Source organism: Enhydra lutris, unplaced genomic scaffold (assembly GCF_002288905.1).
Source record: "Enhydra lutris kenyoni isolate GAN:26980312 unplaced genomic scaffold, ASM228890v2 scaffoldscaffold9, whole genome shotgun sequence".
Lineage (NCBI taxonomy): Eukaryota > Metazoa > Chordata > Mammalia > Carnivora > Mustelidae > Enhydra > Enhydra lutris.
Genome location: NW_019154093.1, coordinates 44092241 through 44164329, shown reverse-complemented (window position 1 = coordinate 44164329; position 72089 = coordinate 44092241). Strand labels below are relative to the sequence as shown.

General features: G+C 40.5%; 1 pseudogene; it reads left to right on the top strand.

The window, feature by feature from the left end:
• The first annotated feature begins 46408 nt into the window (after positions 1–46408).
• On the top strand, positions 46409–61197 carry LOC111142903 (annotated as a pseudogene).
• Positions 61198–72089: the final 10892 nt, after the last annotated feature.

The following is a 72089-nucleotide window of genomic DNA, read 5'->3' as shown; positions in this document are numbered from 1 at the left end:
AAATAATGTAAATTGCATTTGAGATACAACTCTCCACTTCATGATCTTAGAGAGAGAAAAGTTCTGCTAAATTCTGCAAAAGCAAAGAGCTTAAGGATGGCAGAAAGTCCTAGAACAGATTTGGTATTTGTCCATTTGAGTTCCACAGTTTACTTAGTTCTATTCACTTCACAGGCTGTGCCTAGTGGGCTAGTTGATTGGAGAACAAGTCCTCGGAGTCAAGTACCCAGGACCCAGATTCTGACTGTGCCATTTAGCCGCTCTGTGACCTTGGGTAAGTTACTTAGTTTCTTCCTCTGTAAAATGGCAATCAGAAGAGTACCTACCTCAAAGCATTGTTAAATGAAATACTACAAACGTCAAAAGGAGTACTCATAGACTGTTAAATATTGTTAATAATACTTTATGATTATGATTATTAAACTGGGTTTGAAGGCAAAAGACCAGGGTTTGACCTATGTGACCAAGAGCTGCATGACCTTGAACAAGGGACTTCAAAAAGAGTAAGCAGACTTAGAACTTACCTGCAAAATGGAGATAACAGAGCCTATCCCACAAACTGTTAGAAGGCTTGTTAAGACACTGTATACGTAGCTACTTTATAAACTGAGAAACTCTGCATAAATTAAGATAATAGTTATTCATTTATCCATCACTTATCAATTGAGCATCTACTGTGTGTCAGGCACCATTTTAGTCCCTGGGGTTGTGACCAAAAGATGCAAGGACTTTCTCTGCCCCATCAGGCTTATATTCAAGCTAGGGCAATAAACCAATAAAATAGAATGTCAGGCACTAGGGGGGGAAATCAGAGAAAAGCAGAGACTGGGGTGGGAGTCTATGTGCTGTTTTAGTTAGGATGCTCGCATTTGAGCAGAGATTTGAATAAAGTCAAGGAAGGACCCATGAGACTATCTGGAGGAAGAATAGGCCAGGCAGAGGTAACAGCACGTACAAAGGCCATGAGGTAGGAGCTTGACTGGTATATTGAAGAGACAGCAAGGAGGTTGGTGTGGCTGGAGAAGGGAGCAAGAGAGAGAGAGTAGTAGGAGAGGAGGACAGAGAGGTAGTCCAGGGCAGATTGTCTTGGGCTTCATAGGCTGTGAAAAAGACAGGGTGAAGGAAACCCACTGGAGGGTTTAAAGCAGAGGAAGGCCGTGAATCCTTAATGTTTTGGAAAGGTCACCTGGCTGGTATGCTGAGACTAGTTCTGGGGGAGCAAGACTGGAAGCTCTATGATCCCTTAGGAAGCTCTTGTTGTATTCTAGATGGAAAAGCGTCATCGTGCTCTTAGGAATGACTGATTTTAGGATTTGCTGACTAGTGGGTATGAAATATGAGAAAAGGAAAGGAAGCAGGCCAGGACAAGGCAGCGGGAGAATGGAGCTGCTCTTTCCAAGATGGGGAGCACTGAGGAAAAGGTAGTTTGGGATGGCTGAGGATGGAGAATTTGGATTTAGATGTCCTTATATGCATGGGAGTTCAGGCATGATGCTGGGTTCAGAGGCATGAACTCAGCATCACAGCTTATGAAAGAGTGAGGTCACCTAGGACTGAGCTAGGACACAGAAGAATAAAGGGCAGAGGCCTGAGCCCTGGGAGCTCCAAATTTCAGACGCCAGGAATAGAGGCATCCTTACAATAATAATACTGAAGAACAATAAATGACTATCTGAACTTGATTTGATTTAGGTGGCTGATTATTTTCATTTTGAATGGATATTCCATTCCAAGACAGTCATCTATGTACTCAGAGCACTTTTCAAATTTTGCGATCATATCAAGCATATTCATTTACATGTTTATTGTTTATCCCTTCTTTGACATCATAAATTTTCTAGAACTGGAACTATGTCCTATTACTGTGTATATACTATGAGCCTGGCACATAACTGAGGGTAATAATATGAATCACTAGCATTTATTTAACCCTTACCATGTGCAAGTACTAAGTCTAAGAATTTTGCATATATTCGCGCCTTCAGTCCCCACAACAACCCCATGAGGTAGGTACTATTACCATCCCCATTTCACAGATGAGTGAACCGAGACACTGAGAGTCATTTGTGCCAAATCACCCAGATCCTGAGTGGTAGCATTGAGCTAAACAAATATTTGTTAAAACAAATATTTGTTAAAGAATGAAGGAAGAGAAGCTTTGTAAGATTTCCATAACCAAGTTCTTCTACTGAACCCTAAATTTTTATGATTTGTAAGAATAGAGTTTACACCTAATCTGTAGGTAACTTAACCAAAGGCAGTTCCTTGTTTTGTGATCTATTTTTTGGGTACTTTTATTTTTTCCAAGATCTATTTTACATACATTATAATACACTAAATCTGAGTGTACAGTTTGATGAGTTTTGACAGAATTTTGCACCTGTTAACCACCATCACCATTAGATATAGATCATTTCCATCATTTCAGAGAATACCCTCATGCCTCCTTTCAGTCATACTAACCCCACCCCATTAGCAAACAGGCAAGCCTTGTTCTGATTTTTATCACTATGGATGAACTTCGCCTATTCTAAAACTTAATATAAAGGAAAACAAACTGCATATACCTTTTATTTATTTATTTATTTATTTATTTATTTTTTTTTTAAAGATTTTATTTATTTACTTGACAGAGATCACAAGTAAGCAGAGAGGCAGGCAGAGAGAGGGGGGAAGCAGGCTCCCTGCTTATCAGAGAGCCCGATGCGGGGCTCCCTCCCAGGACTCTGGGATCATGACCTGAGCCGAAGGCAGAGGCTTTAACCCAATGAGCCACCCAGGCGCCCCCCGCATATGCCTTTTAGTCTGACCTCTGGCACTTAGCATAATATTTTAAGGTTTATCCATATTGTTGAGTGCCTTCTTAGTCCATCCCATCTTATTACTGATTACGATCTTACGGTGTGAAAACAGCACAGTTGTTTTTATCCATTCTTCAATTAATGAACAGTTGGTTTGTTTCCAGTTTGGGGCTATTAGGAAGGAAGATACTAAGAATGTTCTTGTCTTCTTATAGATACACAGTTTCATTTTTCTTGCTGAATACCTGGGTACATGATGGTTGGGTCATGTGATAGGAGAACGATTAACATTAGGGGAAATTGTCGAACTGTTTCCACAGTGGTTGTACCACTTTGTATTCTCACCAGCAGTGAATGAGAACTCTGTTTGTTCGACATCAGCATCCATTTGTCAGCACCTGGTGTGATCTGTCCCTTTGCTTTCGGAGAGTTTTGGAGATAAATCCTTGCGTAGCACCCAGGATCCTTCCTTACTCTGTGTCCACTCTTCCCTTTTAATCTCATCTCCCAACTTTCTATACAAGAACACTTCAAACTAACCAAAAAACCCTGTTCCTTGAATTTACAATATTTTTGGTCAGTGAGCTGAGCCTTTGAACAAGCTACTCTATATTGGGTTTCCTTTTCACATCTCTGCCTGTGTTCTGTCTGCCAACATCCCCCACTATCTGAGCCTGCAGTGGGACTGTGAGGCTCCTCCTTTAGCTCAGTTTAAAGCACAAGCTTGGAACCACACAGGCCAGATTTGGTCCAGCCTCTGACCCTTAACTTACCTGTGACCAAAAGCAAGCCATAGTCATTCTTCTCAGTCTCATCATTTGTAGTAGGCCACGAGTAGAACCTTTCTAGCACAGAGAGTGGTTGTGTAGACAAAAATATACTAACATACGTAGTGTTCATCACCATTCTGATTATATAATTGGATGAAGCAAAAAGTATGTTTTTCATAGAGGACTGCCTGTTTGGTATAAATAGAGGGACCTCCATTCTCAAATGTTTATTGACATTATAATAAAAATAATAATTAAGATGTGTTGTCTACCTGCCATCAAGCATTATTAATTATAGGCATTGGCTTATCTAATCTGTAATGATGTCATCTCCATTTTACCAGCAAGGAAGCTGAGATATAGAGACGTGAGATCACTTGCCCAAGGTCACATGGCCAGAAAATGATGGGTCATCTGCCACTTTGTTGCAAACTGGGGATGCTATATACTAGGAACCCGCAAGGTGTTTATGGAGGCAGGGAGTTTTCAGAACCACGGTGGTTCTGTACAGTTGTAGAGGTTGTGCAGTACAAAAGGATGCACATTTCAGTGGGGATCACACATTGTGGACACTGCAGATTTGTGTATTATTTTGTCAATTTCCTTGAAAATGACCATCAAGCATCTTGCTCTACAGACACCGGAGTATTACAACGATTTTCCATTAGATAGAACAAGAGTGTGGTAAGTAACAGAAGCCTTTTAAAATTTACACAGTAGTGCTATTTGGGCTGAGAGGGGTCTGGTCAGAATTACTTTCCAGTGGCTGTCTCTGCAGATGGTGAGAAGGGTGGATTTGTTGGGGGGAAAGACTAGAGCCAGAGAGGGCAGCCAGGATAATGTGGATATCCGGGTGAGAGATAAAAGCTTCAGCCAGAGCAGGGTGGGTCGGATGGATTCAAGAAATTCTTAGGCAGGTATTATGTTATAATGGCTAAAGTGGATCAAATCCTAACTATGCAGAAGAGGATTTATAAATACAAAGCCGTGCTTTTTCCATGCAAAATAATGTGTAGGATTCTGGCCACATTTCAAAATGTACTAGTATAATAATACAAGATGGCTTACATCTTGTCTTAGTTTGGGTTCTCTCAGAAGCGTACCCTGGGATCAGGACCCATGTGTAAGTATTTCTTTGGCAGGTGAAGAAAACCCCATGGGGTGGGGAGGGAAGGGGAAGTAGGGAAGTGGCACAGGAAGGGAAGGCAGCCAATACATGGCCCATCATCAAACAAGTAAATACTGTGACCACTGGGGCTCAGGCCTGCTGGGGAAATTCTGGCAGTTAGTAAAAAACTCAGGCCTTGGTTTTTCCACCTGAGGGCCAAGGCGGTGGTGCTGTTTGTTTGGTTGTGGGCCTCACTGGTCACAGAGTGGGGTGTATGAATGCGTTGGTCCAGGCTGCCTGCCGTACAGATGGCAAGGGATGCAGGCTCTGGAGGTAGGCACCACCCCTCAGGCAGAGACGTGCAGGTGCTGGAGCTTTAAGTCCCCAGTTTGCACCCAAATGGCAAAGGCAGGGGATATGGGCCGGCCAGCCACAAGCATCTGCCTCACACAGAAATTGCTCTTCAGAGTTTTCAAAGGATTCAAATTCCTTATGTCATTTGAACCTCCCAATAACCTTGTGAGGTAGACAAATGTGTGGTTTCCAGCTAAGACTGGGAATCTCTTATTCATGGTCAATTCCTCCTGCCTCCCCAGAGGCTATTTCACATAGAAACATCTCTTGTCAGGGTCCCTCCTTTTTTCTTCGCTTCTGATCTGTTTAGATGTCTGTCTCCTGATGGATATGGTGAGCAGTTGAATTAAGAAATTTTGTACGGTTCACCTTCATTTTTCCCAGATACTGAGAAACAGTATCTAAGCTTGTGCTTGGTTAAAGTGATTGGGTGGATGGATGAATGATTATTCTCATCACCGTTTGAACTTTGTTAAATTGAGACAGAGAGAGCGCAGGCAACTTACCCAAAGTCACTCAGCCACTTGGTAGAGGCAGGACTTGAATTCAGCTCTTCCACTCGGCTCTGGAAAAATCTTACCGCAACCCCACGGCTCAGTGAGGGTGGACATGGTGAAACTTTGTTGGGGATTCATAAATCCCGCTGACCCATGGAAGTTTGGAGTATTCAGCTTAGGCCAACAATCATGAAGAAAGACCGAAAACTTCAGTAAGAGGGAGCTTTTCATGTTAGGCAGTGATTTTTGTTTTATTATTTATAATATCTCAAAGTAAGATGGGGAAAGATAAATAGAGGCTAACACTGTGACCCCATAAAAGGAAACACATCTTTTTCTCCACATATAAAGGATAAAAGACTATCCCTGCAGGTCCTGAGGTTGCAATCCAAGAGCCCAGGGGGGATGTGTGCTGCAAAGTTCCCCATGCTCCCGGCTAATCAGGGAGGTCAAGGGTGACACTGGGCCTACTTGGAAGGCAGGATTTTTTATTCTTTTAATGCAGCACACAACATCAAGGGTAGCAGCTGCAAGAGGGGAACCAGTTAAGAAGTTTTCAAAATGAATTTATAAGTGCGTTCTTGAGGATCCTTGCAATATTTCTGCTAATGCAAAAGGCATGATTGATCTAGATGCATCTTTCTGCTTCTCTTCCCACGCTAATTTATTATCGTTCTGTGTCTTCTTCCCTTTGTTTGGAAGCGATGCATATGCCATTTAAAATAGCTGATTTTATGTAAGCAGCTTTGGAATGTTAAACTTTTAAAAAGTCAATATCATAAAAAAAAAGTCAACTTGAACCTCCATATCCTTGCTGAAAGCTAAATTTGTGATTTTCAGATTATCTGGGGACTTCACCTACACTTCACCCTGTGTAAAATTAAGGGTAGCGGCTCTGCTATCACCTAGATTCATGTTTGAATCACAGCTCTGCCCTTTATGGACTAGGGCTTTGAGCAAGACACAGAATCTCTGTAAGCCCCACTTGTCTCATCCACACAAGGGGACAGTAATACTGCCTTCCTCAGAGGGGCCATTTCAAGGATTTATTATTTTTTTTAAGATTTTATTTATTTATTTGTCAGAGAAAGAGACAGAGAGAGAGTGAGCACAAGCAGGGGGAGCAGCAGGAAGAGGGAGAGGGAGAAGCAGACTCCCTGCTGAGCAGGGAACCTGATGTGGGGCTCCATCCCGGGACTCTGGGATCGTGACCTGAGCTGAAGGCCGATGCTTAACCAACTGAGCCACCCAGGCATCCCAGTTTTGAGGATTTAAATGAGATAATGATGACAGAACCTAACACTCACCCAGCATTTTCTGTCTACTTAACCCTCCTAACGACCTTCCGTTACGTACTCTTGTTCTGTCCTTTTACTGAGACATGGAATATACACAACATCTTGCCTAAGATCCAGTTCCCCAGGGGCAGTGTCAGTATTTGGACCCTCACGTACAATGAAATTTTAAAAAACCCAGCTCTGTTGTTCATTGTTGTTGTTAAAATAATCTCTTACCTGGAGGCTCACTGTATGAATTAAAATCGGAGCTGTCCCGGTTGACATGAAGGTGGGGAACCCAGATCTCTCCCTCCCTGAGGCGGCCATGTAGGCACCTCCTCAGAAAATGAGCCTAACTAGGAAGCCACTGGCTTTCCTAACGCTGGTAGAGAAAAACAAACATGAATAAAAAATGAAGACAAGCTGACAGGTACCTACACACGTTCTGTGTGTCTTGCCTTATATGGCCCCATTCGATACTTCAGAAGTAACTACCACTCCTGTTGTTTCTCAAATAATAAACCGCCGCTCCTCCTACGGTGACAGACGAGAGCTGGGACAAAAGGTTTTTTGGCCTGCTTTTATGAAATCCTAACGAGGGTATGTCAGTGACACAACCAGATAATTTTGCATTGAAATTTGCGCTTAAGTGACGACCTAAATGTTTAAAAAGATTTTATTTATTTACTTATTTATTTGACAGAGAGAGAGAGAGAGAGAGTGCACAAGCAGAGGGAGCACCAGGCAGAGGGAGAGGAAGAAGCAGTCTCCCTGCTGAGTAGAGAACCTGATGCGAGGCTCAACCCCAGGACCCTGGGTTGGTGATCTGAGGTGAAGGCAGATGCTTAACAGACTGAGCCACCCAGGAGCCCCAGAAAAAATACTCATTCAGCAAATACTGACAGAGTACAAAGTATGTATTGGACGTGGCTCTGGTCTTTAGGGCTTGCTTGTTGGGCTGAAGGTTCTGAAGTAGAAAGTCAGTTATCCATGATTCTTCCTCCTCCTCTTCCTCCTCAGTCATTTCACTTGGCTCCTGCAGGAGCCCCATGTCCGTCCATTCCCTGTGTACAGGCATGACCACTTCTTTGTTGCTCCATATCAGTCCAGACACTGGTGTCTGTTCCCACATTCCCACGTATGTTCTGGAATGTTTCTATCCTGTTTGTCTGTAGAGACAGGTGTTGTTTTAGTGTCTATTTTCAGATCCTCCCTTCCATCCCCTATCAACAAGGGCTAATTCTTCATGTGAATTTATTTCCCTTTTCAAGTCCAATAGAAGGCTGAGATTTTCTTCCCATACGATGTCTCCGAAGGGACTGGGCTACCACAGGGCCTAACTTGCAAGATCATCACGAGGCTTAATCTTCGTTACGCATTTGACAACTGGCACAGGCCCCGGCCCATAGGAGGCCATCAGGGACATGTGATTTCCCTTCCTCTTTTAAAAACACGGTAGCTGGAATTATATACCGTGAGATCATTTACAATTTATGCATTGTTATACATCAGTGCTTAAATATATGGAGATCACTTCTTTCTGTTGTAAGTTATCATCAAATAGAATTTATGAACCCTCAGATTCGTGGGGTTGGGACGAATGGTATAAAATTGAGGCAATAAAGCTTCATTTTGCACTTTTGCTCAGAACTACTTTCACACACATTTTCGTACCTAATAATAATATTTCACAGTTATAAAACTTTTTTTTCCCAACTTGGACATTTGCTACTGTGGTTGGCATTGTTTCATGCTTGCATTAACTGGTCATATGTACCAGTGAGCTGAGTCTTAATATTCCATATATAAAATTTGGTGCCTGGATTTATATATGCCATAAGTGGAAAGGCTAATTGAAAAGTGGTAAGATTGGAATCTAAGTGACTGGATATGCAGCGGCTTCTAGGACTAATTAATTAATTAACTGCTTCACTTATCAAGCATTTATTGAGAACCTATACTGTGACACACAGCATGCTAGATACTGATAATATGAAGATGGAAATTTCTCAGGAAGCTCATAGGCTGCCAGTAGAAACACTTCAATAAAGGATTGCAGTGTGGTGGATGGAAAGCGCCATAATAGCAGCATGTCTGTGGAATTGCAGTAGCAAAGGAGGAGGAACAACCAACTTACCAAGTTTTAAAATGTGGGTTTTAATATTATTTAGGTATAATGAGGTAAACCAATCAGGAAATGATGGCCATTGCAAGATGCTTTGTTATACTCTGAGATCCTAAAGAAGAGGGTATGCCATATCACAGAAGGCCTCAAGGAAAGAAATAGAGTTGTTCAGAAGGTGGGGAGAGGTGGGGATGTGGGTGATAGCCCTCTTTGGCAAGGGTTGAGCAAGGCAGGGCACACAAGTTTAGGATTGGCTGGTTGAGCAAATTCAATGGACTCTGGGGCAGAAAGGCTCTCCCTTGTTATCTGGTACCTGATGCTGGGGTGATTTGGGCAGATAGATGGTTGCTAATTAAGAAGGCAGTGGGGTTATGGACTCTGGATTGCCTTTTACTTGCAAAAGGCATGTTCCCAGGCTAGTTGTTCACTCTCTAGGAATTAGCTAATCCTTATAGGGGAAGTCTTCCAGGGTAAGCAAGTCCTCAGATGTCGAAGCATCAAAACATAAAGAAAAAACTTGGATGATACAACTATGTGGGGCCGAGGCAGCTAGGAAAACAGGTCTAAACCAAGAAGAGAAGAACTTTCTGGGCAGAAGGTTCAGCTTATGCAAATTCCCAGGGACATGGTTAGGATGTTTTTAGTTCAGAATGTTTGGAGTCTGAGTGAGGACGCAATATGAGCAATGGGGTTGGGGGGATGTTGTAGGCGGGAGCCAGTTCATGAAGTTTGCCTGGCTATTGAATTTGGACTTTTTTTTGAAAAGTAGTGAGGAATAACTGACAGGTTTTATGTAGGAGGGGGGCAGTAATTTTAGTTTACTTCTGTTTGGTAAAAATCTATGCTACTAAATTTGTGCTACTTAAAAATTAATGAGGTTTCACATCTCATCTTTGTGAAATAAACAGCGTGATATGTTTAGTACTTTCAGTGGTGACGTAAAGAATGTTTACTCTTTGTTTCCTATGGATTCTAACTCCTTGGTCTTCTCCTTCCATCACCTTCCAAGCAGGCAGGTAGTATAGCAGAGAGTGTAGAATGTTAAGGCAGTAATTGAGGGACCAGTGTCTTGGTTAGTTCATTGGTTGACTCACCTTACTTCTCCAAAGAGAGGCCTAGTGGTTAAGATCAACCAGACAGTGGATGTAAGGGCACCTGGGTGGCTCAGTTGGTTAAGCAATTGCCTTTGGCTTATGTCATGATTCTGGAGTCCCAGGATCAAGTCTCACATCAGGCTCCCCACTCAGTGGGGACTCTGCTTCTCCCTCTGAACATTCCCCTCTCATGCTGTCTCTCTCTCTCTCATTCTCTCTCTCTCCCAAATAAATAAATAAAATCTTAAAAAAGAAAAAAAAAAAAAGATCATCCAGACAGTGGGTGGATGTGAATCCTGTCTCTCTATTATGTGACCTTGAGCAAATTAACTTATGCTTCTGTTTTCTTATATGTAAAATGGGAAAAAATAAGAATAGTTATATCATAGGATTGAAAAGCTTTGGTTTCCTCACCCATCATGACTCTGCCAGCAAACCAATGTCTTATGTAGGGTTATGACAGTCCATGCAATATTAAATGAATGGGTGCACACCACAACAGAATAAAGGGCAATGGGATGACACTTGCGGAGATTACTGGTACTGTCATATTCCTCAATCCTCAGAAGCAGCAACTCTCGTATGGTGAAGGAGTAGAATATTGAAGACTACTGTTCTTGGTTGAAGCCAAATCCTAAAAAGTTTGTGTGCTATCCTATAGGTTGCATTAAGTCAGAGATCAATATATGGGCTGTTTTCCTCCTGCTACTTACAGTGACCAAGATACAGACATTTCACAACCATCAGCTAGTGTGGAGTCAGGCCTTGTATGGTTACATCTCATGCCTCCTAGCCACATTTATGCTTCCTGCCCTTATGATTCTGGGTTCTATTTCTAACCAGGAGATACAATTGTTCCCATGAAGTGGAAACTGCCAGTACTGCCTTGCCTTTTCAGATTTTTCATGCCTTGAGGCAACTACCCCAAATGGTATTGTATTTCAGTTGGGCTGGTTGACCCAGGATAGCAAGGCAAAGTGGGGGTTCCTACATAGAGTAGGGAGCAGTAAGGACAGAAACAATAGATACCCCATGGAATCTTTTTTTTTTTTTTTTAAGAGTTTATTTATTTGAGAGAGAGAGAGCATGAGTGGAGAGATAGAGAAACAGGCTCTCCGCCAAGCAGGGAGCCTGATCGGGGCTTGATCCCAGGGACCTGGGATCATGACCTAAGCTGATGGCAGATGCTTAACCAACTGAACCATCCATGCACCCTTGCCCCATGGAATCTTAATGGAAGTCTGTCACAACCCCATATAAGCAGGTCTGCTAAGGGCTCAAATCTCTCAAGAAGAAAGCCTGTGTCAATGAACTTGGAAAAGAACCCCAATACACAAGTTGGTGGTTCAAGGAAAAGGAAGGCATAATATGTACCTTTGAGATGTATTTCCTTCCTTGCTACTCTATAGAGATGACAGATAGATGTATGAATGTATGTATGTATGTATGCATGGATACATAGATAAATGAATCCATGCATACATATATACATATGCATATGTATATACATATATGTGTATATGCACACATATATACATATATATGTATGTGTGTACCTAGTAAAATCTCACTTTTACATAAAAGTTGGAGCCTAAAACTTATAAAAAATGTTTATTTGAGGTTGGTGAAAAGCAGTATCTAGAGTTGGTCTTTTAATCACCATGTAAAAGGAAAGGAAAATGTTCATTTATTTGTTGTGCAGGAAATAGTGCAACTATTACAAATAGAATATGTCCTATACACCAAGATAAGAAAGTCCCAAATGATTATAAGGCAGTTACTCTCTAACCTAAACTTTTTACTAGCCCCTCTCAAGAAGACAAGAATTTTAGCCCAGCCCAAGTTTGGAATAAGAGCTAAGTGGAGGACAGGAGTCAATACAATCACATTACGTTGCATTTTCTTTTGGGGTGGGGGGGGAGGTATGAATATATTTTTGGTTTGATATGGTTTCATTATTTTACCTAATAAACATATTGCTTGAATTAAGTCTTCAAGATTATAGAGGTAAGTTCTGTTAGTTTTGTTGCTGCCCATAATCCATTTTACTTAGGGTTTTTTGTTTGTTTTGTTTTGCTTTTATGGGGGAATTACCTCTCTTTCATTCATGTCATTAAACAGCACTCTTAGTCAAGGGGCCCTACCCTTCTTTGCCAATAAGTGAGTTCATGACCAGGTACACAAGTCCTGAGCCAATAGGAGGTTCCCTCCCAGGACATGAGAGCTTGAGCAGAGTGATGCAAAGATGGAAACAAAATTTGATTGAAGTGGACTCATCCCCATGGTAGGAGCATTATATGGTTCCTTCCCCCAGAATCTCTGGAGCCGTCTTGGTTCTTGCCCCTTCTATATCTGATTCTTTTAACATTCCTCCCATCTTGTGCACCATCCTTAACTCTTCCAACAAATTCATTTTGTCTTGTGTTAGTTAGACACTTGGAATTTAATAACCCTAAGCCAGAATGGGAAAGCTTTTAAAGAAGGTAGGAAGGGGAAAGATCGTTACTCCTGACATAAGGAAGATGTGAGCAAAGTAATGGTGGTCTCCAATAGCATGATGAGTCTGGATAACCTCAAGTAGCTCAGAACAGTTAGTACAAAATTAATCCTAAAGGGGCTTTTATCTTTACCTGGTGATTCCCAATATGTGGGCCATGGATCTCTAGGGTATGTGTAATCTAAAACTCAGTCAGTAAGAATTCATATGTAACCAAACCTCACCTGTAGATTAAATGAACATTGATGGAATTACTATTATGATACTCGTGAAGAAAATTAAAATATGAGAGGTCTTCACATTGATGCGTTGGGGAATAACTGATCTTAAGCCAATAGTTCTCACCTATAGAGTGGTTAACACACTCACCTGTCATGTGCAATTTGATACTGATATCAGTTAAAATGTCAAGATTTATAAGTACATTGCTTCTTTTATAAGTTAGAGTAGATTTAAGGCTGTACTTTCTGTAAATCCATCTTGTCTACCTGCATTCTCATTTGTTTTCTTGAGTGGGAGAGAACGTAGTGGAATTTTCACTGCTGCTCAAGAGTTGTATACAAATCATCGTGGATTGTCTCAGTTACAGAGAATCATGAGCCACGGTCCTGATGTGACATTGATGACTATAGAAGTGATGCATTGCTGTGGTATTGGGGACTTGTAGTTCTATCATTACTTCTTCATTTTACCCATTAGCATATTTATTATTTATTTCTAAAAAATTCAAAGTTAACACAAAAGTTAATAGAAGAGGACAAAAAAATTCCTGTATTTTCTCCACTTAGACTTCCCAAATGTTACTATTTTACCACATTTACTCTATCTCCATAGAGTAATGAATTTGGTATTCTTACAAAGAATGCATGCTTGGGTCTGGTCTTAAGGAAACTGGATAGATCCAGACTATGTACTTATTTGTCCTGTCTCTTTAGTCTCCTTCAATTTGGAATAGTTCTTTATCCATGGTAATTTTAAACAGTTCGGGCCTTTCGTGCTATAGGACAGCGTTGCTCAATACATGAACCATATATATATATGTGTGTGTGTGTGTGTGTATACATTGTATATATATATATGTATATATGTATCTATCTGTATATATTTTTAAGTAAACTCTGTGCCCAGTGTGGGGCAAAACTCACAATTCCGATATCAAGAGATGCATGCTTAGGCCACCTGGGTGGCTCAGTCAGTTAAGTTTCTGACTCTTGGTTTCAGCTGCAGAGATCTCTTTCCCCCTCTCCCTCTCCTCCTCCCCCTGCTCGCTCATGCTCTCTCCAAAGAAAGAAAGAAAGAAAGAAAATAAATCTTGGGGTGGGTGAAGAAGAGACACATGCTCTACAGACTGAGCCAGCCAGGTGTCCCTGAACCATGCCTATATTTTATACTTTCCTAGTAGCCACATAAGAAAAAGTGAAAATAATCAGGTGAAATTAATAGTAAAATATACTTATTTAATCCATTGTATTCAAAATGTTATCACTTAAAAATGTAATCAGTATAAAAATTATATATTTACATTCTTTTTTTCATACAAAGATTTTGCAATGCAGTGTATGTACAACATACCTCAATTAGAACCAGTCACATTCTGAGGGCTCAGTAGCCACATATGGCCAAGTGGCTATCATACTGGACAGTGCAGTGTTAACATGCCCCATGGTCTGGGTCCATTTAGTGTTTCCTCATGGCCAGGCTCCAACATGCACTCTTTGCAGGAATAAAGCTGTGCTCTTGGTGGCTTATAATGTTAGAAACACATATTGTTGAACTGACTCATTACTGTTGATGTCAACCTTAGCCATTTTGTCATGATGGTGGCTTCTAGGTTTCTCTACTACAAAGTTACCCTTTTTCTTTTGGCAATTGGTAAGCATTTATCTTGTTCCTCATCAAACCATCATCCACTGGCCCTACTTTCAAGACAACTCTGCCTAAGTCAATTGCCAATATATTGATTGCCAGCAGGTGTTTTCTATTTCCATCATTCATCTATCTTTATTAGCTGGATTTCTATTATAAAAGAGAGCTTATTGGGGCACCTGCATGGCTCAGTGGGTCGGGGCCTCTGCCTTTGGCTCAGGTCGTGATCCCCAGGTCCTGGGATCGAGCCCCACATTGGGCTCTCTGCTCAGCAGGAAGCCTGCTTCCTCCTCTTTCTCTGCCCGCCTCTCTGCCTACTTGTGATCTCTCTCTGTCAAATAAATAAATAAAATCTTTTAAAAAAATAAAAGAGAGCTTATTTTTCTTCTCCATTGGTTCATATATATTGGTGTGGACTCAGGGATTTTTATTTTATCCAATAACAGATTTTCATGAGTATTTATTTTGATGCTTATAATGTCTGAGATTTAACCAGCAGACATCTCTTCTAGTTGGCATCTCTGTTGCCTTGACATATCTTTGTCATTTTTTTTAGCATTCCTTAAATTTTAGCCAAATAAGCTATTCCAGATTTGGCTCATATTTTCCCTGATTCACCCTTGGAATTAGTTACTTTGTCAGGGAGACTTGGTTCCTTCTAATGTAGAATGGTATTTAGAGACCAAGATTCTTGTATGTGTTGTGCTTATTTATACTGGGTCAGTGACAGAACTAAGATATAAACATATCTCTTATAAATTATATATGTATATCTATATACATGATATTTATATACATATTAAAAAAACATGAGTTCACACTGATACCTCCAATTCCAATCCAGCATCATAGAGATCTTTCTACTCTTTCCCTCTTCTATATTTTTTTTCCTCTTCTATATTTTTAATCCTTTTTCTGACATTGAGGAATGTGGTTTCCATTATTTTGAATGTATGGGTTTATTCAGTCCTGCTGCAGGTTACCATTATTTAGATCATGCTGTCTCTTTGGTCCTGACCCTCACTGCTGCCTCCTTGTCCTTGTTTCTGCCTTCTTGGTTCCACTGTCACCTCCTCCATACCACTGCCTCCTCGGTTCCCCAACCTACAGTCACCTCCTTGACCCTGCTGCTTTTCAGCCCCAAGCCTTTGTAACCTGCTTCATGCTGCTTCTCCGAGGAAAAGGGAAAGAAGGAAAGGAGAGGGAATATGAAGAAGAAATGCTTCTTTTGTTAAGTTAAGAAATCAAGCATAGACTTAGGCTTTTGCGATAATGGCAGATTACATGTTTTGAAAAGCTCTCCCACTGATAAACACCTAGGTGGTTGATAAATTAAAATCAAACAACAAGGAAGAGCTTTAAATACATTACTGAATATGCAAGAAAGTAAGAGAAATTTTCAAAAGCCAATAACTACCCAAAACATAATAAATAAAATAAAAGTAAAAATCACAGTCATGTGGAACTGAAACCAGAGGGATAAGTGGACACAGGAAGCTGGGCTGGCCTGAGCTCCAGAAGGGAGAGAAATGCAGTTCCCAGTAAAACAGAGCTTTAAAGATTGGTGTCACATACAGAGATGAGGAATACTAGGCCTCCTGGCCTGTGCAGTGTGGGCAGAGAACAGGTCAATCCCACATGCATCTGGGACACTGTAAGGAGCCACACCCTCACTGAAAAGTGGGGCTAAAAATGGTCAGTGAAACCAGCCTGTCTCTGCCAAGCAGTAAACAAAAGTATCTCCTGAGAATTTGCTACCATAGGTCTACTCCTGTGTAGTGTCTAGGGTTTAAATTTATACTACCTCTGTGGCCAGGCAAATATCAAGCCAAGACATTAAATTAAACTGGTTCTGGCATCTGAAGCTTTTGCAAATTTGAAGACAGAGAAAGCCATCTTAGACGTAGGCTCCTTAAATTCCCCAAGATTAAGTTCAGGCAAATATAAATTCACAATTTAAAAAAAAAACCAACAAAAAGTAACACTTACCAAAGATATGATGAGAAAATGAGCCACATGTTTAAAAATCAGCAGAAACAACCAATCTCTGAGCAATCTCTGAGCAAATCTGCAAAAGAGATTTGGGCTCAGGAAGCTTGCAGAGATTTGGATTATCTGATATAGAACAGAACATACCTATGTGTGAAGAATCAAAGAAATGAAAGGGAAAAAAAAAGCAAAAAACAACCAGAAATATTTAGGAAAAAATATAGAATCGATGAAATTACAAATAGTTCAAAAGAATCCAGAACTCTCCTACACCGCTGGTGAGAGTGTGGATTGGTACAAACACTTGGGAAAACGGGTTGTGTCTATTAAGCACCGATGTCTAGCAAACGCTTTGACCTGGCACTCAAAGGACAAACTCAGTGCAAGTGTGGGTTTACATGCAGCACAGATATGTCCTGGAATGTCCATAGCCCCTACCTGGAAACTGCTCACATGGCTGTCAACAGCACACGAGGATGGTAAAGAGATTATGGCATATTAATACCATAGAAAACCATCGGGCAGTGAGAGTGAACAGGCTACAGCCACACTCAACGATACGTGTGAATCTCACAAAGATCAACCTATGTAAAAGAAGCCAGATGAAAGAGAACACTTAAGATTCCATTTAAATAATGTTCAAAAACAGACAAAACTAAGTTATGCTGTCGAAGCCAAGATAATAATGACTTTGGGTAGGCGTTAGTGACTGGAAGGAAGCACGATTTGGCTTTGAAGGTGTTGGTTAATGGTTTTGGATCTGGGTGCTGGTTACACAAACGTGTTCTGTTTATGAAACTTTTATGTGTTGTATATTTAGGATATGTAAGTGTACTCTCATGAGTGAATGTATGTTGTACTTTAAAGATTTATTTATTTATTTTAGAGGGAGAGACAGCGAGAGAGAGAACAGGGAGGGGCAGAGGGAGAGGGAGAAAGAGTTTTAAGCAGACTCCATGCTGAGCGCAGAGCACTCAGATGCAGGTCTCGCTCTCACGGTGCCCTGTATGTTGTTCTTTAATAAAAAAAAGTTGAGCATAGAAGTAATTCTACCTTGGGGCTCCTGGGTGGTTCAGTTGGTTAAACATCCTACTCTTTGTTTCAGGTCAGGTCATGATCTCACGGTCTTGAGATCAAGCCCCATGTTGGGTTCCACAGTGGGTATAGAACCTGCTTAAGATTTTCTCTCCCTCTCCCCCACTCTCACTCTCTCTCAAAAAAAATTGACAGACATTTATTTAAAAAAAAATAATTCCACCTTAAGAGGTACTGAGTAAGGCATTGATGTTCATTCATTCAAGGGTATGTAATTCATTCTTGTAGTTACTGGGAAGATAGCAGTAAACTAAGAAACATCTTGCCCTCAGAAACCTTATATTACCCTACTGAAGAGAGAAAAATAAAGAAACAAATAAATACATTATAAAGTCATAGGAAGTGATAAGTGCATTGAAGAAGAAATTAAGAAAATGCAATGAAGAGTGGGAAAGGATAGATTGCATTGACTGGGGGTCATCAGATTTCTCCATGAAGGGAGGCAACAGAGCAGAAGCTGGAAGAAGTGAGAGCAAACCATGGGAAGATCTGGGATGATCCAAAGACCCTCAAGTAGGAAGAACATTGGGATTCTGCTGGAAGAATGAACTTAAAGATTGGTAACAACAACCAAAAGAAAGAAAGAAAGAAAGAATGAAAGAAAGGGAGGGAGGGAGGGAAAGGAAGGAAGGAAGGAAAGAAAGAAAAAGAAAGAAAGAAAGAAAGGCAGTCTTGAGCTATTTTTTTCTAATGAAATGAGATATCTAGCTAATAACCCAAGGTCTCCTTGACAAATATTTGTGATGGTATTTGCTTTGCTTTTCTACAAAATGTAGGGAGGAGAGTTGGTCATCAATGGGTGGGTTCTTGCCTCTGAATGACGTTTGTCCTGTGTTTTGCTGTGGAAAGCCACCAAAAGCCACTGCCCCGGGCTATGAGAAGATACTGAAGGGAGCTAAAGAGAGGAGTGACATGATGAGATTTGTGTTTTGGAGGGATTATTCTGGACACAGTGTGGAGGATCCAGAGGAAAGAGAAACATATAGCCAAGAGGTGTGTGGCATACAGAGGGTGCAGGGAGGAGGGGCTTTGTAGACTTTAGGGCACAGAGGGAAAACAGTCAACAGCACGGGGTGAGTAAAATGACCCTGCCAGTGTAGCTTATTGTAGACTCTAGGGGCCCATGAGATGCCTATGGAAGGGTTAAGCTGTTACAGACATCTTTTCCTTGGGATCTGAGCTGTGAAGGTGGGATGCTGATGACACTAAGTTCCCAACTTAGTTTTCATTTGCTTGTGTGTGTTTTCACATAACATGAGGAAATACTGATGAAGCGCTTGTGGGTTGTTTTTTTTTTTTTTAACTTTTATTTGAATCTCTCTTGAGATCCAAACCAATTTAGTAATTCATTTCCAAATTCTTAAGATTTATTTATTTATTTATTTATTTGACAGAGAGAGAGAGAGAGAGAGAGATCACAAGTAGGCAGAGAGGCAGGCAGAGAGAGAAGGGGAAGCAGGCGCCCTGCTGATCCCCATTCGGGGCTTGATCCCAGGACCCTGAGACCATGACCTGAGCCGAAGGTGGAGGCTTAACCCACTGAGCCACCCAGGTGCCCCTCATTTCCAAATTCTTACAAATATTGCATAAAATGCTGGTTGGCACCTTTTTTAAAACTGAATCCCCTGCATCAAACAAGCAACTATGTTGCTGAATTATTTAGGTAACCCACTAAGTAAACAGACCAGTCTTCACTGGACATTGCTCCTCTTATTTTTCTGAAAACAACCTGCACCTAGAAGAAACATTGCCCTCCCCTTTTCCCCCACCCTTCCCCCAGTAGGTTCATGCAGAGGCAAAGGGAGGATAAACCCCACCTTCCCCATCATCTCCACCATGACTGGCCTTTAATCTATACTAATGTGGTGGGAAAGGAATGTCTGTTACTCTTCAGTGTGAGTGATTTTGACTTCCCTGTGCTGAGTGATTTTGACTTCTCTCTGCTGAGTAAGTCCAGTCCACCTGGGACATAAGAAATTTTCATTTTTATGTGGACACCAGCCCTAGACCTCTCCGCACATCCCCCATGGACCCTCACAGGTGCTCTGTAGTCACTGCGTGCATACAGAGGAAGCACTCCTTTGGCCCACCAGTTTAATAAGGAGACTTGCTAAGTGCCTACACATGTATTTATTGGGCTTTTAAAGAAACAGACTCATCCAGATTACCTTGGATAACTGGATTTTTTTTAAGTTTAATCCATTTCTTTTTTCTTTTTTTATTATTATTTATTTATTTGACAGAAAGAGAGGGAGATCACAAGTAGGCAGAGAGGCAGGCAGAGAGAGAGGGGAAGCAGGCTCCCCGCTGAGCAGAGAGTCCCATGCGGGGCTCCATCCCAGGACCCTGAGATCATGACCTGAGCTGAAGGCGGAGGCTTAATCCACTGAGCCACACAGGTGCCCCGATAACCGGATTTTTTGTGAGGATGCGCAGAACAATGTATTATTGAATTTTCAGTCTGTGAAAGAGACTACCTACCTCCCAGTGTTTTTTCCTCTCTTTGCTGTGGTTGTAGAGCCCCCCTTCAACTCAACCCCACCAACTTTTAGCAAGCACATAGCTGTGGGCAACCTAAGCTTTCTCTGGTTGGACCACTATTTCCTGCCCCTGTGCAAGGATAATTCTTTCACTCGAACGCTCTGCTAAGGCATCTCCTTTTCTGCAAAACTTTTCCTGAGCCCTTGTGTCTAGCCAAGCCAGGCATCTCACATCTGTGCTCCCATAGCACCCTGCTTACTTTCTGTCTGCAATACGATTTATTGCACTATCTCCCAACTTCGTGCACATTGACACATTTCTCTTAATCAATTGTCACTTTCTCGAGGGCGAAAATTGGGCATCTCTCAATCTCTGTGGTTTGCAGTAAATGTTTAAGGGACTGAACTAAATTGGGAAGAATGTTGGTACCTAAATTTGACATTGCATTTTCATTTGTCTTTAAATTCAGCATAAATTCTACGCCAGATAATTGCCTGATGGCCTTTGAATTCTTTCATATTTTTCCAGCAGTAACACTTCATAATAGTAGGGAAACAAGTTAGGTTGGATCCCATCTTTTGGTAATTATAAGGACTAAGTGAACAAGAAGTCACTCAAGGTTTAGGTTAGAAGTTATGCAATTGTCAAACAAGTCTGGACAATTGTTCTGGTCTCCCGGGCATCAACTCTACAGCTCGGACTTGGAAGGAGTGGTACTCAGTGACTTTACAGTTGTGTGTTAGGGTAGAAGCTGAGCTGCGAGAGCAGAGAGGTCCCAAAACATGAGCGCAAATGAGGTAGAAGTTTATCTTTCATCTAACAGGCCAGAGTTGGATGAATAGATGGGCCAGAGTGAGTAGGCACTTCTGCTCCAAAGACCCACATTCCTGTTCAGCTCATTTGTCTCTTGAGTTTGTTTTTTCCTTCTCATCTTTCACCATGTGGGGTCTGGAAGCAGTCAGTTTTTTCAGTCTTGCAAGATCCCATAATTTCAGGACTCTCTACTTTCTTTCTGCTTGAAATTGCCCATTTTTCCCCCGAAATACTGTCTTAACAGTATTGCCAAACACAGCCAATAAAAACAAACATAGAATTAAATTGCAATTTTCCTACCCCTCCTTCTAAAGATGCCTGCTCAGCAGACACATTATCTGCCCCTCCCCCGCCATGTTACCTCAGAAGATGGTTTTCCCAAATACATGACATAGATCTCCATCTCCTTGACTTCAGATAGCACTTTTCTCAACACCTCAATGCCATGTGTTTTTTGGTTTGTTTTTACTTTATTTGGTGACAGCTCATTGCTTTTGCTCCCAATCTGTATATTAGTCAGGGTACGGTAACAGATTGTATTTTTGCCCCCAATTATTTTCGAGCCCTCCCTATGAAGGGATTATAGTTCTCTGCTTCACTGTAGTAAGTCTTAGCCATGTGACTTGCTGTGAGCAAAGAAATGGGGACAGAAATGTGTGCTGCTTCTGAGCGGGAAGTGTAAAAGGCGTCATGTGGTTCCAACAACTTTCTTGCTCTGCCGTGAGAACAGCAGCACTGCTACTTCACCCTGAGTAAAGAAGACTCACAAATCAGAAACACAGCCCTTTTACAACCACATCTAATGTCAGAACACGATTAGGTAGTGTTCTAAGCCGTTGATATTTTGAGGTTGTTTGTTTTCACAGCATAACCTAGTGAAAGCTAACTGTTTATAGCTAGGCTATAATGCAGTAATAAATAAATCCCCAAATCTTAGTGACTTACCATAAAAGAGTTTAATGCTCTCATTTTGGGTGGGGTGGGGTAACTTCATTTTCTTTAGGATGCAGCCTCTACTCAGGCATCACTTGGCAAATTGTCATGGGCAACCATGGCTTTGAACTTATCTGACCAATTTCTCTTTGTACCACTGTAACCAAATCCACTGGGATGGAGCCTCATGCTGGTCTGAATTTTTATTTTTATTTTCTTGTACTTCAAATCCTCTTAGCTTATTTATATCATTCGACTCTTGCCATTTTGAGATTTGTTTTTATCTTGGAAGTACAATGTTTTTATTCATTAAAGAAGGATTAATTTGGTTGCTCCAAAATGAATTCCATTCTATTTTCCAAATTCAATATTCTTTTGAATTTATTCCAGAAACTGCAAAAGGCTGCTGGCGTCACAATGTAGAGAGCTATTTGGGCCTCTACAATCTTGGCGGGAGGGGGAAAGGTTTAGACTCAGTAGTCTACCTCTGACCCTCAGTCTCAAACCTCACGTAGAATTTCTAAATGCACCAAAGTGACCTGCTTCTTTCTCTCTTATCTAAAGATGGTGATTAAAATTACTCAGTGCTGAAGCTCTAAAAGCCTTTGAACAGATTTTAGCTGCTCAGTCTAACTTTGATTAGGATATGTTCATTTAGGTGTTCCTACTCTTTTAAGAACTCTTCAGTAAATTTCCCAGCCTCTTGTCTAATACAACTGACCGATTGCCTTTCCAACTCCCAGCCCTAAAGGAGTCTAAAATCATTCTCTGACATTCTCATTGACTAATTGGACTTTGATTGGTGTCAGCTTCTGCCAGCTGTGATAAAACTGTTTTCAGTAGGCCTTGACATTCTAGAGGTGACATTAGGTCACTTCCTCACACTTATAAACAGCAAAGTTTTAGAACTGAGAGGAGAGTTGATGCTTCGGATAGCTTTTTATTCAACAAACCTAAATTAAGAACTGACTCTGTGCCAGGTGCTTTTGAATTAGGGTAAAAACTTACTCCTGCTTCCAAATTCCCACTGAAAAGAGCAAATTAACATAATTGGAAAAGATGGTAAGTCCAGACTAAGGGAAAGGCTGTCCAGCTTTGAAATGGCTGGGTGGGGAGGAAGATCCCACGTGTGGATAGAGAGGAGGAGATGAAGTAGAAGTCTACAGCAATCCCTGACTTCCCCAGCAGGGGTAGTGACAGGACAGGTGAGTGAATGAGTGTGGATGTGTGTGTGTGTGTGTGTGTGTGTGAGAGAGAGAGAGAGAGAGAGAGAGAGATCTACATCCAACCCTTACAACACGGCCAGGAGGTGAGTATCAGCCTCTCTGTCTAGAGATGAGGAAACCAGTGCCCTCACAGTACTCACTCAGTTTGTAATTGGATCAGATGATACGTCATGCAGGCTCTAATAAAGGTCATTGTGCCGATTAGAGACGGGGTGCCAGAGCCCCAGCTGACTTCCTGGCTGCCATGAAACACAAGGAAGAGAACCACTAGCACAGGGCTGAGGCTCCCAGACGTGCCAAACCTGGGGCTGCAGCTTCCTCCAGTTTCCTTGGGGGCCAGCCAGATTCCTCATCTCAACAAGGAGAACTACGTAAATCTAAAGGCTCTCCTTTTCTATTTGAGCCTGAAATAGTTGATGAGGGGCCATATTCTCTGTGGCAGAATCTGCCCCACCTCTCAAGGCTGGACAAACAGAGAAAACTTGCTGGATGTGTGAGAAGAAGGAACACCAGCTCGGAGACAGTGGGCGTGCTAATGAACCAGGGCAAATGCTGCCTTTGACTTACAGGAGGAAGAATCCTTTGTGATGAAAAAGCAGGCAGTCCTGAAAAGGGAAGAGTCTGAAAATAAAAAACTATTTCTTGGAGGTGAAAAATATCAACTCTGAATTCACGCGGTGGAGGAAACAGCAAATTGACCACAAGAGAGAACAGGATTAATGAATGAGTAGTAAACTTTATAAATTGACCCAAGGCACTAACAGAAAGGGATAAAGGAATAAAAATGGTGAGAGAAGAGAAGACACACGACATGATCTAGGCGAGCTGGTGTCGTATAATTAAAATACTTTTAGGAGAGGATACAATCGGTGGAGGGAAGTAACAATCAAAGAAATAGTCAAAGAAAAAGATTTTAAGTGGCGAAAAAACCCTGAATCTCAGAGTTGAAATAACTAAAATGACTGGATATATCAGGGCAAAGTTTTTTTAGTGTAATGATTTCTCAGTGCAATGAAACACTCATTATAAAGGAAAGTAATTCGACACCAGAATTCTCTTAAAATGGATGCTGGCAGAAAACAAAGGACAATGGACATTGCCCACATAATTTCGAGGGGCAAAATATTGTGTTTCCAGAATTCTAGCCACAGCCCCATTTGTCTTCATATGGGAAGACAGAGGAAAACAATCTCCAAGTGCAAGACTTCAGAAAGCATATTCTAACTGTACCTTTCCTGGAAAAAAAATATCGAATAAGTGCTCCAGTGAACCAAGAAATTAATCACAATAAAACATTTAGAAATCAGAAAGATTTATAAAAGAAAATGTAGTGGAAGATGGAACCAATGAAATAGCATTAAATTTAGATTACTGTTGCTAGTATAGTTAGGAAAGTTACCGCAAATGTCAAAAGTAAAGGGAAAGAGAAGAACTGTAATGTCAAAGTGTATTAAGAAGATTGAGATCTAAAACCCCGGATTATTTTAACAAAGACCAATGGTGAAGAGCGGGGCAGAATTGCACATTTTACAAGAAATTGCATTTTATACTGTTACCTGCGTGATGTTGATAGAAATAATCTTCATATATGTTTTTCAACCTTTTAAAGACGGACACTGGAATAGTAGGTAAAACTCTCTTTGCTTTTAGCAGTTGAAATCCTCCCGTCTCCCACACCCCTACCCATGCACCTGCATATGACAGAGGCGAAGACTACCACGGTGGAGGCAGAGCCAGAACCCCAAGCTCTAAGCCTGGGGTTGCACTTCCACCCACAGGAGGGCCTGAGGCTATGCTCACAGAACAGAGCTGGAAAAACTCAGTACTAGCAGAATAAGGTGAATAACACAACACAGCTTTCGCCAAGGTGCTAGGGATGGGATGGGTTACAGGCGAGCCACAAGATAATGATCTCTGACTGTGCGTGGCTGGGTGGGCCTGGGGCTAAGGTTGGACTTGCAGCTGCCTCATCCAGGGCTCCTTGAAGGGTGGCATGGTCAGATGGTGTGCTCTGGAGCCCCCACAGGCTGGCAGGGTGTCCTCTCTCATTTGCATTCTGCTTACTACACCGTGTAGAGCAAGGGCAAGGAGGTACTTGTCGTACCTGGATATCCCTTTTGGCAGCTGGGGTTAACGAGATAAATGTTGGGGGGTTACTGTGGTAACTCCAAGCTCCCTGGCTGCCTATTTTCACACATATCTGAAGCTTCTGTCCATTTGTGGCAGAGTGCCTTTCTAGTGGCAACTTAGCTGGCTTCAGGATTGCCTCTCCAAGAATATATGCTCGTCCTGAAAATTAGAGCATTGTCATATATACATCCATGATATATATACTATTTTGAAATACTTAAATTCAATGGATTCAAAATCCATTCATATCCTCACAATATATTTGAATATTACATTAGCACATAAAAGAAAAAGGAAGAGCTATTAGTTTCTTTAAACATAATTTAAACATTTTTGTTGAATTGTAAATATGTCTTATTTTTTTTTTTTTTTTTTTATCACCAGTTTGTGCAAAGAAAGTTTCTCATTGATTTGGGCCTATAAAGAACTTGAAAATATCACGACAGATTCTTTATCAGGAATTTTGTGTAGTTATTTCAAGCAAGAAATCTGATATAAATAAAAGAGTGGATGCACGTTCAGGTTTTTGTTAAACACCTTGAAAGTATTTTATTTGGAGGCTTTACAACATACCCAATATTCATTGTGTTCCTCGGTTTTACTTTTTTACTTTTTAACCGTAATTTCATAATATAAAGAAAATATATTTTGCGCCAAGTCTTATAGATGCCCTTATATTTCCCCCAGTTTACAGACTGCAGCAAAGGCATTACTTTCCGTGTGTGTATGCCATTATGTGAGAGGTTGGGCAGCACGGTATTCGGAAAATAAACATGCAGAGAAAGTTTAATTTATAACCAAAACAAAGAGGGAATAAAGGAAACCCATTTGAACATTAACCAACAGGTATCAAGTGAGGAGGAGGAGTTATAAAAAGGTATGTATGGTTTATTTGCACTTTTGCAAAATAAAAATATTAAAACTGCTCTTAGCGGAAATCTGTGGCTATCTTGCCAGCTTATTGTGATTCTTCTGGTTACCGCCCCTCTTCAACTCAAACATCCTGATAGGATGAAGGCAGCCATGTTTATGGAACGTAAGCATGTCCCATCTATGACTGATTGGATCAGAGTGGGTTCTTTTATTTATTTATTTATTTATTTGACAGAGAGAGAGAGAGAGAGAGAGAGAGAGAGATCACAAGTAGGCAGAGAGGCAGGCAGAGAGAGAAGGAGAAGCAGGCTCCCCAGTGAAGAGAAAGCCCGATGAGGGACTCTATCCCAGGACTATGGGGTCATGACCTGAGCTGAAGGCAGAGGCTTAACCCACTGAGCCACCCACGTGCCCCAGAGTGGGTTCTTTGAAGAATCCTTATTCCCTTCCCTGGGGAGATTTGGGATTATAATCCAGAATGTCCAGTCTCAGTCTGGCTGCTCACGTGAATAGAGATTTAAATATCACAAGATGTTGGTCCTTGCCATTTTCTGCCATAGCATGAGGAAACAGAGATGAAAGATGAACAGATTTTCTTAATTCCCTGCAGTTTTAGTCTGTTTCTAAGACCTTCTTGTGAATTCGGGGAGACATCCTACTCTCCTTATTGTAAATCTTCCCCTTTTGCATTAATTTCTTTAATTAGATTTCTTTTGGCCACTGAATATATTATATTTTAATTCAAATGAAAAGATGAAAGACAGGAACATCTACATTAAAATATTAGCAGAGCTTAACTCTGGATGGTAGACTATGGGTGAATTTTATTTTTTACTTTGTTTTTAGCAAAAATTTTCCAAAAAGCTTGTATTATTCCTTGTGACAAGAAGAAAAATTAACTAATGTATTTATTTAGGGGATAAGAAGCTGGGTAATTATGTTTGAGTCTAGTTTTTATATTTAAGCTCCTAATTTTAAGCCTTATTATACATGGCATAAAATGGAAGGCTTGACAAATAATTCTGAAAAGACTGGTCTTTATTATTTTAACTATAAAACTAAAATTAAAATCCAGCAATATAGTCTTTAAATAATATAAAATTAATTATATTTTTCATTTGCTTACTAAGGGAGGAATATACAAACATTTTCTTGGAGTATAAGTTGTACTCCATTTAGAGAAATATTTTATGATGAGAAAGATATCTGTCCTCAGTTTCCTTTAGGCAGAGTGAGCCATCAGAAAATGAACAGATTCCCAATCTTGACCCTCCCTTGCAATGTCTGTAAACATCAACAAAGTAAGGTTTCAATGATGTTTAGCCAGTGTTACTATCCTAGGGGAATGGGGAAGATAAGAAAGCCTAGTTGATTTGGGGAGCTGCCCAGTGATTTGCGGATTAATAGGGAAGTGTGTTTTTAATGAAGCACAGGAAGCAAAAAGGGTACAATCTCTAACCTCAGACTGTTTTCAAAATGCCAGGAAAATCTGAGCCATTGAGAAACCCTAGATTTAAATGTTAGACTCTAAGGAGGCAAGAGTGAGAACTTCCTTCTCAAATTGTCTCTTTCTAAGGGAAAATAAAAATACCCAACACGTTAATAATTTGGCAAAGCTGGCCGTCTGACTCGAAAAGCTTAAATGCTGACATAATTCAGCCTGAAGAATGTGTACTTTTGTGCTCAGCACAGACGGGTTTACCTGCATGAATTTCGGTTCTTATTTAAAGTCGTCGTCTTCAAGATGAGAAATGGAAAGGTGACATTTCCTGCTGCATTTTCCCTTGGCAAGTCTTGAGCAGAAATAATCCCTAGTGTGATTTGTCGGGTGACAATACAATGCAGTAAATGGCACCTGTACTTTGGGTGAAAAAGGAAAAGACTTTGCCCTACTAGAGAGAAGACATGTTTGCTTAAAATAAAAAGCTATTGGATAAGACAGTGTTCAATGTGTGGATAACTCTGTCTTCTTCCTCAATACTTAACTCCAAACATTGCTTACATCAGGTTGTTGAGTCTGTCATAGACTTTGGCCAGTTCTAAATGTGGGCTTTGGATTCAGGCGACTGGTTTGTTTCGAATCCCTAGTGGTGAGACTTTTGAAAGGTAACTTAATTTCGTTGTTTATTATTTTTCTTCTTTGTAGAAGGGGCTAATAATACTCACCTCCCAGTGGTGGCAATTAAGTCTGATGAAAGTATCTGTCCTGTTCTCTGACATAATCCACCCTCCTGCAGAATATTTCTGTTCTTTATCTATAATATATCTAGAAGCTTAATTTCAGCTCTAACCTTGTCTGTCTTGAAAAACTTCCACTACGCAGCCTCCTTATCCTTTATGAGTATATTTTGTTCATTGCACATGCATTCACGTTTCTTCTGGATCACTTATATATTTGCTATTGGAAATTTTTCTAGAATATTCTTCTAGGGACTCCTTCCTCTGTCCAAGGACTGAGATTCCATTAGCTGTTAGGATCTGGGCACTATCAAGTCAGTATCTTACAATTATGATTCACTTCTGAGACTTGAAACTATCACAAAGTAGGAATTAGTTGTCTTCGCCTCTTTTGGTTATTGTGAGAACTAAAGGAGACAACATCTCAAGACTTAACATGATGCCTAAACATGGCTATATGAGAGAAGATGTTGATTGTTCTGCAAGTCCTAAATGTGCCTGCCAAAAACAATAACATCAATGAGTAATTATGTTGCAGATTTTTTTTTTCCAATCAAAGATTAAAGGATAGCTCTAGACTGCAAATAGGATTTGATTCCTTTGCCCACATGCTTTCTGGAATACCAGGTTAAGAAGGATTCTGAAGCTGCATCTTAGCTCAGTGGGAAAGAGTGCTGTAAATGAATAGAGATTTCAACTCTGAGAGAAGGGGCAAATGGTGGATGATATTTACTTGTATTTCTTCTTTTAGGTCAGTTTTTTTGTTTTTTGTTTTTCAATAGCTGCTTGAAGCTATCAAAGCAAAGTGGAGCAAAAGATTCCTTGATTCATTTATCTTACCCAGTCCCACTTTCGAGTGTAAAAAAATACTCTATGGTTAAAAAAAAAAATTGGAGAAGAACAGAATAATGAACACTAAACTCAAACTCTTCCACGAAAAAATTATAGGCCCCTCAAAAAATCATTACTAAGTTTAAAATTATTAACTCACAAAAATGAAGTAAAAATAATAAAGCTAATAAAGTAATTGTAATTCAAAAGCATAGCATTTGTTGAAAACCCTGATAATTCTAGACAACGCTAATGGTATTCTCTTTGTTCCCCTAAAGAGTGCAAATGTTGGGGCTGCCTGGGTGGCTCAGTGGGTTAAGCCTCTGCCTTCGGCTCAGGTCCTGATCTCAGGGTTCTGGGATCGAGTCCCACATCGGGCTCTCTGCTAGGCAGGGAGCCTGCTTCCTCCTCTCTCTCTCTCTCTCTGCTTGTGATCTCTCTCTCTGTCAAATAAATAAAATCTTTAAAAAAAAAAAAAAAAGAGTGCAGATGTTAACCACGTGTATGCCCATGCAGTAGGTTTCCAATGTTGCCAAGCCTCGAAGACTGGTCAGACTTAGAGAATCCTAAATTAGAAGCTTCTATAATTTCTGGTTACACACTAATTTTAGTTTAATGTGACAGAGATTACTAATGGCCCCTAATATCCCAAAAGGACACTGAGTTTATTAGTTGTATATATTCATAAGGCTTGTGGATGTTGAATGAAATGCTAAATGTAACAATGAGCACACTGGCTGGCACATAGCATAAGCACAAAAAAATGTTAGTTATTATTAGTTCGTGCTATTTTAGGAATTCTGGCGAGATGCTGCTATCTCCCTAAATTCTTTTCTATCTTCTTTGTGAGCCTCACTACACCACTTGAATGCACTTTCTTTCATTTAAGGTTTTGATCTATGTTTTTTAAAAAGGCATATTGCTTTGGGAAATCTGACATTTCAGTCCTTTATAGGTTTAGCATATTTATAAGTTTCTATAATGAATTAGACACCATGCAATGCCCTATATGGGAGAGGGGAATCTCTAAGATGAATGTCATGGTTCCTAACTTCATGGAACTATCACTCTTTTTTTTTTTTTTAAGATTTTATTTATTTATTTGACAGAGAGATCACAAGTAGGCAGAGAGGCAGGCAGAGAGAGAGAGAGGAGGGAAGCAGGCTCCCTGCTGAGCAGAGAGCCTGATGTGGGGCTTGATCCCAGGACCCTGAGACTGTGATCTGACCCGAAGGCAGAGGCTTTAACCCACTGAGCCACCCAGGAGCCCCTGGAATTATCTCTCTTTCTGGGATGTGTGTGGCTGCCTGGATTACTCTGATAACTTCGATGAACTGGCCCAGCCCACCTTCCCAAATGAATTTCCTATCATAGTGTGTTTTGCTGTGTCGACATTGAACCACCATATTTCCTAAGCAATCCTTATGCTTTCCAAACCTTGTCTCTTGTCACATCCTATTTCTTCTAACTTGGAAAGATTACTGTTCTCACTTTTAGAAGAAATAGGTCAACTGTAGCCTCACTTGTGAAATCTCCTTTATTATCACAGTCTGAAAGTGAGACTCCCTTCTTTGAATAGCTGTAGCGGCATATATTTTTGGTGGATGAATCGATGTGTGGATGAGTAAATAAGTTTGTATGTTACTATAGTCCTGGCCCATGGGTAAAATCATGTCTTAGGCATGCCGAGGAAGTCTGCAGGGAAAGGTGGCAAGAGATTCTGAAGGCCAGCTTTGGAAGTCTGGCACTTAACACATACATACAGCAAGACATACTATATACTGGTGTATAAGGACACTGCTCTGGAATCAAATCCCAGCTCTGGGGGCGCCTGGGTGGCTCAGTCGTTAAGCATCTGCCTTCAGCTCAGGTCATGATCCCAGGGTCCTGGGATTGAGTCCCGTCTCGAGCCCGGCAGAAAGCCTGCTTCTCCCTCTCCCACTCTCCCTCCTCATGTTCCCTCTCTCGCTGTGTCTCTGTCAAATAAATAAATAAAATCTTTTTTTAAAAAAAAAAAAAACCAGTTCTGTCACTGTATGTATGACCTTAAGCAAGTTCCTCGGTTTTCTCATCTGTAAAATGGAGATGACAATTATACCTTCATCACAGAGGCACGAAAATTAAACGAGATAGTGACTGTTTAGCTCTTGAGAGGATAAGAACTTGGCATATAGTAGGAATTCAATAAATGTTCATTATTCTTGTCATTTGCTATTTGATGAGTTTCTCCTCCTCCATGTCCCTGCAAGGCTAGACTTGGAGGTCTTGAATCCAGATCTTTAGATCCATCTTTCTTGATAGATACATTTTTAAATTGCTTATGCAAATATAAGACTGGAGATCATGAAGAGACTATTAGAAGTATCAGGAAATGTAGTTTGTGGGGCTTATATTATGTTTCAGATGAGGTAGTTCTTCAACTGGAGTAGTCCCTGCTCCATTCTCTTTCAAGTTCATACCTACTGCACTTGATGGTCGTCTCTTTCTGTTAGCCGGTAATAGCTGAAACCAATTAAAATGCAATTAATAAGTGATAACTGTGGTGTAGAATGATGTTGGCTTGTGGCAGAGGTGGTTCGGAGACAGCTGCCCAGCAGTCCTGTCAGGCTGGCAGAATAAGCTGGAAGCCCATTTAAATGCTCTTTGAAAAAATAACTGACATACTTTCCTCTGAGTGTCACCAACAAACACAACACATCCCCGAGAGCAACCTGATGTGATGCTGTTTACATCACATTTCCCCAATGAAGGACAAATGCATCATTTATGTTATATTATTATGTTATATGTGTGTGTATGTGTTAAGTAATGTCTGCCATCCACTGGAACAGGATATTTGGGTAATGTAATTTGGAAAGAGAAGTAAGGATGAGAAGATTAGAGCCTTATCTGCAACATTACAAAGGATTGGAGCACAGCATTCGAGGTCAGTTGGAGTTTCTTTCAAATCACTTTCATGAGCTGCTTAAGCCTGCTGAAGCCTGGCAGGTTGGAAAGTTTGCTGGGTAGATCCCTCACCAGGTAGACCCCAGAGACGTGTGAGTGAAGGACAAGACCTGGCAGGAGGACCCGTCACTGGGGAGAGGAGCTGGGGAAAGGAATGGCGTGTATGAAAGGAGGAGAACCGTGGTGGGAGGCTAGTCTGGGCTTTTCAGGAGAGCCTGGTTTATACCTGTATTCCGGCATCTTCTCTACTCAGAACCCTCTTCACTCTCAGCGTCCCCGTTTATGCAATAAATTATATACCTACTGGAGTTTAAACTGCAATGCTCAATTTCACTCTAATAAGCCAGGAAAAAGTAACGTGGACCCAAATCTGTCCCTGGCTGCTGAAATTCCAATTTGTCTAATAGGGATTTAGAAGGAAAGGCAAGAGACTGCATGCTGAAAGGCCCAAGCGCATTCACTTGGTTACTTAGGTAATAAAGGTGACACATCTGGGGCTAGCAAGATAATCAAATGTATTCGTACCTAATGCAAATTTGGACCTCTGGAGGCTCGACGGGCTGTTCGGCTGGGATCTCCTACTGCTCACCTTGTGGCAGAAATGATGCCTCCCTTCTCAACATAGTTGAAGTGAGAAAACACAGGCAAATGGCATGGCTGCTTATAAGATGATTCTATTCAAGGAGGGGGTCTAGAGGAAGATATGGTCCAAGAGCTAATTCTAGTCCAGAGACTGGAACTCATTGCCTTGGAAACAGTGCCTCCTCGGAAAGCAGAGCCGACCCTAGCTATCATCTTCTGGGGTCCCTGCATGTCCATGCAGGAGGGGCCAGCTGCCTCTCCTGCGTGGAGCAGAGCTTAGCTGTGTTGCACTGTGGCTGCTCAGACACTAACAATGGAGTGAGTCCAAGAAGGTGAGAATGGCTCCTGTGCAAGAAGGTGATTGATGCATCCCATTTTTTTGAAACCAAGTGTTATGACATTTATTCAACATTGTAATGGAGCTCTAGCCATTGAAGTAAGGTCAGAAAAAGAAATAAAAGTTGCCACGATTAGAAAGAAATAAGCAAAACTAATTATTCAGAGATGACATGGAAATTGTCCAAATAGAGTACGCATGTGAGAGTTTACACATACACACACATCGTGAGAGTTTAACAAGATTATTAGATATAAGATCAACTGTATAGCCACGTGGTAGCAACCAGTAGTTACAAAGTGTTGTTTAATTTCTATAAAATACATCTAAAATATGATATCAAGGAAGAAATGTAACAAAAGACATCAGCCTTTTATGTGGAAAAACACAGTTACTGAAAGACATTAAAGAAGACCTAAGTAAATGGAGACATGACGTGTTTCTAGATAAGTTGATCAGGTTTTCCGTAACTGATCTGTTAAAATAGCAATTCAATTCTTGATGAAACTTGATAGATAGCATCTAAGTGTATATGAAAGAGGAAAGGGCAAATAAACAGCCAAGAACAGCTTGAAAAAAGAAAAATGTAGGGAAACTTGACCTACCAGCTATAAGGATTTGTTACCAAGCTTTCTGTTAGTTTGGTGGACGGCTACACAAAGATCACCTAAACAGAATGAAGAGCCTGGAACAGAGCCTTCCCATGTAGAACCCTGACTTTACAGAGCTCACATCGCAGACCCAGTGGGGAAGACGGGAGTGTGCACGATGAACAGTGTTGGGACAATTCCTTATCCCTATGGAAACGGGTCGGATTGGGTCTCTGCTGCACATTCCAAACAAATCTAGTTCAGGTGAATTAAAAGTTTAAAAGTGAAAAAAAGTTTAAAGCTTCTAAAAGATAATATAGGATAAAATCTTTACCTCAGGGAAGTATGTTTAAACAGTCCACACGAGATAGAAGCTATAAAGGAAAGGAAATAAATTTGGTTATATTAATGCAACATTTTATGTATATCAGTAGACAGATAAAAAGAAAACCTAAAAGAAAATGGGCAAAAGACATAAAAATGACATTCTACAGGAACAAGTACGCTTGATGCTAGTAAATATATGAAAATATTTCACCTGATTAGTAACCAGAGAAACCCCAATTAAAACTACACTAAATTTGTGTCTTACACCCATTAGACTGACAAAGTTGGACTGTATGAGACCTGATGAGGATGTGAGAGTGTAATCAGTACAACCACTTTGGAATATTATTTGACATTCTTTTTAAAACTTGAACAAAATATATCTCATTAACTAGCAGTTTTATTCTTAGGGGTATACATATGTAGAGAAAGGCTTGCTCATGTACATAAGGTATAAAAATATTCGTACTGTGTTTACGTAAATGTCTGTTCAAATGTCCATGGGCAGGAGAAAGGATCAATAATTTGTACACCATGTGGAAGTGCAGATGATTGACTGCAGCTTCGTGCTTCAACATGATGAGAACCAAAATCATTACATGGAGTAAAGAAAGTAAATCACAAAAGGACACACAGAGTGGGATTCTACTTAGTAAATTTCAGACAAACAAAAGTGAGTAGCATATACTTTTGGGTTACCTGCATACGGAATAAAACTATTTTAAAAAGCTGTAATTGTTGGTGGGGAGGGAGGAAATAAGAAAAACTAATGGGGAAAGATATCAGGGGCTTTGCCAGAATTAGTAATTTGCTATTTCTTAGGCTGGCTTGGGTATATGGGTGCTCACTTAATCATTCTTTATACCTTAACTATTCACTAGACATACTTTTTGAATGTATGAAATATTTCATGAAAAATAAATTTTTAAAAAGCTTCCAGCTGGCCACAGACTCCCATCAACTGATGCAGGCAGTCCAATTATTTCCTTATTTACAGCTGGATTTTATACTTTTAACTTTGGCTCATCCCTGAACAAATTTACTGAACATGGTCTAGTGATCAGATTAGCAGCCTTCTATAATGTTTTAGCTAATCCCAACCTCAGCATATGCATAATACAATTTTAATGACCCAGAACATTTAATGACCCAGAATATTTAGTCATCTAGTAGAGGCAGTTTCCCCATTAGCAATTGCATCCGAAATCCCCCAGTATGTAATTTCTATTAGTGACTTTATTATGAAGTTCCATTGCTGCCTGCTGGGGGCTATACCAGGAACCAGATTTGATGATCCCAACAAATGTTACTTCCTCCGTGAAGCCTTTCTCAGTGCCTGAAGGCAGAGTTTGTTGTTCTGTTCATCTCAATAGCATTTCCTTGTTTGCAAAATGGAGAGTCCTGACTCACACCTTATAGGTTGCCATGAGGAATAAACGAGAAAATGCATTTAGAGCTCACAGTAAGCACTCAGCAAATATTAGCCATTCTTGTGTTTATGTTTGTGTTTGTATTTGTATTTGTATTTGTATTCTCGTTCTCATTATTGTTCTTATGCCTTTATTAGAATGCGTGGCACAGGATGGACATGGCTTAATGCTAATTATGGGTAGCTGCCTCTCCCTCTGTAGTCTGTAAACCCACTGAGGGTATGAAGTCTGTCTTTTCATCTATGTATCTCTAGTACCTAGTATTGTTTTGAGTGTGTAGTAGGCACTCAATATCTATTTCTTGAATTCAGGTAAAATGGAATTGTTCTTATGGTTTCAAATTCTTCTTTTAAAATTTAGGATTTCCAGACCTATTCCAGATTCCAGGTCCTTGAAAGGTCCCGAGATTTGTTTCTCAACTCCGTGCCCAGGGAACTGCCAGTAGTATTTGGATTTGTCCCTTGCTGCTTTAATCAAAGTTTCAGTGAGAAGATGGCAGGGCTCTCATGAACACAACCTGAGGAAAATGAGAATTGTCCACCCTTGGGTGGGCAGTTCACTATTCTGGTAAGAAAAATGTTCTTAAACTGTCATTTATTACTATGGGCTTGGTCAGAAAACGTAGGACCCACACATGAACTAAACCTTCTTTTCCTAAGTCAACTTGTTTTTCAGAAGGAAAAGCACTTTGCATTATTGATCATAACACTATAGTATTATTTATATTTATAATATTGTAATTTACTGCTGAATGTCATCCAGTGAACATTCAGAGCTGGGGCCCAATTCACTGAAGCTAGACTGCTATTCCACATGGATCTCAGGCACGAGCAATAGCTGATAGGGTGCATGGCAAGGAGAGGGCCAGAGGATATAGACATTGAAGACATTCAGTGAGTCCATTCCTCCAAAGATCTTACATCCTAATCTTGATCTGTGACGAATTCTAGTTGTATAGTCATATGCTAAATATATCCAAGAATTTCTCCATTAGAAAGGCAAAAAAAAAAAAATGATGTGATATATAATATAGATTAGTATGTAATTTTATTGGGAATTTTATTAGTTTAATTAATAAGCATATAAAATGTATTTGGTTAGAGGGTTTATAAAGATAGAATTATGTGGTTACATATACTTGGAGATAATTTGTGTTACAGTATTAGAACTAGAATATACTAAATCAGTGGATTTGAAGGAATAGATTTTTAGATAGTGGGCTATTATAAAGCACTATCAGGATGGAGAGTAGGAGGCTGGAAGGATCTATGTTTTGTGACCATAGCAATGTTGAGAAACAAGGACAGCAATCAGAGTCTCTCTAAGTGGGGTAGAAATCTTGGCTAAGAATGGATTGTAAGCTTCAGTCTTGGTGGTCCAGGTCCCAAGTGCCTCCTCATCTCAAGATACCAGGATGAGTAAAACTCCATGCAAAGGAAGTAAGCAGGCATCAAGGCAGGGCAGAACTTGGTCTCAGAAGCAGGACCTTGGCGTAGGACTTGGTGTGAAGGAATGGCTGAAGTATTGGTAACTTGCAGGATCAAACGGGAAGGGGTTTTCACGGTGCATAAAAGAGATGCATCACCCTGCCTCCCCCGAGCCCAGGACACTTTGCTCTTCCAGTCATTTTGCCCATTGGAGTGGCTCTGATATAGGTCACTAAACTGAGGTTTAGAAACTTGTGTTGCCTCTGTGGAACTGCCACATTAGAGGTGGGGGCAGAGAGAACCCTAGAAGCAGCAGATAGGGGAGCCCACATATTAAAAAGTGTGCAACTTTGGAGTAAGGCAATGAATTAAGTCCAACCTCTGCCACTCACAGGATCTGAGTTCTTGTGTAAGTTACTTAATATTTCTGAGTCTGTTTCTTATATTTTTTATAAAATGCAATGGAAACAAGTTCTTCTTAAGCATACTTTTATTGGGTTTTGCTTTGTATTTTAATTAAGAACTAGAGACTACATCTATCAAATGCCTGGTACATTGCAGGTCCTCCTTTACTAATAAACATTTATTGAATGTAATTCTGGTGAGACCCTGGGCAAGAATGTGGGAAAGAAAGATGAATGAACAGTATTTTATTTATTTATTTTCTTTAAGGAACTCGCTATCCGCTTGAGAAGACAGGTGAACCAGTGTGGTAACTGTTTCACAAGAAGGAGTGGAAGAAAATGCTAGATGCCTTCTAGTATATAGCCGTTCCTCCTTCTTACAAAAAAAAAGAACCTCACGCCTTTGATGGGGACATTGCCCTTCAACTAAAATACTCTTTCACAAACTCCATTTACTGGTCAGTGTACTCTTGCAATTAAGTTACAGCTGATGGGAGATAATAAGTTCTGTGTGTGATGTCTGGAAAGTTTCCTGGAGGTAGAGGGACATTTTTATTGCCTGCTTTTCTTTTTCTGCTATCTGGAGTGTGGGAGCTGGAGCTGGAATGGCCAGCTTGGACCTGAGGTGGTTGGAAGTCATGTAAGGACAGAATAGTGTGGCAGCAAAGCACTGCCACACCTTGGTAATAGTGAGGCCAGCTTCCAGCTTTTGGTGTCTTGCCTTCTAATTTCATTTCCATGAGAGAAGAGTTGAATATATCTTTTGTTTAAGCCTCTCTTCTTTTGAGTTTGCAATAACTTGCAGCCTCACTTAATTGACTTAATGTGATAGGATACAGTGAGGGACACTAAGAAGGGACAGAAGACATTTTTTCGTGTGTGTTGTGGGGAGGACCAGGAAAGGTTTCTTAGAGGAGGTGATGGTTAGCGGGTTGGGGAGGATGAGCAGGGGGCCTGCCACTTGATATGGTGCCCAGACATTAAGAGTTTGGTTCTTTGTCTATTTATATATATATATTGTTGGCATTACCTAGACTAGTTTATTTAAAAAAGTATTTGAGAGTTCTTATGTAAACTGATCTACCATTTCCTAAATAAAAGAAGTGTGGAAATTTTCATTGAGAGGCTGAAACAACTGAACTGTTATTTTTTTATTTATTCTGTGTGTGTGTGCATGTGTGCGCGCGCGTGTGTGAGCATGTTATGATGGTTTGGAAATGCTAATAATTGCTTCCTCCTCATGTTTCCTCTTATTCCATGACCTTTCTCCCATGTTTTGACCAACTAAATTGGTTTGTGTTCACTGCCTCAGAAGAAGAAAGTAGCTACACAGAGCAAACAAAAGGGAATTGTTTTGCTGACTTTTGAACTTCAAAAATACAGGCTCTGAGAAGACTCTCAGACTGTCCAATGAAGACAAAAATTTTGTTACTGGAGATAGGAGATAGTCAGACAAGAAACACCAGTGAATCCCTAGGAGGTTCTGTACGCCCTGCTGTCTGAGCCCAGCCTCAGGTCAGGGGAGTGGGGCCCCTGGAAAATGCTAGCTTTGTGGGACTTGAAAACAGAGGGTCTGTTAGACCTTGTGAGTAGGGTCCTGGGTAGTTAACAAGGCTCCAGAAGAGAAGTGACTGTATTATGTCTAGGCAGAATGAACCTTAGATACTCAGCATTCCCCTAAATTCTAATATGGCATGGGAGCTGCAAAATGATTCCTATGTATCCAGGAGTGGCCAGAACTAGCAGAGAGAGCACCTCTAGATCCATAGGTGTCTGGGGGAATAGGAGGAATAACTCAGAGGCAACCAGAGGGCATATTTCTCTGGGTCTTACCATGGAAAGATGGCTGTGAGGATGTGGTACCCACCTTCCAACACCTTGATATTATGTAAGGTCCAATACCATAAGGGTGATGGATGACCCCATCTCGAAAAATGGAGCTGAGGGGTGCCTGGGTAACTCAGTTGGTTAAGCATCCAACTTTTGATTTCGGCTCAGGTCATGATCTCGGGTCGTGAGACCAAGCCCTGCATCAGGCTCCATGCTGAGTGTGGAATCTGCTTAAGATTCTTATTCTTCCTCTCCCTCTGCTCCTTCCCACTGGCTTGTACTCACTCTCTCTTTCAAAGTAAAAAGGAAAGAAAGAATGAAAGAACAAAAGAAAGAAAGAAAAGGAAAAAAAAAAAAAAAAGAAAAATGGAGCTGAGTCCCACATTGCTAATCTGGTGAAGAGCAGCTTAGTTCAGTTATAGAAAAACCAAAAAGTGATTGTTCTCGCAGACCTGAGTATGAGGATAGAGACTAGAACCTGCCGCATATTCATTCGGTCAACAATAACTTACTGCCTACCTAGGAAGGGACTGGCACTGTACTCGGCATTTGGGGCTCTGCAGTGGACAAAACAAATGAAATTTCTGCCCTGGTATAGCTTGCTTATGGTTAGGGAGATGGACAATTTATAAAAGACAAATAAATGTTTTTATATTATTCAGACAGGTAGTCATAAGGACTCCGTAGAAAAATAAAGCAGAGTCAGGAATAATTTACCTGTACTAGAAGGTGAATATTCATACATTAATGATGAGTCTGAATAGAACTTCTTCCTCTTATTACCAGTCTCGTTGTGTGTCATATTGATCTTGTGTAACTGATGAGAACACACCATCATTGATCACTCTCGAGGTGGGGACGCCAGAAATGATGATGAAGCAGGTAAATTGTCTATGATACCTTCTAAAGATCAAGGCCAATGTTGAACTTGAGTGCTAGATACTGGCTAAATACCAGTACTAGATACCGAGGGCTAAAACTGAACTCAGTGCAAGCCTCATGCATTATCTCTCTTAACCCTTCATTCACCCCGCAGGGTAAATATCTGTATTCCAATTTCCCCGATGAAAGCGCTGACTCTCAGAAAGGTTAGTCAGTTGGCTAAGGTTATGCCAGGAGGCAGACCCAGGACTATAAATTCATGGCCTTCACTCTACACTAAACTGGGGAAAACACTCCACCAGGATCCACGCGCTGCACTCCTGGACTCTCTTTAGCTTTGCAGACAGTTTGGGGTTTCAAACAGAAAGAGGAATTTGGAGGGTTTCAAATAGGCCTGAGAAATCTTCTGCCATCCCCTGCCAACCTTCCCTTGGCTAGAGAAGTCTCAGAAAGTCTGAGCACTGCCATTCGGGATGGAGGGTAGAATGAGGTAGGAGGGGCAGGAATGTTTTGCAGAGAGACTCAGAAGCGTAGATTATTCTGCAGCAAACCTCTGTGGATTACATTCAGCTGTCATCAATCTGCAGACCATGGCAGGGACATATGTCATGGTACTAAACCAGAAGATTAGAAGGTTTGAAGGGACCTTGGGGATCATCCAGTCCAATCACCGCCCTAATCTGTGAATTTCCTCAATAGGGTCTCTGATTTGGAGACACCTCATCTTTTCGTTCTCCTCCCATCTCGTTTGTTTTTTTTTTTTTTTAAGAAAAGTTCTAACCTGATCGAACAAATGCCTGTGCTCAAAGAGGTCTTTCTATTGTAGAGGTGAATAAAGGGTAATGACCAGCTACAAGGGATGAGTAGCCTGGGGTTGTTTGAAAGGGACATCTAAGGACAAAACTCAAGGGTCTCTGTCCAAATTCCAGTGTACCCACTGATAATGGCAGAAGAATAAAATTGGAGCTGATTTTATCATAGCTGATTTTATCATCATGGACCTCAATTTCATGGCCTTCCTCAATATAGATATCAACAATTTGGCAAAGTTATTGGCCAGTTGACTCACAGAAGAAGTATTAATAAAAGAATTCAACCCGAACAATGTGCTATTTTATGGCTAGTACATGTAGGCTCACCTGTATGAATTTACTGTGCTTATTTAATATCCTCTTTAAGATGAAAAATGATGCCAGCTCAGTGTTAATAGCATCTTTTGACACTGAGAAAGTATTCCCGTGGATTGAATGGCAGTTGCTTCTTCCTTGGGCAGAGATTGAAAACTTTATCTTGAATGTCTTGCATGGGGGAATGGCATCCCGTGTAAACAAATGTTTGCACCAGGGTGCATGCTGGTGGAACAGTGCATTGCTGCTGGAACCTTGACTTTGCAGGCTCACTGGTCAAGGATGTCCTCCTTCAGAGAGCCTCTGTCAGTTGCCATTAAGCCAGTATAAAAGAAGCTGCTAACTAACTCATATTTCAATTTTTAGGTTAGCTCTTGAGATTATCCTCTATCAGATGGCACATTTTGCTTTTTCGTTATTCTATATCTTACTACCTCTTAAAATCCTATCATCATGAATAATAACAGATTTGTAGAGATACTCTGGCTATGAAATTATTCAGAGTTTCCTTTGAGATCCTGAGAGCGGTGGGGGAAATACTTGAGGGAACATGAGGAGCACAGATACTGATCTTCCCTGGGGCTTTGATTCTCTGCCTATCAACTCAGGGAGACTCTGAAAGTATCTTCTAGCTCTAATATCTCAAAAGTCTATAATTTCTTTCCTGCCTTTAGGAACAAATTCTTAGAAAAGTCTTCCTATTCAGGCACATGACATTTTATTTCTCATTATTTTCTATATAAGATAGTGTAAGCTGGGTAAGGTGTTGGGCAGGAAAATAACATTGGATTAGGACTCCGGAAGCAGATTGTAGCTTTGGCCAATGAAAGTTGCATGTCCTGGAATAAATCACTTAAGTTCTCTAAATTTTGGTTCATTCATTTATAAAATGAGAGCACTGGGTTTGACTCTACGTTTTGCTTTGTTTTGTTTTTCAGTCCTAAGAACTTATGCCTTGTAGACCATTTTAATTTTGTAATACATAACAAATTACAAAAACAAAAGATAACATATAATTGTCATTTTAACTTCTTTCTAAGGAGATCACATTCCTTTAAATGAAGAAAGGGTTAATGCATTAGGTTCTTATTTGGGGGACTGGGGGTAGAATACTGACTAAACCAGTGCTTTTCACACTGGTATCCAGGAACTCTTTTTTTTTTTTTTTTTAAAGATTTATTTATTTATTTGTGAGAGAGAGAGAGAGCATGTGCAAACAGGAAGAGTGGCAGGCAGGCGGAGAGAGAAGCAGGCTCCCTGTGGAGCAAGGAGCCCGATGCGGGACTTGATCCCAGAACCCTGGGATCATGGCCCGAGCTGAAGGCAGCGGCCCAACCGACTGAGCCACCCAGGCGTCCCTGGTATCCAGGAACTCTTGAGAAGTTATACATGTATTTTAAGAGGTCTGCAAGTTCCTATGTCACTGGTATAGAGACCCCAAACCAAGTACTATCTGGAATTGGGAATGGGCGGGTGGAAAGTGGATGTGGATGGGAGGTTGGGGGGTAGGAGAATGTATGGGTCAGGGTTTTGGCAGTGAACAGAAAGGCATTTAAATTGAGTAATTTGAGGAGAGTCCACTGAAAAGAGTATTTCCAACGGAGCTTAGGAGCCAGGAAATGCATAAAGTGAAAAACAGTGCCCAGATACTGTTGACACTCTTGGGTCAGCAAGGGTGGAGATATGAGTAATTCCCAGAACAGAAACAGAGAAGAAGCTGTGACCTTCAGCTGAGGCACAGGGCCAGCCCACAGGTGGGGGCTGCGAAAATATCTCAGCTTCCCCCTCCCTTCCACCTTCGTTTGCCTGCAAGGCTCTACTACACTGCATTTGACCAGGGCAAAGGAGCCCACTGGTTGTAGCCAGATAGGCCTGTCTCCATGGCCAGGAAGGGTGATAGACCTATAGAAGCAACACCCGTGGATAAAGAAAAAGAACCTTCAGATTGTAGATAGAGAAAAAGAACCTTCAGATCGTTTAAATGAATGACCCAAATGTTCAGTACCTTCAGTCTGTGCTGAAGGCAGGTTTTTCTTAACATGATTCTATTTCATAAAGTTCTGCAAAGTAACATGGCTATGCATTTCTTCTCTCCTTCCAATACTTGATGCAACACAAGGCACACATGAGAGCCTCAGTGAGGACATGTTGATTTGTTAGATGGATGCTTATACCTTACATTTGCATGTAACATGTAGAGGAATTTGATCTAGAGGAGTTTTTCAAAACTCATACTTTCCCCTACAAATTAAGAAAAAGAAGAAAAATAAAAATATTCTAGATTTGGGGTTCCTGAGGAAATGAAATAAAAACAAAGAGGGATGCCAAGATTTTATTATTAACCGTTATTAATTATGCCATTTTGTTTTGCAATGTCATTTCATGGTTGCTCTCTTATCCCGGTCTTTAAAACAACCTTTGAGTTTCTTTTGGTTTGGGGGTCTTGGTTGGGGGGTGAACTTTCTTGGTTTTGGTTGTTTTTTTTTTTTTTTAACCCCCAATTTCTAGATGAGGAGAATGAAGCTCAAGGAGATTGAGCAATTTCCCCCAGGTTACCTCCCAGCGCTGATGCCGCTGTTGATTCCACCACACTGCTCATTATTTTAAAAAGACTTAATGCAAGATCCCCTGAGGGGAGATGTTAGCCTACTAATTTATTCTTCTCCTACCTTTTCTTTTTGTAAGTGGAAAATATGACAATTTTATTTGCAACCTAATGGACTATTTTTTGTGGGGGGGAATTGAATTTAAATGATATCATCAGTCATCTAGCCAGATGATATATGGCTTCAGGAAACAAAATTAAAAGAGTTAAAGCAGTTAAGCATATATTTTGTTTCTGTTTTGCATTTTTAACAGAACCAGCATACAGTATATTCGCCAACACCTGTTTGTTATTTGCAAAATACTATATTTAACTCGTTCTTTAATTGAGCAGGATTTCACATCAGATTCAGATTCTGCAGATGGATTGTTTAGAAATAAAATGTCACATTTCTTGTTCACACATCTAATTTCTTTTTGACCTCAGAGAATTCCTCAAATCTAATGAAACTGCCAGATAGAGGAGCAAGCAGAATCCGACTGCTATCAGGCAGTTTTCTTTCTCTTTATGTATTTTTATGATATCTGTTTTGCAATTACCAAATGGTGGTCTCAGGGATATCCATCTGTCATGCCTAATTAGGGACTATTAGGGATGATTTTATGATCTCATTTATATAAGAATCAATGCATGTAAAAATATTTATACACCTCCACCCCCCCACATTGCCTATTCAAAATGGTGACGTATGAATTGAAACTGAGAAGGAAGGAGAACAACTATAACTTTCTACCTGAAGCATTTTTTTCCATATGTATTTGTTTTATAACCTAGTAAATGTGATCAAATACTTTAACAATTACACAGGCAAATGAAAGATGAACCAACAATAGAGATTACCTTAAAATTTAGCATTGATTCAGATCACAAATACTGGAATATATGAATTCCTATACACCATCTACAGTGGACTATTAAAATGCTGTCACCTCAGTGTCGCAGATGACTAGGTTGTACACGAGAATACCAAGTCAGGCTGCTGCTGCTGCCACCACAGGTTTTGGGGACTTTGGAAGACACTCGTACTTTCCTGAACCCAGATTGGGTTAACATAGTTCTATCAAGTTGTTTTCTTCAACCAGTTGTTTTGGCCCATCTTCATAGGAAATTATTTTGATAAAAATTAGAGTTTTCAATATTCTACAAATGGTGCAGGCAGAACTTTCAGTTCTTTCTCTTTTCGGGCAAATGGAACACAAGAGCAAGTTAGGAAGAGAATTGGACAAAAAGCAAGCAGTTAATTCCTCACATTTGGGAAGGATGTTGTTATGCATGACATCTAATTTCACCAAGAGCATTATTCAAGCTCCCTTCTGGTTTTCTCTTTGGTGTATGACTTTGTAAGCAACACTACTTTTATTTTAACAATATTTATACTTCTATTTTTTGATGTATGAAAAAAATTGTTTTTACAATACGAACTACATTTCTAACTTAACTGATGTATTATGTTTGAGCATCCATGAAAATTTTAAGCCAGGAGTACTGAATAACAACACGTAACTTATATTTTGTGTGTGTGAAAAAATCTAATTCTCTAAGAAATGCTATTTTTGGGCACCTTGATGGCTCAGTGGTTGAAGCCTCTGCCTTTGGCATGGGTCATGACCTCAGGGTCCTGGGATCGAGTCCCGCATTGGGCTCTCTGCTCAGCAGGGAGCCTGCTTCCCCCCCTCTCTCTGCCTGCCTCTCTGCCTACTTGAGATCTCTGTCCAATAAATAAAATCTTTTTAAAAAATGTTATTTTTTTCTAAGATGATGTACTGAGAATGGAAGTCCAGTAACTTCTCTTTAGTAATGGTAGTTTTGTGTTACTGATGATTTAAAAAATTATTTTTTTTTTTTAAAGATTTTATTTATTTATTTGACAGAGAGAGATCACAAGTAGACAGAGAGGCAGGCAGAGAGAGGGAGGGAAGCAGGCTCCCTGCCAAGCAGAGAGCCCGATGTGGGACTCGATCCCAGAACCCTGAGATCATGACCTGAGCCGAAGGCAGCGGCTTAACCCACTGAGCCACCCAGGCGCCCCTGATTTAAAAAATTATTAATATGCAGTCTAGTTGTTCAAAATGCAGACAAAAATGTGTGTGTGTGTGTGTTGGTAGGTCTATTTGAGTTAGGGTGTGTGTGAGTATATATGTGTGTGTGTGTGTGTGTGTGTGTGTGTGTGTGTGTGCATGTTTGCAGTCATAAAAATTGGGACTGACAAAGCATAGCAAGAGTGATCCTCTTACCCTCACCATTTGGGTGTTTCTCAGGCTATTGAGACCAGCATTAAGAGCCAAGAAGGCAGGAATTTACATGAGGGTACAGAACTCAGGACTAGTTCTGTCATGGCCCTTGTCAAATCAGTCTCTTGGGGTTCCATCATTTATTTAACAAGTATTTATTTAGAACCTAATATGTGTCAGCAGAAGCAGGCACTGGGGATACAGCTGAGAACAAAGTTAGGACTTCAGTGTTTTAGGTATGTTTTCTCCCCAAGGAGCCGACTGTGAGCTGGAGATTTATTAAGTTGTGTTCTTGGCTTCAACATGTGGGGGAGGGAGGGCAGGAAGAAGGATTGGACAGGCAGAGAGTGAGCTACACTATAATCTCAGTAGATTGTAATCATTTTGTGCTCTTTAGAGAAGAAGTAATCCTTCTTTTCTGGAACTTTGTGATCCTGAGTTTCCTGTCCTTCTTTTTTCAGGCCCTGGGCTAATCAGTCACGTTCTTATCACTGCCCATAAGTCCATGATATTATTACCTTGGGTCACTTTTCTTTTGACATAAACTTGGTGACCCTGTAAACTCTGGGAATGGCCCTCTCAAAGCTCTACCCATTGGGAGGCTTTCCAGTCATCATTGTCCATCAAGGACACCTCTGAACGAGGTGGTATTGTTGCCACCATTCTTTTTTGCCTTTCAGTCCCATACCAAACTGAGTGAACCAAGCTTTGGGGTCTTCTCATCCATTAATGGGTCATGAGGAATCTCCCAGATGGCCCTACCTGTTGCAGTGCAGGTGAGGGAGAAGTGCTGATGCAGAAACAGTGGTGGAGGACATGGGTCCTACCTCCTCTTGCAGCTTGTTTATGTACTCCACAATTATTTGTGCTCAATCCTGGCTGTACCACTTCTGATTTAAAATGAGCTTCTGCTGGGCCCATCCAATGTTTTGACTTCTTGAGTCTCCCAGAGCTCAGGTCATGGTGGACAGTTATAGCAGCATGGTCATTCGATGTCCCATGGTCTGTCTTTTCCCCAAAGCCCTAGGGCAAGACAACAAATACGTATTGTTGTCTGTTCAAGTCTGTGCACCTATTTCTGATCCTCTTTTCTGATAGGGATGGAAAAGAATTCATTTGCCAGATCAGTATCTGCCTGGCATGTTCTGCTTTAGCATAGATGACACATCCAACATAGCATCTGCCATTGGGACTTCTACTTTTTGAGTTTGCAGGAGCATACTGTCTTCCTCCAGTATCCATCTGTTTCTTTATAGGGGCCAGACTTAAGAATCAAATGCTATTCTGATGAGAGTCACCAAACCCTTCATCCTTTAGGTATAAGAGTGTCACTGATTTCTGCCATCTGCTCTAAAGGTAACATTATTTTTCATTTCTTTTCTTAGCTTGGAGTGTGGAGCAATTTCACAACCTTCTACCTGGCCTTCCCCACTATGATCCCTCTTGCCCCACAGGCCAAGCATTCTCTGTGTCAGTCATGCTAACTACTAGGTGTAGTCAGACTGTTAGTCCAGGGCTACATTTTTTACCTGGGCCTTCCATATCCTCATACTAATGGTGGACCATGATGCCAACTTCAGGTGTCAATGTCAATTCATACTCTGTGTCTGAGAGTCCTGTCACTGTTTGGGTAATCTCCTTTCTTCAGTGTATAGCTACTCAAGGAAATGGCAATAGGTCACTTTGGGAGAATGGTGATTAATATGTCAGTATTTACTGGGGAGTGTTTTTAACTACAGAAGGATGCCCAGTTGGGAAGAGAAAGTGGTTGACCTGGGGATACAGTCTCAGTGGAGGCTGAGCTGATCCTAAGGGGAGTTCCAAAGCTGGGATAAGCCTTCAAGTTGTCGTGGCTTGGGGTGAGTGAGATGGGGCTTTGTCTCGCATGTGGGTCACTCATTGGATGCTTGATGCCTCAAGAAATGTCTGTGATTTAGGACAAGGTGGATCTCTGCAATCAAGGCTATTCCTGTTGAAGTCGACCCTTAAGAGATTTCTGTTACAGGCACTCGCTGCTCTATTCTTCCTGAAGAAGAATGTGGATGGTGGCGTTTCAACATCAAACTACAGTCATCATAAATGACAGTCAGTCTACCCTAGGGCTTGGTCTGTCCAAGCACAGCACTGTATGCGTTGTGGACATTATTTCATCTAATCTTCTCAACAATCCTATGGAATAAGTACCATTAGTTCCCCCATTTTAAAAGTGAGAAAACGGGTGCCTGGGTGGCTCAGTGGGTTAAAGCCTCTGCCTTTTGCTCAAGTCATGATCCCAGGGTCCTGGGATCTAGCCCTGTATCAGGCTCTCTGCTCAGCAGGGAGTCCCCCCACCCCCCACCCCTGCCTACTTATGATCTCTGTCTGTCAAATAAATAAATAAAATCTTAAAAAAATAAAAACGAGAAAACTGAGGCCTGTAGAGATTAAGGGACATTTCTGAGGTGACAGCTAGTAAGCAAAGGAACAAGAATTTGAACTTAATCACTCACACCAAGGGACCCACACATTCTGAGCTAAAGACATCCACACATCAAAATGTAGCCCAGCCGTAAGTTATTCTTCATAGCCAGAATGAAGATGGTGGTAGGTCCTTTGTTGCCTTCTGCCCTCTTTTCTGGGTGTTCTTTGTTCATACTCAGGAATGCTGTTTGTCTATACCATGCATTTGTGCAAATTAGAAAAAGTAACTCCCTGTAACTTTGGTGGGTGTCACTGTTCCTTGGGCATACGGGTTGCCCAGCAAAGAGCACCTTTTGGTGAAGAATCACGCCTCCTTTTCTCTAGGCACTTCAGATCTGATCCAGGATGCAAAGCTTGTCAAGCCAAACTCAGGCTGGATTTCAGCCCCCCACTTTCCCCCCTGGATCAGCACCAGTGTGCCCAGCACTTAGTCATATAAATGGCTTCAAGTGCTACTGTCAAATACAGGTGGCTCTTAAATCCCGATCTCCAGCCCATAGCCATGGCTTGAGTTTATATGTGTTTAATCAGTAGGTCACTAGATATCCCTGTTGGCAATTTCTCCAAAAACTTAAAACTGACACATTTAAAACTTAATTTTCAAGGCAGAATTCCTCATCTTCCTCCTCCATCTCCACAGAAGTCTGTTATTCCTTCTGTATTTTCTAACTCTGCCACAGGCACTGCAACTCTCAGTTGCCCAGGTTAGAGACAGGAACTCAGTGTTCATTATGCACCTTGTATGTGCCTGGCCCGGTGCTGATGAACAAGGCAAACAACCTCTTTGAGTTTACAACCTAGTGAGAGAGACAGACACAAGCTAGTAAATAGGCAAAATAATTCCCCATTGAGGCTGGTACTATGAAAAACAGTAGGGTGATGTGACAGAAAGTGAGGAACGGCTTTATTTTTAATAAAGTGGTTGGAACCACTTCTTTGAAGAAATGACATTTTAACTGAACCATCAAGAGAAAGAAAAGAGGCAAGGGCAGATGTTTCAAGTTTGATGAGTCATATGTAACGCTTTACTCTGCTGCATCCCACAAAAGCCAGGTCTGTGGCTTTTATTTCCTAAAGAGTTCATAAACTAACCTCCTTCTTTCCAGTTTCCCTGAATGCTCTTGCATTTGGGACATCATGGTTTTTTTCCCCCTAATTACTTCACATGCATTCTAGCCACTGCATGCCATTGTCGTGGTCTCTCCAGTCCAGCCTCCATTTGATCATATCATTGCCTTCCTTAAAATCTGACTGGGGTTCCTCCTCTTCAGTAGAAAACTTGTTTCCTGGCATGGAATACTAGATATTCCTATCTTAGCTCTTGCCAGGTCTCTGGGCTCCCTCCCATAATTCTCTGCGTACATTCCTCCTTTCAGCCATATTGAATTGCTTGCAGCTCCTTTAGTGAGCCATGTGCTCACCTGCCTCTATTTGACTTACAGTTGTTTTCCTGGAAACCCCACCCCCCCGGAGCATATCAACACACCTGGCGCTGTGCAGATTGTGATCGATTCACTTCCTCACAGCCTTTCCTTGAGAATTGTCAGCTGGATCCTCATGATGGTATCTTCCTTTGTCACACGTACTATCTTCTGTAAAATGTGGGTTGGTGGTTTCATCTATTTACTTTTCTCTTGCCCACATCTCAGTTTATTTATTTTTATTTAAAGAATTTTTTTAAAGACTTTATTTGACAAAGGGGGAGCACGAGCAGGGGGAGGGGTAGCAGGAGAGGGAGCAGCAGACTCCTCACTGAGCCCAGAGCCCAAGGTCAGCCTGACCTAAGTGGAAGTCAGCTGTTCAACACCTGAGCCACCTAGCCCCCCTCCCCCTAACTCCCCACCGCATCTCAGTTTAAAATGCTCTTGTTCAGGTTACTGAGTCTTCTTCCAAACATATTCTTTCCAGTTTTTGTGGTATATATTTCATGTCTTGCCAGAAATTGCATCCAACAGCTAAATCTTGTTCATCTAACACCCTATGTGGAACTATGTGACTTGATGTGATCCTCTCAGTCAGAATATTTTTTTTTAACCAGGAAAAAGGATTTAAAATGCTATGTAGACCCCCCAAGTTCTATTTCCTAGAACTTTAAACTCTCCAGGGATAAACTTCAAGTTTCTTTTGATTGCATCATTGGCTTTCAGGATCAGGTTATCTTCAGTATCTCTTCATTTAGTCAAAATCATATATTGAACATCTTAGTGGTTCTGAGCATAGCTATGAAGTCAAACATATATTGATCCAATTCCACTCCACCACTTACCAACTCTTGGGCAAGTTACTTAATCTCTGAGCACCAGTGTCTTTATCTCAAGAGTAGAAATAAAAAGTCATTTTTATGTTACAATGATAATAATAAAAATAAAGTTTATCCACTTACTAAGTGCCTACTTTGTGCCAACCTATACTAAATGGGTGATATATCTTGTCACTAATTGTCGGTTATCCTGCAAATGGGTATTATTATCCCCTGTTTTAAAGATGAGGAGGCTGAAGCTCAAAGATTAAGAGACTTTTCTAAGATGCTCAGCTAAGAAGTGGTGGCTGCCTAGGTCTGTGTTACTCCAAATCACGAACTCTTAGCTGGCCCTTCAGCAACTATAAGAGAATTTATCTCATCATTTAATACATGCCTCCCTTATTTGACCTTAATAGGGATGCTGCTTCCAAATTTTCACTCCTAAATAGTCTTATATATATATTACATCTCTAGTGGTATTATTTTCCTTTTACTTTAATTTTGTTAGATTTGTTGAATTTGCCAATAGCCCAGGTCATTTTTTGGAAAGCTTTATTGTTTTATCTGACCATAGTAGTACCTAGTTATTGAAAAAAAAATTTTTCATAAAGCTAGGGATAAAAATGAAGAACACTTCAATTCCTACCTTCCAGGTTATTATTAAGGTGGGATTTTTATTTCTTTCTCTACATTTGTAATACTTTTAAAATATTAAATATTGTTTAAGAGTAATATTTTTTTGATTACTCAACTCCTGGATTATTTATCTTGCCCAGGATCACATCTTTCCTACAACATACAGCAACATAGATGGCATTCTGTAAGTCTTTTCATCATTTATTTAGTCTTTTCATCTTAATTTAAGTATCTGCTTAATTTGATTTGATTGCATTTTCAAAATCGATAATTGGTCACCACCTAAATAGACAGTCAAGTAGAATTCTTACCTGGAAGGCAAATACTGTCATTTCCTTGAAACCGTTGGAGCTTTTGGAGTTATTCTCTCCTCCTAAAAATGCCTGCTTTATATAACCATGGTTATATAAAGATTGGTGGTTATAGATAAAAAATATAAGCTTGCTTGTTAGTCTTCTCAATCTTCATGATCTCTTCGACCATCTTCTAAAATATTAGTAATAACTTAAATGAATTGGCGCCAACTGAATTGCCAAACTATTGATTTTGGAAAAAACTGCTACACATAGACCTGAGTTGCATACATCCTTAATATGTAAGGGACCCACATAAATCTTTAAGAAAGAGCACTACCTAATAGAAAAATGGATATATAAACATATTTTATAAAAGAGGATATATACACAACAAATATAATATTTTAATTGATTTCCATTAGTAATCAAAGAAATATAAATTGAAATTACATAATTACTTTTTGGATTATGAAAGATTTTAAAATTTCCTAATACTTAAAGCTGATGATTATGATGAGATGAACTCGGGCTGGCAGTGGGAAGCCTTTGGAAATACGTAACCTTACTCTTCATATACTTTGATGCAAAAATCTATCCCCCTTAAATCTCATTTAAGAAAATAATGGCATATACAGACAAAAATTTAGCAGCAAAATTTTATTATAGTGTTGTATAATAAAAGGAAAATAGCTTCAATTAGAACTAGTGTTAAGGAAAATACGTATCTTTTTATAATGAAATGCTATATTAATATAAAATACTGAAAGTAAATGTCTGATCAAAAATTAAAAGAGGTCAACACCCAAAGAACAAATAATCCAATCAAGAAATGGGCAGAGGACATGAACAGACATTTCTGCAAAGAAGACATCCAGAAGGCCAACAGACACATGAAAAAGTGCTCCACATCACTCGGCATCAGGGAAATACAAATAAAAACCACAATGAGATACCACCTTACACCAGTCAGAATGGCTAAAATTAACCAGTCAGGAAATGACAGATGCTAGCGAGGATGCAGAGAAAGGGGAACCCTCCTACACTGTTGGTGGGAATGCAGGCTTGTGCAGCCACTCTGGAAAACAGTATGGAGGTTCCTCAAAAAGTTGAAAATAGAGCTACCCTATGACCCAGCAATTGCACTACTGGGTATTTACCCTAAAGATACAAACGTAGTGATCCAGAGTGGCATGTGCACCCGAATGTTTATAGCAGCAATGTCCACAATAGCCAAATTATGGAAAGAACCTAGTTGTCCATCAATAGATGAATGGATAAAGAAGATGTGGTATATATATACAATGGAATACTATGCGGCCATCAAAAGAAATGAAATCTTGCCACTTGCAATGATGTGGAAGGAACTAGAGGATATTATACTTAGTGAAATAAGTCAATTGGAGAAAGACAACTATCATATGATCTCCCTGATATGAGGAAGTGGAGATGCAACGGGGGGTGGTTTGGGGGGTAGGAAAAGAATAAATGAAACAAGATGGGATCGGGAGGGAGACAAACCATGAGAGACTCTTAATCTCATAAAACAAACTGAGGGTTGCTGGGGGGTAGGGGGTATGGAGAGGGTGGTTGGGTTATGGACATTGGGGATGGTATGTGCTATGGTGAGTGCTGTGAAGTGTGTAAATCTGGCGATTCACAGACCGGTATCCCTGGGGCTAATAATATATGTTTATTAAAAAATTAAAAAATTATAAAAAAATAAAAATAAATCAAAAGAGGTTATTTCTGAGTGGCATGATTATTTGCTGATTTTGATTGATGTCTTTCTACTTCTTACATTAGCCTTTCTTTCAAATCCTCAACAGCAAAACAATAAATGTTGTTTTTTATAAAGCAATACACCAGAGCCTTGTCCATACTTTTTATCACCAGTTACAAGTTATTTTGGTCATGTTGAATATCTTGGAAAAACTGTCTTGATTTTGTTTCCTTTCCGTCCTTATTTGAGATGAGGAACTGGAGTAACTGGCCATTAACAAGCTATGACATTTATAGTCCTGTTCCGTCTGCTCTTGAAATGGTCCCCAAATCCCAGTCTGCCTTTGTTATCGCCCTCAGGACTGGGATCCTCTTGAGACTCTGAGGAAGTAGGCACCCCCACCCCTCTGCGAGGTAGGAGGGATAGACCATGTTTTTACGTAGAGGCTACCAACTCCCAGCTACAAATCAAAGTAATTGGCTGGAGTTGGTCAGAAATAGTGGAGGGCACATTTCTCAGAGATAAGAAAATGATGAGTTGGTTCTGTCCACTCTCATCTTCCTTTCTTTGTCTCTAACATTACGTCCTTGATGACTTATGGGTTTCTGAGATGGAGAGAGTTGAAGAAAGGCTTTGTTTTATCTGGTTCAAATGAAAACAATTTATTTATTATAGAAATATTTAAGAGACATTAATAATCAAAATGAATTGTGTTTTTGAGTGGTTGTTCTCACAAGACACCTAACAAAACATTGAATTCCCGAGACTGCCAACCCAAAACCAAACCAAAATGCAGGCATGCTGACAGTTTGGTGTTGTGCAAACTGAGTGTGTAAATATTTCCCTTTATCATTTCATATTTTATATTGATGGTGGGCAGCAAACTGCCCTTTGTGCGTTCTTCCAACCTACATGATAATGATTTAAAAAAAACTCCAACACCCACTAATATTTTTTACAAAATGCTCTCCCATACACTGTCTCATTTAAGAGAGGAAATCAGTATGGTGAAGTGGGAAGAATTCAGCTTTGTATTCAGACTGCCCTGGACTTCAGTCCCTCCTCTGCCACTTACTGCTCATGAAATTTGGAAATACTACCTACTTTGCAGTTTTGATATGAAAATTATCAATCACATATGTGACTACCTGGTTTGTTTATTGTTTTATTCACTACTCAGAGGGCACGATGCATGTTCAATTTCAGTGACTGAAGAAATATAAACAATATGCAGTATATAGGGAACCAGATCAGGCATTGTTCCTCTTTACATAAAACTTATAGTCTAGTGAGTTTAGATACACATTAATCAAATGAGAACAAATAGATTAATAGTTGTCACTGTGATAAACACTAGACAGGATAGTTTCATGATCCTGGTCAAGTAGAAAGTTGTGCTTAGGCTGAGATGTGAAGAATGTGGAAGAGTTCCCTAGGGAAAGAGGGGATAGACAAGCATTCTAGAAGAGAAGTTGGCATGGGCAGTGACTGGGGAGTATGGCAAGTGAGCAGGATAGAGAACAAAGGACAGGGAGACAGTTGTGCCTAGAAAGATGGGCAAGCGCCAGGCTGTGCAGGAACTTTTGGATGAGTTCATGAATTTCTCTTAATCCACAATATTTCATGTTGAAAACTATGATAAAATCATAAAAACCAGACTAGAAAGGACCCAGAGAACATGCAGTTATTTTAGTCAAAAGACTAAATTAGTAGCTCAGAAGAGAGATCATAGTAGCTTCAACTAGAATGGCGATGGTGGAAAAAGAAAAATGTGGATGAAATCCAGAGACATTTAAGAGGCAGAATAGAACTTGGTTATAGAATGAGTGTGTGCATTGAGAGGAGTATCTACAAAGCCTATTAAATCTCCAGGAGCTCCGGGTGGCTCAGTCAGTTGGACAGCTGACTCATGATTTGGGCTGGGGTCATGGGATTGAGCCCTATGCCAAGCTTCATGCTTGGCATAGAGTCTGCTTATCCCTCTCCATTACCCTGTTTGCGCGCTCTCTCTCTCTCTCTCTCTCAAATGAACAAATTGATAAAATCTACAAAAAACACACAAAGCCTACTAAGTTTCTGGATTGCATAACCCAAATCCATAAAAACAAGGATGAATGGCTAATATTGGGAGATTTCTATTTGGAGATGTTGCATCTGGGGTACCTTTTGGTATCCTAAAGGAGAGTTAAGTAGGAAGGTGGACACAGTCAACTTTTGAAAATGGCATGTATTATTAATCATGTTCTATAAACATGTTACAATCACAGTAACACAAGAATTCTCTATACCCTGTCCCATAGGTCACTATTTCCTCCACTGGACAGGGTCCTTAGTTGTGGACAACTGAATGCACTCTAGCTGCTCGTAGCTGAACAGTATTTATTAAAGAAGCCTGGTTAACTAAGAAAAAAAAATCTGTAAGACATCCAGAGGATTAGCCTTGGATACTGCATAGTGATGGACAACAAAACCTGCGGGTGACACATTCAGGACAAATTCCCCAAAACACCTCTGGACTGTTCAATACCTATTAATCTTAGGACTGGGACCCTAGAACCCAGGCAGCACCAGGAGAATAGAAATTTTGTCAACTGCTTGTCGGAAAAACTGAAATCCCAATGAGTGTTGGTAGGCTACTGCCCATTGCTCACTTCTGCATCCAAAACGTGGGAGACTTTGTATGATGGGTGTAAATGAGATCATATGCCAGCATATGATCAGCAAAGGAATCTGATTGGACTCTGGTTTAGGAAAGCAAGTTACAAGAAGGCTGGATGGGTTTTGAATGAGCCAACCTACACTATGTTTCAGACCACCTTTTGGACCCTCTTCCATTCAAACACATTTCTCTTCCCGTCATTAAACTTACAAACAACAAGTTTCTGCCCAACATAGCATAGCCATCCCTCACATAAGCAAACCATGTTCACCCTCCATTCAAGAGATGGAAAGGGGTGATAGGGCAGAGGCAGCTTTTTGCCTGTGAAATATCCATTGTTTACTTCTTCTTTTCTAGGCCTGATTTTGTCTGGGCTGGTAATAGACTTGGCTAAAAAACAAACAAACAAACACCAAAAAGCATTTCTCATGCTCTCTTGCACGTAGGATTGGCCATGTGACCTAGTTCTGAGTAGTGAAATGTAGGTAGAAGTTGCTGTGTAGAATTCTGGGAAATTTTCTTTTTTTTAAGGGGTGGGGACAGATGATGACATGTTCCATTTTTGCCTTAGTGCTTCCTTTTCCTTCCTGCCTGAAATGTGGTATGTGCTGACAGATGCTTTAGTGGCCATCTTGTGACCACCCCCATAAGAGAGAAGCCCAGATAAACACAGAAGCTTCAGCCCTGATACACGAAATGCCTTTGCCCGCCCCCCCACCCCGGGTTGCCCTTCCAGGCTTACTGTCACACAAGAGGAGCGTCAGTTTCCAGCTTTTTATAAGCCATTGTCTCTGGGGGTATTCTAATACAAGCAACCAATATACTTATTAGATCATAGCTTTAAATATCCCTTCAACATATAGGTCTATTCTGACTCCATAATTTAAAATACGCCTCCCCTGTTAATCTCTCTTGCTGTGCCATGTTATTTTCCTTCCATGGCTCTTATTGCTGATTCTATCTACATACAAGCTTATTTTTTTACTATATGTTGTTCATTTGATCTTGACTCCATGAGGGCAAGGCCTTTATCTACATGGTTGGTACTTACTACTGAGTACAGATCCTTATACACAGTAAATATTTAATAAATATTGGTTGAATGCTAAATGAATTAATCTATCAGACTCTGCCAACAGCAGACATGTTTGAGCAGTTCAATCTTGCGCATGTTCATTACCACTGAGAGTCAGATAGAGTTAATGAGATTTTATTGTGATAAAGGACCTTAGTTATCAATAGCCAAATACAAAGCTGGAAATGATCAGAGAGATTAAATGAGTTTTTCAAAGGTCATGGCACCCCCTTCCTCAAATTCTAAAAAATTCTAGGATTAGATAACTAACCTGTCAAGCAACTTTTATTCATGTAGTCATTTTAACATTTATTGAGCGTTTGCTATGTGCCAGGCACTTTGCTAGACAGAGGTATTAGAGATAAAAGACATACCTTGCCCCAGAAGAGTACATACACAGATGTGGAGAAAGTGTTTCTGCAGAAGTAGGTGTAGAATCCTCTGGAACCACAAAACTGGGGCACCTAACCCAGCCGAGGAGTATAAGAGAAGACTTCAAGGAAAAGATGACTTGTGTGTGATGTCTTGAAATATTTATAAATAAGCATTCTACAGGCTGCTGGGTATGAAGATGGGCATTTTGGCCAGAAGAACAGCATATACAAAGACATGGAAATTGAAACATTAAAACCAGAGCAAAATGGAACACTTAGGAAAGACGACGTCAACTCCCAACTTTCCCTTGGGACTCAGCTCAGCCATCACTAGAGAACCGCACTAGAGAACCCTCTTGACTTGGTTTGTCAGGTCTTTCCCCATGGTAGAATGTACCACACTGTATTATGATCACTCATTTGCTTCTCTGTTTCCCACACAAGACTGCACAAAGAAATCTGTACTGCTTATGTGCTAAATGGATATTTGAGTTTGGGCAAGGACCAGATTGTGAAAAGCATGAGCAGGTGAGTTATGTGGCTGGAATTTTGTTTTTGATAGATTACCATGGTCTGAGGAATTGCGGGCAGGTCTGTTTCAGAGGGGCTGAAAGAGAAGGCAGGGTGACTGACAGAAGGATATTGAGATGAGAAACTATTTTTCATATCCACTTTATGCTTAAGGTAAAATCTCTTCTGGTGACTACATTAAAAATAATTTTCATTAAAAAAAACTGAGTGGGCACACATGACCCAGCTTGTGTCATACATCTTATAGAATGTCAACATGAGTCCTCACAAGTCTTTCCTTATTGAGATTTTTTATAAGAAAACTGCACTGTCCCGTCGTTCCCCTCTGATGCCCAGTCTAACCCCCCACTTTTTTCCTCTTCATCAGCAAACTTCTTGAAAAAAACTCATCTGCTTTTTAAACTCAACTGCTTCTCAAAAATGGCAAACTGTGCTTTCACTAGTTGCCTAAAAATTCTCACATTGTCTGAGTTGTTCATTCTGTTGATAGCTTTTGGGCTTCTAAAATATGTTTTTTCTCTTCCTGCCCCAGCCTTGTCCCCACTCATTAAATGATGTACTGCGCCAAACTGCTCTTTAAACGTTAAAATTCCATTTTCTTCTCTTCTTGGTCTACACAGAACATTGTCATTGTCGTTCACCTCCCAAGCTTCCAGTATAACCAGTACATCTAACTTTTACATCAATATTCCCTAGTCTCTGCTTCTTTCAAATGAATGTTTCATAGATACCTCAAACTCAGTATATCCTGATGTGAATGCCTCATCTCCCTTGTCCCCATAAAGCCTTCTCTTCTGTATACTTTATCTCAGATAATGAAATCATTGTATACTCAATCAGCCAAGGCGTAAACCTCAGAATCATTCTCTGCTCCTCTTTTGCTGTTTCATACACGCCCCCAAATCCAGTTAGTCACCAAATCTGATTAATTTTGTCTGTAGAATAACTTTCATCTTGTGGTTGTAATGATCGTAATTGTCCAAAAATGACACTGAAAGCTCATTGTTTGGACAATGAGCTAGCTGGAACTAGAGATTCTTCTTTCAGAAACAGGGGCTACACCCAAGCCCCACTCCCCATGAATCAAAAGGTTTTCTCCTTCTAGCAAGGCCAACTGCATTATCTCATGGGCCTGAGCTCTCTAGGTTTTGAAGAGCTAGCCTTTCTGGTCAGTTCCCAACTGTGGGCACCTCAAATTTGGTCTCATACTGGGCAGCCTGCAAAAGCAAGTCTATTTTCTCAAGCTTGTCCTAGAAAGACAGACCCATGGCTGAGTAGGGGGCATCTTTCTACTGGAACATAGATCCAAAATGTATGTCCAGCTGAGCATAAACCCCAGTGTGCCCTTCTGTGGAATCATGTTAAGATTCGGAGACCTTCATCCTTTTTTGCCTTCTTGATCTAGCTTGTAAGTTATCCTCTTCCTCAGTGAAGTCTGTTGCTAAACCCTTGCCATGTACCCTTATAAAATATATCCCAAACAATTGTAAAGAACAGGAAAGAAGCCACAGGGGACCCAGGTGGCCTGTCACAGTGCCTCTCCATCCTAAAGCAGTATCTTTTGTTAAATCCTCATTACCTCTCCACTGGAATACTGCCTGCTCACTGAACTACTGCCTCAGGTCTTGCCCCTTTCCATTCTAACCTTCACATCAGGTCTTAGGGTAAATTTAAAAATGAAAATCGGATCACCTACTCCCCCTTTTAAATCTTTTAGTAGCAACATAGGGCCTATAATAGTGTTTTTCTTTCAAAGGAAAAAAATGCTTTCAGACTCCCAGTGTTGACTTAAATTATTTATTATAATATTAACAGAACCTATAGATAAATAGGCCTAGTATAGTATAACAATTTCTTCTTCTCATAGAAAATATGCAATTCTAAATCCAAAAATAAATATAAAATTGAATATAAATAAAACTATACAGCCAAAACAATTCTAATTAATAGCATTAATTTAATGTGAAAGATTAATATTAAAAATGTAAAGCTAAATCTTTCTACATTTCTATGTTCTTTCTTTAATCTGTTTCTGTATTTTAAATTTAAACATACTAAGGAGGACAGCTTTGTTTATTCAAGGATGCTGTCAATAATGGTATTAAGTAACATCACAGTATTGCTTACTGTTTTAGGATATTCAGACAACCTATCTATTCTAATTCGGCCCTGTAAAATAATCATCAAATGCCAACTTTAATGAATGGTCCCTTGATCCTCTGAGGTTAAATTAGTAACTTAAAAGTAAGGTGATCATTATGCCATATCTAAATCTGTTCTAAATGATTACTTAATCCAATTATTATTGGACTTGTGGATGGGAAAATAATATTTGAGGTTATTTTTTATTTCTTATAGTTGTTGAGAAATATTCATGGCCACAGCACAGAACTAGTGGAAAGATGTGAGGAAAGACTAGAAATGACTCATTCCAACCATTCTGAAATGACTTAACCATAAATCAAAGTTTCTATCATTGTTTGCATTTTTTCTTAAATTTAGAAGTCTATTCGATCTAAACAAAAGCACCTTTGTACAGTGCCCCCACGATGTTGTATGGTCTTTATTTGGTATAAATAAAACATTTTATTTAATCAATCTCTCTCAGATAATTTGTTATAAACCAGAAACACCAAAAGGCACATCATTCCCCCCATGCAATGTTGTTTTTATGATCTCACATTAAAGCCTACTTACTGTTTAACTCAAATAAAAGTCATATTCTAGGGTGTGTTTTATTTCAATTATCAATGAGAGAGAAACATTTTTTTCATAATAAGTAATAAAAATAATTCAACAGAAACACAGTGAATTCAGGGAGGGACAATTGCCCTTTTGCCATCAGGCTGTAGCTATCAAATTTGCTATCAAAAGCAAATCAAATCACTAACACATCAGAAGCTGAAAACTGTCACTTCAGGTCAGGGTCACAAACTGGTGGGACAGTGTTTTGTTTGGCTAGCACAGAATTATTTTTTACAATCAGACTTAAGTACTTTTTAAAATGAGGCAAGTAATCGGGGCCTCTGGACTGGTGGACACGTAGAGGTGCTGGGAGAGCGGCACCCTAGTGGGCACGGAAGCTGCGTGTCCTTTCCAGACCTCACCCTGTGCGTGGCTTCTATCTGGCTCTTCCTGTGCTATGCCGTTTTATAGTCAACTGGTTATCTTGGCCCAGAAGAATGGTGGCAGAAGAAGAAGGGCTGTTCTGCCATCAACAAGGTAGTGATCAGAGAATACACCATCAACATTCACAAGCACATCCATGGAGTGGGTTTCAAGAAGTGTGCCCCTCAGGCACTCAAGGAGATCCAGAAATCTGCCATGGAGTGAGATGGGAACTCCAGATGGACCCACCGACACCAGGCTCAACAAAGCTGTCTGGGTGAAAAGAGAAAGGAATGTTCCATACCATATCGGTGTGCAGTTGCTCAGAACATGTAAGGAGGATGAAGATTTATCAAACGAGCTCTATATATTGGTTGGTTACGTGGGTAACTGTCACCACTGTCAAAAATCTACAGACAGTTAGTATGGATAAGAACTAACCACTTATTGTCAAATAAAGGCATAAAATTGCAAAAGACAAGAACAAAACAAAATACAAGTTTTTGAAAAGATTGCGACTTGTACTGATATGTTCAATTGCACTAAGTAAAAGTAAAAAAATAAATGGGGCATGTGAACTAATATATCACAGGCTCTACCACTCTTGAGTGTTTGTAGCCACTGTGATCATTTATCTGCAAAATGGACTCTACTGAGTATTCAACTCCCACAGTGGATGTAAGGTGACAGTGTAACCGTGGGCAACAACTATGGTGGTCATCAAGATGACCCAGAATATATCTGTATTCATAGTAGGGCTTTTGTGTGTTTTTTCTTTTGCTTTGCTTTGTTTAGATTCTCACCCAAATGGAAAAGAAAAAGCTTTTCTGGGAGAAAGTTTGCATCTGAAGAGTGTGCTCTCATTTCTTCCACCTTAAGGATATAGACTCCTCTGAGAAATATTGGCCTAGAGGATAAAATCAAATTTCTTAATTGAGTGTTTGTTCCATTTTAGTGCCTTCTTAGGTGTTCCTTCCTCCGCCTTCCCTCCTCTCTTATCATACACTCTATATTCCTGCCACATCAATTGCTTGGTTTGTTTGCATTTCTGTACTTGACATTGTATTTTCAAAAACTGGAGGCATAGAATAATACTTTTCTTCAAAGAGGACTTTTATTGGCCTTTGCTAGGGACTTGAGGCAATACTAATCTTGGAAAACATTCATCAGAATTTAAGCTTTGAGATTCCCTGGACCTTGTGGCCATAAACCTAGGCTGCAAGTCCAGAAGGTTGGCTTATTTCTGGATCACTCTTGAGACAAACCCTTTAGGGTCCCATATATTTTTTTAAAGATTTTATTTATTTATTTGACAGAAAGACAGATCACAAGTAGGCAGAGAGGCAGGCAGAGAGAGAGAGGGGGAAGAAGGCTCCCCACTGAGCAGAGAGCCTGATGCGGGGCTCGATCCCAAGACCCTGAGATCTTGACCTGACCTGAAGGCAGAGGCTTAACCCACTGAGCCACTCAGGCACCCCTAGGGTCCCATTTTAATGCAGAAAGATTGTTTGACTCCCCAGATGGGGCAGGTCCTAAGGTTTTATTTTTCCACTCTCTCCCTTCAGGCTCCCAGAACCACAACTAGGTTCTGCAGCTGTTTATTCCAAATAGGCAAGTGTGCTTGGGGCAACAGCAATTTTGGATACTGGGCTTCATTTTTTGGATCCTGAGCAACTCCTAGACTGTGGCCAAGTCATTGTTATGGTCTTGTTAGCTCTTACATGCTTTTAAGAAAATGCTTTTCTATTTCCTCCTTTCTTTTTGTTATCTGCAGCAAGAGGGTTAATTAAAATCATTTAGATTGCCATCATTAAAAGAAATCTCACTACAAAACCTCCCTGAGCCATGAAGTCGGTCATCTCCAGCACGTAGTACAGTGCAAGGCAAAAAGTTGATGCTCAGTAAATATTTGCTGTTGAAAGAATCTGTAGCAACACCCAACCTAAAGAAAGGTATTAAGGGGAAAATGAGACAACCCACATAAAAACACAAATTCAAGGTGCCATTGGACGGCTCTAGCTTGAGAGGTGTCGTGACCTGTCCAAGGTCCTAAAGCCAAGCATGGGAAGAATCAGAATTCCTGATTCCCACTCCAGGGTTCTAGGAGAAATGACGTTCCAGTGAATAACTGCCTTGTGGTCTTAGAAAGGCAAATCTTCCTGGGAGCGATGGAGCTCATTGGTAATGGCCTCCTGTCAGGACAAAACTGTTTCAGTGCCACATGACTGCTTCCCAGAATCTCTCTGGGTACACGTACACTGACTGTCGCATCTCAGCCTGGAGATACTGCATGGCACGCACCATCCACTGGAACAACACACCAAATAAATGGGACGTGTGTAGCACTGTTTCAAAGAACAAAAAGGACAAAAGCCTGGGAGAAAGGCAATCTTTCACTGGCCACTGTCTCTGCCTTTCAATGGAGCCTGGATCTGCATTGGATCTGACTGGGGATACATCGTGGAATGTGATAACAGGTTTGTTGTTGTAGCTTGACACTTTGATCTGTTAATCTTGTGCTTTACTCATGAAGCGTGGTTTAGCTCAGATCCGCTCAGTTCCACTTGCCTCAAAAAAGTCTTTCCTGAGGGCATGCCATGTGCTCTGTGCTGGGGGTTCAGGGGTCAGGAGTATGGGTAAGACACACACAAACTTCTTTCTAAGAGACTGCAGCAGGTGTAGACAGACACAAGAACATAATGATTACATCCCAACGCATTTCACTATTGGTGTCCCCAAAGAATTACTTCTTTGGGTTCAGAGTGTGGGGCTGTTACTGCAGATGGGTTTGTTCAACAGTTTTGGTCATAGCTTACATGTTAGATCTTCAGTCCACTGAAATTCAGCACCAGAGCAAACACTGATTTCTGTATCAGGCTTAAATTGAACTCAAACAACGCTGACTACAGACTCAATATTTCTAAGAGCACATGTGTGCCCTTTAGCTGTGAGTCCGTTCTATTTCTCTGGACATGATTTCTCCAACTACCGGAAGGAAAGAGTGTTCTTAGTTGAAAATTCAGCCCTAAAGAGAAGCTGGAGACTATGCAAATCTTTTGAGAAATCTGTTTCTCACCAAATTATTCGTTCACTTTTACAAATTCAAAAGCTGGGATAAGTTTCAGGGAAGAAAAAAAAAAGGAAGAAATCTGATCAGATAAGCTTCCATGCTTTCTAGCTTTTGGGCACTAATTCACTCTGAACTGATCCAGCTTTCACCATCTAATATTTCCACCCATCTCTAAAGGGTATAAAGAGTAGACAGTTTCTTGATTTACTGGTCAGGAAATAATGGGGAAATGTGTGTGCATGTGTGTGTGTGTGTGTGTGTGTGTGTGCACATGTTGTGAGGGTTATGGGAAAGACAGTGGGAATAAAACTTACCTTGAACAAAAATGATGCATATCCAAAATGAATCTGGCATTTGACACTGAGCAGGATGAATTTTCTGCACAGTGTTTGATATAAATGGGAAAATGGAGGAAGGGGAACGGTGCTGTGTCAGCATACGGATTGCAAATGCAATAAAAATGGTATCTGAAACTAAGGAGGGGAAATGGGAAACAGTTTAAAACACTCTGAGTGGAAAAAGGGAAAGCAGAGGTAGTTGTCTAAGTGGAGAAAAATAAATGTGAGGGATGCCTGGGTGGCTCAGTTGGTTAAGCGACTGCCTTCAGCTCGGGTCATGATCCTGGAGTCCCGGGATCGAGTCCCATATCGGGCTCCCTGCTTGGCAGGGAGTCTGCTTCTCCCTATGACCCTCCTATTTCTCATGCTCATTCTCTCTCTCACACTCTCTCTCTCAAATAAATAAATAAAATCTTAAAAAAAAAAAAATAAATGTGAGTCAGAAAAGGAAGCAAGAGAGGAAGGAATAGAGGAAGGGGAAGGGGGTTGGGCAGAGAGAGAGAGAGAGAGATGGAGACTGAGAGACAGAGACAGAGGGGGGGATAGAAAGAGAAAGACAGAGAGAGAGAGAGAGAGAGAGAGAGAGAAACAAAGAAAAAGACTTGCTTTGCACTGTTTAGTACTTACCCAGTCTTGACAACAACTCTGCAAAGTAGATGTTATCCCTATTCTCCAGATGAGGACACTGAGGCTTTGAGGGTATGGCTAACTTGCCCAAGGTCACACAGCTAGATTGATGGAGTTGAAATTTAAAATTAAATCCACCTAACTCTGAGGCTTGTGTCCTTCCACTTCCCGGTAGGAGCCCTTATACGTGTTCTGGGGAGTAATCCTGTGCTCACAGTGGGGCAGGGGATTAGAATTCTGAACAAAGTGCTTTCTAATCATTTTACTGTCAGAGGGTCTCCACTTTACTTAGTACCAAACTCCAATTTTTCCAGTGTGAAAGGAGGCCTTTGCAAAATAGAAAAAGTGCTTTCATTCCAGAGAGAACCCTAGGAATAAGAAAAAAGGAATCCGTAAAGAAAAGCAGTGGGGGAGATAGCTAATACCACTAGTTTCATTCTCATAAGAGAAAAAAGAGACATTTTAGAAAAGATCTATTGTGTGAACTTGAAAACAAGAAGGTCAGAAGTGCTATGGTGGCAGGTCCGTGGAGGAAGTAGCCACTAGAATAATAGCCTTGATTGCAAGCCAGTGTTAATTAGGCTTGTGGGCTCTAAATGAGCAAAGAAGATTGAGCTCTAACCATCAGTTCCCACATGGATTTTTTTTTTTTTTTTTGGTAGCCAAAAAATTATTTAATTTTCCTTTCACACTGTCCTTTTGAATCCTTGCATTAATAAAATCACTTTTAGTGGAAATAGCAGCAGCAAGAAATATAAAATACTAACAGCAAGCATTTTTAAAATGCCCACAAGAAGCAGCTAGGAAATTGACACCCGATTGCCAGACATGTTTTACAGCTTTGCTCTTTACCACAGATCAGAGATGATTTTTCTTACAGAGAATTTGCAAGTTTCCAGATGCATCAGGCTGAAGATAGCAAGATCTATTGCGAGTCAAGTGTCTGCTCCATTCCTGCTTGAATCAATGAGAAGAGCATGAAAGCAAGGGGTCTTGTACCAGAGAGGAGAAAGCGTGCCGCATTCAGAGAGAGAGAATAAGAAAGGACTGCTTACCCTTGGTTTACTCCCTCTGTAGTCTGTGCTTCCAGTTCTTGATATTCATTAACAGTTTTTTTGCTTAATGTCTGTCTTCCTAAATAAACAGAGAAGCTCCATGAGGTTGGGGCTCTATCAATTAAACCTCATGGAAGACACACAGTAGTAGGGGTTAAAAATCTGGCTATGGAGCTAGGATAACTGTTGTTCCCATCCCAGCCCCACTACCTGTTAGCTTTGTAGCCTTGGGAAAGTTCCGTTTTCTCAGCCACATTACAGGAGTGATTGTGCAGAAAAACAACATGATTTAATATTTGTTATAACAGTGGCTGGTACCTATATAAAACAGATACACTTTTGCTACTATAATTATGCCTAGCTAGTATGGTGTTGTTCCTGCAAAATAGTGGGTTTTGGTTTTGTTTTTTTTGTTTTTTTGTTTTTTTTTTTAATGAATGGATAAGTAAGTGAAACAAAAATTTTATTTCTTTTTCCTCTTGGAAGGAAATCTTTTTCTTCTTAAGTGATTAGGAAACCCGAATTTGCCAGACTACCTTAATTTTGTTCCACATGCTGATATAAAGTCAAAATCAAGACAAATGCCTGGGACGTCTGGATGGCTCAGGGGGTTAAGCCTCTGCCTTTGGCTCAGGTCATGATCTCAGGGTCCTGGGATCGAGCCCCACATCAGGTTCTCTGCTGGACAGGGAGCCTGCTCCCCTCCTCTCTCTCTCTGCCTGCTCCTCTGCCTACTTGTGATCTCTCTCTGTGTCAAATAAATAAATGGAAAAAAAAAAAAAAGTCAAATGCCCAACGTGGTACACTGATACATTTCGTTCAGATATCCATACTCCTAATGATTCTAATACTATATGTAACTTCTGTTTCATGATTGTTTACAGGGTAATTACGTCTGTGAAAAGGCAATTGACAGCCAACCCTTGAATATATTCTAGCTCTTAGTGAACATGCTTTAGCTTAACTTCCAAATGGGATCAACGTTTTCCCCCTGGGAATTCTGTAGAACAAAGAGCTCCCCTGTTTAGAGCTACCTTTGAAACCAATTCATTATTCTTTCTGTGAATTTTAATGTCCTTATCTTTTTTTCTCTCTCCCTCTTTTCTTAAAGTTATATTCCAAAACATCTGTTGTGGAGGTTATAGACAATCAAGGAATGAATAATTTCTCTCTGATGGCAGTGCAAGCTGATGGAGACCACTGTTTACTCATGGATGTGACACCATCATTTAACGAATCCTATAATATGAGATGAGGCTAATGAATGTGGAACATTCTAGTATTTCAGGCTGGGCTCTTACAGCCCCAGAGAGCCTGAGTAATTGTTGTTGGGTGCTTTTGTATTCGATGGCCGTTCTTTTAAGAGCATCTCTTTTCCTGCACTGAGACATCTTGACGAGATGGGACGAGGTTGTTTAGGGGTGCTGCCTGGTGTTCGTAATCTCTCTGAGCTCCAAATAACGTAAACATTCTTAGTGACCAGTGGCACCAATATCACCTCCGTGGCATGTATTTTGGGACCATGACTTCTTGCTTTTTTGAAAGAGTGTGGTCTAATAGCCTAGGACAGGAATCACTCTGAAGAGTAAGGCCTAAGAATGATGAAAAATCAAGACTAGCCTGCAGTGTGGGGGCCCAGGCACAACCTCCCATTGTTCAGGGAAGACAGCAAGGTTCATTTCAATATCAATTATTTTCAGTTTTGTATTTGGCTTCCTTTTTTATTTGTCTTATATGACTGAAGTTAAGCTTTGAGTGTGTCTTTTATTGATTTTTATGAGTTAAATTTTTTATTTTGAAATAATTGTAGACTCACATGCAGTGGTAAAAAATAATACAGAGGCATCCCATGCTGTGACCTCTACCCAGTTTCTCCTAAGGAGCATCTTTGAAAACTGTAGCATGCTCTCATAAGCAGGATGTTGCTATCGATACAGTCAAGACCCAGGTCCATGGCAAGGGTCCCACACACCCCGCTTCCTCCACCCTCCTTTATCTTTAACCCCTGACAATCACTAATGCATTTTCCATTTCCATAATTTTGCAACTTCAGGAACATTGCATAACTAGATTCATACAGGATATCCATTATTTTAATCTTTAGGAGAAAGAAAGCTATAGCCAGGGATGGACTAGAAGTTAAAAATCAAGGCGCTTGCCTGGTACCACTACTAAGTAGCGCTGTGATTTCAGCAAAGTCATCTAATCACATCTTCAGAGTGAGTTAGATCTGATGATCTCCTAGGTTCCTTGCAATTCAAAATTGTTCTGATTCCATGACTCATATGCTATCACAGATAAACTGAAACAACAGGAGGGCAGGGCTGAGGCTTCAGGAATGAAGGAGGGTCACTGTCCAGGTATGTGAGGATATTTCAAACAATGTTCTCATCTTCTCTACTAGAGGGTCACTTTTGGATACTCCCTGCCATGAGAAATCTCTCTCCATTTTCAGTTATAGGAGGCAGTAGAATGTTCAGGAATTTCTCTCCCTGCCCTTTCATTCAGTGGGGTTCTAAGGGCCTCTCTGAAATGCACCAGCAGAGGAAAAGCATCCCACCTATATTCAAAACTTCATCTTCTCTCATTCTCCATGAATGCTAAGAAAAGACACTTGGGTCATCTGCATCCAGGGACACTTCCGGTCATGAAGAGTCCCTGCGGACTGCAGGGTACAGCGGGTGGGAGGGCAGGCTGTTGGGAGCCAGTAGCTCCACTGGCAAGGCATGGCAGTTCAGGGTGAGTGTCACGTGTCTGACACGCACACTCGCACGAGGACCTAGGTGTAGAAGTGGTTTGTACACCATCACTACCCCGAAAGTCTTCATAATTTTATCTTCCACTTAAATTTGATAAGTGAGTTTCATGGATAATGGCATAGGTGTGTGAGTAGAGGAGGTGTGGGAAGTATGTGTGTTCACGGCTGTGGCTTGTCACCCCACTGGCACAGAGACTTTACATGCCCTGCCAGCACAGAATTCTGGGGGATACACGATGTGTGGGCATCAGGGAGACCCAAAGCCAGTACCAGGTAACTGGGGTACATCTACGACTGAGTAAATGGACTGCTGAGCCCCAAGAGGCCATGCATTCTATTCAGGTCAGAACCTGCTTTGAATGCTACAAGAAGGCAATACTTTCTAAAACACATGAATGGCCAAGGAACCTTCTCAAGTCCTTTCTCACTTGTGTTACTTCTCTAAACTTAAGCTGAAAATGATGACATAAAGGGAGGGTTCTCGTGATTCCCACTCCCGTTTAGTCCTTCCTTACTCCTCACCAAGTCAAAGGTGAAGTGTGCATGTACTGAGGAGTGAAGTAAAAACAGTTGTGTTGGGGCGCCTGGGTGGCTCAGTGGGTTAAGCCTTTGCCTTCGACTTAGGTCATGATCCCAGGGTCCTGGGATCAAGCCCCACATCGGGCTCTCTGCTGAGCAGGGAGCCTGCCCCCCCAAACGCCTGCCTCTCTGCCTACTTGTGATCTCTGTCAAATAAATAAATAAAATCTTTAAAAAAAAAAAAAACCAGTTGTGTTAGTTTTATACACAGTTCTCACAGCTCTTGGAAGAACAAAATACATATATGGATACACCGTGCAATATAAATGTGTAATTTTGGTGATTCTGTGTATCAGTTAAATGCTCTGATACTTGCATTTAAAACAGGCATTGCCCAATATCACTATAAATAGTAAAATTCATCATCATAATGTCAAATTTTAATTTTTTTTTACTTGAAACCACATTAAATAAAAAAGAAACTCCATGATGAACCAAGAGACAGATCACAGAAGAAAGAAGAAATTTTTTATGTTAGTATCTTCAATGACACTCTCCCCGTTCTGTATAAGAAGTCCCATGTTTTCATCTTGCACTGGGCTCCCAAGTGATACAGCAGCCTCGGGTGGTCTGACGGTGGGGGGATGCCAAGAACACACAAATAGGGAGAAGCTTCCTTAGATGCACTCACTGATTTTTTTTTTTTCAGTTTAAAGAAAGAAAAACCAACTTAGCTAACTCTATCAAAATATTTTTATTTTGTCTGGGAAGGACACAAAGTACTCGACAGAACTGAAGGAACACCTGAGAAAACAGGCTCAGAAAAAGCAGAAATCAGGAAAGTTCAGAGATGCAGCTGTGGGAAGCAGAGGTCAGTCCTGTGGGTATTGTGGTTAGAGTGAATCTCTTCCAGCTGGTTGTCTCTGCCTGTGCAGGTCCACTCAGCAGCCTCAGTCTGGAGGGGTATTTTGATTCGTCCACTGTGGCTTGCCGTGTGGTTAGAAGAGGGCAGATCTCCTTGACCCACAGTACCCCAAGACTGCACACGGTAGGAATGTCACTCCCCCGATAGAAATTGGGGTGCTGTACAGCAGTCAGGGAAAATGCCAGCTGAGTTGCAAATTCAACAAATCTTTATTGCACAAGAAAGACCTTCTGAAAATGTAATATCTATACCACCAAAGTATTTGTGCACACCAAAATCCTGATTTTAATAATCGGGTAGATACCATCAGTCCACATATCTATGGACGACAAAACTTGGATAGATTATTTTTATTTATTCTTTCATGATTCACACAAGAACTCATATTGAGAGCCCACTACAAGCTGCACTATGTCAAATACTATTGGTCGATATCGGTGATGCAGCCATGGGAACGACAGACATGATCCCTACCTTCAGGGAGCTTGTAACTTAGAAAGACTAGGATGACAGCTACAGGATTGTCAGAGACTATGAGATCCTAATGAATACATGTTTTATCACACACCAACACCTGCGAGTGTACAGGCAAAGGACGTGCAGTTGGATTGTTATGTTGATATCCAAGTCCTGCTGTCTGAATAGATTAAAAAAAAAAAAAAAAGCTGTAGTGGTATCTACAAAAGCATGGTCTTTTTGGTTTTTTAAACTTCACTGGCTTAGGCTCCGCCTGTCTGGTATGGCTAATTCTTTTGCAGGTTCTGTGGATCCTTTTCCATAGTCCGCATGGTGGTTGAGAGAATGGGCTCTTCACACCCGGCTGTCTGTATACAAACTTGATACCACCATTCATAGCTGTGTAAGCCTGAGCACGTTCCATAACCTTCATTCCCTTCTGTAAAATGAAGATAATCCCCTACTACCCAGACTGGTACTTAATCAGTGCTGGTCTATTACTACTACTACCACTATTGAGTTGATGTCATCATTTCACCTTTATTGGCCACGTTCACTAAATACTAAGGAGCTCTAATTCCTTCCCCTTTCTCTCCATTGTCTAAATTTAGTGTTTGCTCTTAGAAGTTTCTGCAACAATGGAAATGTTCTATATCTGCATTGTCCAAAGAGTAACAATTAGTCACACATGGCTCTTGATCTCTCGAAATGTGGTTAGTGTGACTGAGGAATTGAATTTTTCATTTTATATCCTCTTTATTAGTTGAAATTTAAATTTAAATTGCCACATGTGGCTAATAACTAACATATTGGACAGTGCATGTCTAGAAAAAGGAGCTTTGATTGAATAAGAACAACAAAGAATCTTTGAGTCACATGCAAGGGGATCTCTCTGATAGGAACATAGCCCAGTTAGAGGAGAAAAGAGGGTTTAAAGGTTATCTTCTCCCCCTCTTCATTTTGCTTCTCCTCTTCTCTCTTTTGCTCTTTTCCCTTCCATCTCATACAGCATTGACTTGAGGGGATCCCTGGTTTATCAACTTTTTCATCTTTTGAGGAGTCAAAGGTGGGCCCCAAAGTGAAGGTGATAGGAGGCCAGCCCGTAGACTTGACCTTAGCCTGAAAGAATAAATGATTCTTGCTGGTCTCACACATACAAGCTCAGTTCACTGGTACAAAAGACCCGAAAAAAAATTGGAGCAAAAGCCTAGCTGGCGACAAGGATTTTGCATTTTTCTAAGCTCTCTTTTGGACCTCTCTATTCATTAGAAGCTTAGTTGAGGGCCAGGATCCAGGGACTTCAATTCTTTGCTATGAAAGTTTAGAAAGGGCTATCAGATTTTAAAAGTCCCTAGTTACAGCCACGTTCTTAATTCCCTTTAGGTGTAATCTTTAGAAATAATATTACCAAGTTTTCTTTTTGCAGAAGACTTTGCAAAACGCTGGCCACCTGATTCTTATTAAGATGGTACATGAAGATGCTTGGCGCGAAATAAAGCTTTGCTTGACTTTCAAAAAAAAAAGATGGTACATGAAAATAATGCCGAGAAATGTGCCCTTTTGTCCTCAGCATTTCCTCGAAGG